Source organism: Dama dama, chromosome 10, assembly GCF_033118175.1.
Source record: "Dama dama isolate Ldn47 chromosome 10, ASM3311817v1, whole genome shotgun sequence".
Classification (NCBI taxonomy): Eukaryota; Metazoa; Chordata; class Mammalia; order Artiodactyla; family Cervidae; genus Dama; species Dama dama.
The window spans coordinates 1,105,336-1,177,424 of NC_083690.1; positions in this window are offsets into that span (position 1 = coordinate 1,105,336).

Sequence of the window (72,089 nt, forward strand, 5' to 3'; positions counted from 1 at the left end):
AAACATGAAGAGCATCAAAAGGTGTCAAAAATATGAAGAGCTTCGAATGGTGTCAAAAATATTATGAGCATGAAACGGTCTGAAAAATAGGAGGAGCATGAAGCGGTGTTGAAAAACATGAAGAGCTTGAAAAGGTGTCAAAAATATGAAAAGCTTCAAAAGGTGTCAAAATTATGAGGAGCATGAAATGGTCTGAAAAATAGGAGGAGCAGGAAGCCGTGTTGAAAAACATGAAGAGCCTGAAAAGGTGTGAAAAATATGAAGAGCTTCAAAATGTTCCAAAAATATGAGGAGCATGAAATCGTCTGAAAAATAGGAGGAGCATGAAGCGGTGTTGAAAACCATGAAGAGCCTGAAAAGGTGTGAAAAATATGAAGAGCTTCAAAAGGTGTCAAAAATATGAGGCGCATGAAATGGTCTGAAAAATAGGAGGAGCATGAAGCGCTGTTGAAAAACATGAAGAGCCTGAAAAGGTGGGCAAAATATGAAGAGCTTCAAAAGGTGTCAAAACTATGAGGAGCATGAAACGGTCTGAAAAATAGGAGGAGCATGAAATGCTGTTGAAAAACATGAAGAGCCTGAAAAGGTGTGAAAAATATGAAGAGCTTCAAAAGGTGTGAAATATATGAAGAGCATGAAACGGTCTGAAAAATAGGAGGAGCATGAAATGCTGTTGAAAAACATGAAGAGTCTGAAAAGGTGTGAAAAATATGAAGAGCTTCAAAAGGTGTCAAAACTATGAGGAGCATGAAACGGTCTGAAAAATAGGAGGAGCATGAAATGCTGTTGAAAAACATGAAGAGCCTGAAAAGGTGTGAAAAATATGAAGAGCTTCAAAAGGTGTGAAATATATGAAGAGCATGAAACGGTCTGAAAAATAGGAGGAGCATGAAGCTGTGTTCAAAAACATGAGAACCAGAAAAGGTGTGAAAAATATGAAGAGCTTCAAAAGGTGTGAAATATATGCGTAGCATGAAACGGTCGGAAAAATAGGAGGATCATGAAGCGGTGTTCAAAACATGAAGAGACTGAAAAGGTGTAAAAAATATGAAGAGCTTCAAAAGGTGTGAAAAATATGAGGAGCATGAAACGATCTGAAAAATAAGAGGAGCATGAAGCGGTGTTCAAAAACATGAAGAGCCTGAAAAGGTGTGAAAAATATGAAGAGCTTCAAAATGTGTCAAAAATATTAGGAGCAGGAAGCGGTCTGAAAAATAGGAGGTGCATGAAACGGTGTTCAAAAAGATGAAGAGCCTGGAAAGGTGTGAAAAATATGAAGAGCTTCAAAAGGTGTGTAACATTTGAGGAGCATGAAACGGTCTAAAAAATAGGAGGAGAATGAAGGGGTGTTGAAAACCATGAAGAGCCTGTAAAGAAGTGAAATAAATGAAGAGCTTCAAAAGGTGTCAAAAATATGAGGAGCAAGAAACGGTCTGAAATATAGGAGGAGCATGAAGCGGTGTTGAAAAATATGAAGAGCCTGAAAAGATGTGAAATATATGAAGAGCTTCAAAACGTGTCAAAAATACGAGGAGCATGAAACGGTCTGAAAAATAGGAGGAGCATGAAGCGGTGTTGAAAAACATGAAGAGCCTGAAAAGGTGTGAAAAAAATGAAGATATTCAAAAGGTGTCAAAAATATGAGGAGCATGAAACGGTCTGAAAAATAGCAGTAGCATTAAACGGTGTTCAAAAACATGAAGAGCCTGGAAAAGTGTGAAAAATATGAAGAGCTTGAAAAAGGTGTGTAATATATGAGGAGCATGAAACGCTCTAAAAAATAAGAGGAGCATGAAGCTGTGTTGAAAAACATGAAGAGCCTCTAAAGGAGTGAAATAAATGAAGAGCTTCAAAAGCTGTGAAAAATATGAGAATCAAGAAACTGTCTGAAAAAAATGAGGAGCATGAAGCAGTGTTGAAAAACATGAAGAGCATCAAAAGGTGTCAAAAATATGAAGAGCTTCGAATGGTGTCAAAAATATTATGAGCAGGAAATGGTCTGAAAAATAGGAGGAGCATGACGCGCTGTTGAAAAACATGAAGAGCCTGAAAAGGTGTGAAAAATATGAAGAGCTTCAAAAGGTGTCAAAACTATGTGGAGCATGAAACGGTCTGAAAAATAGGAGGAGCTTGAAGCGGTTTTGAAAAACATGAAGAGCATGAAAAGCTGTGAAAAATATGAAGAGCTTCAAAAGGTGTCAAAAATATGAGGAGCATGAAATGGTCTGAAAAATAGGAGGAGCATGAAGCGGTGTTGAAAAACATGAAGAGCCTGAAAACGTGTGAAAAATATGAAGAGCTTCAAAAGGTGTCAAAACTATGAGGAGCATGAAACGGTCTGAAAAATAGGAGGAGCTTGAAGCGGTTTTGAAAAACATGAAGAGCATGAAAAGTAGTGAAAAATATGAAGAGCTTCAAAAGGTGTCAAATATATGAGGAGCATGAAACGGTCTGAAAAATAGGAGGAGCATGAAGCGGTGTTGAAAAACAAGAAGAGCATGAAAATGTGTGAAAAATATGAAGAGCTTCAAAAGGTTTGAAAAACATGAGGAGGACGAAATGGTCTGAAAAATAGGAGGAGCATGAAATGCTGTTGAAAAACATGAAGAGCCAGAAAAGGTGTGAAAAAAATGAAGATATTCTAAAGGTGTCAAAAATATGAGGAGCATGAAATGGTCTGAAAAATAGGAGGAGCATGAAGTGCTGTTTAAAAACATGAAGAGCCTGAAAAGGTGTGAAAAATATGAAGAGCTTGAAAAGGTGTGAAATATATGAAGAGCATGAAACGGTCTGAAAAATAGGAGGAGCATGAAGCTGTGTTCAAAAACATGAGAACCAGAAAAGGTGTGAAATATATGAAGAGCTTCAAAAGGTGTGAAATATATGCGGAGCATGAAACGGTCGGAAAAGTATGAGGATCATGAAGCGGTGTTCAAAACATGAAGAGACTGAAAAGCTGTGAAAAATATGAAGAGCTTCAAAATGTGTCAAAAATATTAGGAGCAGGAAATGGTCTGAAAAATAGGAGGAGCATGAAACGGTGTTCAAAAACATGAAGAGCCTGGAAAGGTGTGAAAAATATGAAGAGCTTCAAAAGGTATGTAATATATGAGGAGCATGATACGGTCTAAAAAATAGGAGGACCATGAAGCGGTGTTGAAAAACATGAAGAGACTGTAAATGAGTGAAATAAATGAAGAGCTTCAAAATGTGTCAAAAATATGAGGAGCAAGAAATGGTCTGAAAAATATGAGGAGCATGAAGTGGTGTTGAAAAACATGAAGAGCATCAAAAGTGTCAAAAATATGAAGAGCTTCGAATGGTGTCAAAAATATTATGAGCATGAAACGGTCTGAAAAATAGAAGGAGCATGAAGCGGTCTGAAAAATAGGAGGAGCATGCATCAGTGTTGAAAACATGAAGAGCATGAATAGGTGTGAAATATATGAAGAGCTTCAAAAGTTGTCAAAAATATGAGGAGCATGAAACCGTCTGAAAAATAGGAGGAGCATGACACGGTGTTGAAAAACATGAAGAGCATGAAAAGGTGTGAAAAATATGAGGAGCAATAAATGGTCTGACAAAAGGAGGAGCAGGAAGCAGTGTTGAAAAACATGAAGTGCTTAAAATGGTGTCAAAAATATGAAGAGCTTCAAAAGGTGTCAAAATTATGAGAAGCATGAAATGGTCTGAAAAATAGGAGGAGCATGAAGCCGTGTTGAAAAACATGAAGAGCCTGAAAAGGTGTGAAAAATATGAAGAGCTTTAAAAAGTGTCAAAACTATGAGGAGCATGAAACGGTCTGAAAAATAGGAGGAGCATGAAGCGGTGTTGAAAAACATGAAGAGCATGAAAAGGTGTGAAAAATATGAAGAACTTCAAAAGGTGTGAAATATATGCCTAGCATGAAACGGTCGGAAAAATAGGAGGATCATGAAGCGGTGTTCAAAACATGAATAGACTGAAAAGGTGTAAAAAATATGAAGAGCTTCAAAAGGTGTGAAAAATATGAGGAGCATGAAACGGTCTGAAAAATAAGAGGAGCATGAAGCGGTGTTCAAATACATGAAGAGCCTGAAAAGGTGTGAAAAATATGAAGAGCTTCAAAATGTGTCAAAAATATTAGGAGCAGGAAACGGTCTGAAAAATAGGAGGAGCATGAAACGGTGTTCAAAAAGATGAAGAGCCTGGAAAGGTGTGAAAAATATGAAGAGCTTCAAAAGGTGTGTTACATTTGAGGAGCATAAAACGGTCTAAAAAATAGGAGGAGAATGAAGGGGTGTTGAAAAAGATGAAGAGCCTGTAAAGAAGTGAAATAAATGAAGAGCTTCAAAGGGTGTCAAAAATATGAGGAGCAAGAAACGGTCTGAAATATAGGAGGAGCATGAAGCGGTGTTGAAAAACATGAAGAGCCTGAAAAGGTGTGAAAAATATGAAGAGCTTCAAAAGGTGTCAAAAATACGAGGACCATGAAACGGTCTGAAAAATAGGAGGAGCATGAAGCTCTGTTGAAAAACATGAAGAGCATGAAAAGGTGTGAAAAATATGAAGAGCTTCAAAATGTTTCAAAAATATGAGGAGCATGAAATCGTCTGAAAAATAGGAGGAGCATGAGGCGGTGTTGAAAAACATGAAGAGCCTGAAAAGGTGTGAAAAATATGAAGAGCTTCAAAAGGTGTCAAAAATATGAGGCGCATGAAATGGTCTGAAAAATAGGAGGAGCAAGAAGCGCAGTTGAAAAACATGAAGAGCCTGAAAGGTGTAAAAAATATGAAGAGCTTCAAAAGGTGTCAAAACAATGAGGAGCATGAAACGGTCTGAAAAATAGGAGGAGCTTGAAGCGGTTTTGAAAAACGTGAAGAGCATATAAAGTAGTGAAAAATATGACGAGCTTCAAAAGGTGTCAAATATATGAGGAGCATGAAACGGTCTAAAAAATAGGAGGAGCATGAAGCGGTGTTGAAAAATATGAAGAGCCTGAAAAGATGTGAAATATATGAAGAGCTTCAAAACGTGTCAAAAATACGAGGAGCATGAAACGGTCTGAAAAATAGGAGGAGCATGAAGCGGTGTTGAAAAACATGAAGAGCCTGAAAAGGTGTGAAAAAAATGAAGATATTCAAAAGGTGTCAAAAATATGAGGAGCATGAAACGGTCTGAAAAATAGCAGTAGCATTAAACGGTGTTCAAAAACATGAAGAGCCTGGAAAAGTGTGAAAAATATGAAGAGCTTGAAAAAGGTGTGTAATATATGAGGAGCATGAAATGCTCTAAAAAATAAGAGGAGCATGAAGCTGTGTTGAAAAACATGAAGAGCCTGTAAAGGAGTGAAATAAATGAAGAGCTTCAAAAGCTGTCAAAAATATGAGAATCAAGAAACTGTCTGAAAAAAATGAGGAGCATGAAGCAGTGTTGAAAAACATGAAGAGCATCAAAAGGTGTCAAAAATATGAAGAGCTTCGAATGGTGTCAAAAATATTATGAGCAGGAAACGGTCTGAAAAATAGGAGGAGCATGACGCGCTGTTGAAAAACATGAAGAGCCTGAAAAGGTGTGAAAAATATGAAGAGCTTCAAAAGGTGTCAAAACTATGTGGAGCATGAAACGGTCTGAAAAATAGGAGGAGCTTGAAGCGGTTTTGAAAAACATGAAGAGCATGAAAAGCTGTGAAAAATATGAAGAGCTTCAAAAGGTGTCAAAAATATGAGGAGCATGAAATGGTCTGAAAAATAGGAGGAGCATGAAGCGGTGTTGAAAAACATGAAGAGCCTGAAAACGTGTGAAAAATATGAAGAGCTTCAAAAGGTGTCAAAACTATGAGGAGCATGAAACGGTCTGAAAAATAGGAGGAGCTTGAAGCGGTTTTGAAAAACATGAAGAGCATGAAAAGTAGTGAAAAATATGAAGAGCTTCAAAAGGTGTCAAATATATGAGAATCAAGAAACTGTCTGAAAAAAATGAGGAGCATGAAGCAGTGTTGAAAAACATGAAGAGCATCAAAAGGTGTCAAAAATATGAAGAGCTTCGAATGGTGTCAAAAATATTATGAGCAGGAAACGGTCTGAAAAATAGGAGGAGCATGACGCGCTGTTGAAAAACATGAAGAGCCTGAAAAGGTGTGAAAAATATGAAGAGCTTCAAAAGGTGTGAAATATATGAAGAGCATGAAACGGTCTGAAAAATAGGAGGAGCATGAAATGCTGTTGAAAAACATGAAGAGCCTGAAAAGGTGTGAAAAATATGAAGAGCTTCAAAAGGTGTGATATATATGAAGAGCATGAAACGGTCTGAAAAATAGGAGGAGCATGAAGCTGTGTTCAAAAACATGAGAACCAGAAAAGGTGTGAAAAATATGAAGAGCGTCAAAAGGTGTGAAATATATGTGGAGCATGAAACGGTCGGAAAAATAGGAGGATCATGAAGCGGTGTTCAAAACATGAAGAGACTGAAAAGGTGTGAAAAATATGAAGAGCTTCAAAATGTGTCAAAAATATTAGGAGCAGGAAACGGTCTGAAAAATAAGAGGAGCATGAAACTGTGTTCAAAAAGATGAAGAACCTGGAAAGTTGTGAAAAATATGAAGAGCTTCAAAAGGTGTGTAACATTTGAGGAGCATGAAACGGTCTAAAAAATAGGAGGAGAATGAAGGGGTGTTGAAAAACATGAAGAGCCTGTAAAGGAGTGAAATAAATGAAGAGCTTCAAAAGGTGTCAAAAATATGAGGAGCACGAAACGGTCTGAAATATAGGAGGAGCATGAAGTGCTGTTGAAAAACATGAAGAGCCTGAAAAGGTGTGAAAAATGTGAAGAGCTTCAAAAGGTGTCAAAAATACGAGGACCATGAAACGGTAAGAAAAAGAGGAGGAGAATGAAGCATTGTTCAAAAACATGACGAGCTTGAAAAGGTGTGAAATATAATAAGAGCTTCAAAAGGTGTGAAAAATGGAAGGATAATGAAACTTTCTGAAATAAAGGAGGAGCATGAAGCGGTGTTGAAAAACATGAAGAGCCTGAAATGGTGTGAAAAATATGAAGAGCTTCAAAATGTGTCAAAAATATGAGGAGCATGAAACGGTCTGAAAAATAGGAGGAGCATGAATCGGTGTTCAAAAACATGAAGAGCATTAAAAGGTGTGAAAAATGTGAAGAGCTTCAAAAGACGTCAAAAATATGAGGAGCATGAAACGGTCTGAAAATAGGAGGGGCATGACGCGGTGTTGAAAAACATGAAGAGCATGAAAAGGTGTCAAAAATATGAGGAGCATGAAATGGTCTGAAAAATAGGAGGAGCAGGAAGCGGTGTTGAAAAACATGAAGAGCTTGAAATGGTGTCAAAAATATGAAGAGCTTCAAAAGGTGTCAAAAATATGAGGAGTATGAAATGGTCTGAAAAATAGGAGGAGCATGAAGCGGTGTTGAAAAACATGAAGAGGCTGAAAACGTGTGAAAAATATGAAGAGCTTCAAAAGGTGTCAGAAATATGAGGCGCATGAAATGGTCTGAAATATAGGAGGAGCATGAAGCGCTGTTGGAAAACATGAAGAGCATGAAAAGGTGTGAAAAATATGAAGAGCTTCAAAAGGTGTCAAAACTATGAGGAGCATGAAACGGTCTGAAAAATAGGAGGAGCTTGAAGCGGTTTTGAAAAACATGAAGAGCATGAAAAGTAGTGAAAAATATGAAGAGCTTCAAAAGGTGTCAAATATATGAGGAGCATGAAACGGTCTGAAAAATAGGAGGAGCATGAAGCGGTGTTGAAAAACAAGAAGAGCATGAAAAGGTGTGAAAAATATGAAGAGCTTCAAAAGGTTTGAAAAACATGAGGAGGACGAAATGGTCTGAAAAATAGGAGGAGCATGAAATGCTGTTGAAAAACATGAAGAGCCAGAAAAGGTGTGAAAAAAATGAAGATATTCTAAAGGTGTCAAAAATATGAGGAGCATGAAATGGTCTGAAAAATAGGAGGAGCATGAAGTGCTGTTTAAAAACATGAAGAGCCTGAAAAGGTGTGAAAAATATGAAGAGCTTGAAAAGGTGTGAAATATATGAAGAGCATGAAACGGTCTGAAAAATAGGAGGAGCATGAAGCTGTGTTCAAAAACATGAGAACCAGAAAAGGTGTGAAATATATGAAGAGCTTCAAAAGGTGTGAAATATATGCGGAGCATGAAACGGTCGGAAAAGTATGAGGATCATGAAGCGGTGTTCAAAACATGAAGAGACTGAAAAGCTGTGAAAAATATGAAGAGCTTCAAAATGTGTCAAAAATATTAGGAGCAGGAAACGGTCTGAAAAATAGGAGGAGCATGAAACGGTGTTCAAAAACATGAAGAGCCTGGAAAGGTGTGAAAAATATGAAGAGCTTCAAAAGGTATGTAATATATGAGGAGCATGAAACGGTCTAAAAAATAGGAGGACCATGAAGCGGTGTTGAAAAACATGAAAAGACTGTAAAGGAGTGAAATAAATGAAGAGCTTCAAAATGTGTCAAAAATATGAGGAGCAAGAAATGGTCTGAAAAATATGAGGAGCATGAAGTGGTGTTGAAAAACATGAAGAGCATCAAAAGTGTCAAAAATATGAAGAGCTTCGAATGGTGTCAAAAATATTATGAGCATGAAACGGTCTGAAAAATAGAAGGTGCATGAAGCGGTCTGAAAAATAGGAGGAGCATGAATCAGTGTTGAAAACATGAAGAGCATGAATAGGTGTGAAAAATATGAAGAGCTTCAAAAGTTGTCAAAAATATGAGGAGCATGAAACCGTCTGAAAAATAGGAGGAGCATGACACGGTGTTGAAAAACATGAAGAGCATGAAAAGGTGTGAAAAATATGAGGAGCAATAAATGGTCTGACAAAAAGAAGGAGCAGGAAGCAGTGTTGAAAAACATGAAGTGCTTAAAATGGTGTCAAAAATATGAAGAGCTTCAAAAGGTGTCAAAATTATGAGGAGCATGAAATGGTCTGAAAAATAGGAGGAGCATGAAGCCGTGTTGAAAAACATGATGTGCCTGAAAAGCTGTGAAATTATGACAAGCTTCAAAAGATGTGAAAAATATGAGGAGCATGAAACGGTCTGAAAAATAGGAGGAGCATGAAGCGGTGTTAAAAACATGAAGAGCCTGAAAAGGTTGAAATATATGAAGATCTTCAAAAGGTGTCAAAAATATGAGGAGCATGAAACGGTCCGAAAAATAGAAGGAGCATGAAACGGTGTTAAACAACATGAAGAGCTTCAAAAGGTGTGAAACATATGAAGAGCTTCAAAAGGTGTCAAAGATATGAGGAGCATGAAACGGTCTGAAAAATAGGAGGAGCATGAAATTGTGTTGAAAAACATGAAGAGCCTGAAAAGGTGTGAAAAATATGAAGAGCTTCAAAAGGTGTCAAAAATATGAGTAGAATGAAACGGTCTGAAATATTGGAGGAGCAAGAAACGGAGTTCAAAACATGAAGAGCCAGAAAAGTTGTGAAAAATATGAAGAGCTTCAAAGGTTGTCAAAAATATGAGGAGCATGAATGGTCTGAAAAATAGGAGGAGCATGAAGCATTGTTCAAAAACATAAAGACCCTGAAAAGGTGTGAAAAATATGAAGAGCTTCAAAAGGTGTCATATATATGAGGAGCATGAAATGGTCTGAAAAATAGGAGGAGCATGAAGCGGTATTCAAAAACATGAAGAGCCAGAAAAGCTGTGAAATTATGTCAAGCTTCAAAAGGTGTGAAAAATATGAGGAGCAGGAAACGGTCTGAAAAATAGTAGGAGCATGAAGCGGTGTTAAAAAACATGAAGAGCCTGAAAAGGTGTGAAATATATGAAGAGCTTCAAAAGGTGTCAAAAATATAAGGAGCATGAAACGGTCTGAAAAATAGGAGGAGCATGAAGCGGTATTCAAAAACATGAAGAGCCTGAAAAGCTGTGAAATTATGTCAAGCTTCAAAAGGTGTGAAAAATATGAGGAGCAGGAAACGGTCTGAAAAATAGTAGGAGCATGAAGCGGTGTTAAAGAACATGAAGAGCCTGAAAAGGTGTGAAATATATGAAGGGCTTCAAAAGGTGTCAAAAATATGAGGGGCATGAAACGGTCGGAAAAATAGGAGGAGCATGAAACGTTGTTAAAAAACATGAAGAGCTTCAAAAGGTGAGAAACATATAAAGAGCTTCAAAAGGTGTGAAAAATATGAGGAGCAGGAAACGGTCTGAAAAATTGGAGGAGCATGAAGTGGTGTAGAAAAACATGAAGAACTAGAAAAGGTTTGAAAAATATGAAGAGCATCAAAAAGTGTCAAAAATATGAGGAACATGAAACGGTGTTCAAAAACATGAAGAGCCTGAAAAGGTGTGAAAAATATAAAGAGCTTCAAAAGGTGTCAAAAATATGAGGAGCATGAAACGATCTGAAAAATAGGAGGAGCATGAAGTGGTGTTGAAAAAATTGAAGAGCCTGAAAAGGTGTGAAAAATATGAAGAGCTTCAAAAGTTGTCAAAATATGAGCAGCATGAAACTGTCTGAAAAATAGGAGGAGCATGAAGCGGTGTTCAAAAACATGAAGAGTCTGGAAAATTGTGAATAATATGAAGAGTTTCAAAATGTGTCAAACATATGAGGACCATGAAACGGTCTGAAACATAGGAGGAGCATGAATGGTGTTCAAAAACATGAAGACATGGAAAGGTCTGAAAAATATGAAGAGCTTCAAAAGGTGTCAAAAATATGAGGAGAATGAAACGGCATGAAAAATAGGAGGAGAATTAAGCGGTGTTGAAAAACATGAAGAGCCTGAAAAGGTGTGAAATATATGAAGAGCTTCAAAAGGTGTCAAAAATATGAGGAGCATGAAAAGGTATGAAAAAAAGGAGGAGCATGAAGTGGTGTTGAAAAACATGAAGAGCCTGAAAAGGTGTCAAATATATGAAGAGCTACAAAAGGTGTCAAAAATATGAGTAGCATTAAACGGTCTGAAAAATAGGAGGAGCATGAAGTGGTGTTGAAAAACATGAAGAGCCTTAAAAGGTGTGAAAAATATGAAGAGCTTCAAAAGGTGTCAAATATATGAGCAGCATGAAACGGTCTGAAAAATAGGAGGAGCATGAAGTGTTGTTCAAAAACATGACGAGCCTGAAAAGCTGTGAAAAATATGAAGAGCTTCAAAATGTGTCACAAATATGGGGAGCATGAAACAGTCTGAAAAATAGGAGGAGCATGAAACGGTGTTCAAAAACATGAAGAGCCTGAAAAGGTTTGAAAAATATGAAGAGCTTCAAAAGGTGTCAAAAATATGAACAGCATGAAACTGTCTGAAAAATAGGAGGAGCATGAAGTTGTGTTGAAAAACATGACGAGCCTGAAAAGTTGTGAAAAATATGAAGAGCTTCAAAAGGTGTCAAAATATGATGAGCATGAAACGGTCTGAAAAATATGAGGAGCATGAAGCGTTGTTGAGAAACATGAAGAGCCTGAAAAGGTGTGAAAAATATGAAGAGATTCAAAAGGTGTCAAAAATATGAGGAACATGAAACGATGTTCAAAAACATGAAGAGCCTGAAAATGTGTGAAAAATATGAAGAGCTTCAAAAGGTGTCAAAAATATGAGGAGCATGAAACCGTCTGAAAAATAGGAGGAACATGAAATGGTGTTCAAAACCATGAAGAGCCTGAAAAGGTGTGAAAAATATGAAGAGATTCAAAAGTGTCAGAAATATGAGGAGCATGAAACGGTCTGAAAAATAGGAGGAGCAAGAGACCGTGTTCAAAAACATGAAGAGCCTGAAAGGTTTCAAAAATACGAAGAGCTTCAAAAGGTGTCCAAAATATGAGGAGCGTGAAACGGTCTCAAAAATAGAAGGAGCATGAAGCGGTGTAGAAAAACATGAAGAGCGTGAAAAGGTGTGAAAAATATGAAGAGCTTCAAAACGTATCAAAAATATGAGGAGCATGAAACGGTCTGAAAATTAGGAGGAGCATGAAGCGGTGTTGAAAAACAAGAAGAGCCTGAAGAGGTGTGAAAAATATGAAGAGCTTGAAAAGTTGGCAAAAATATGAGGAGCATGAAACGGTCTGAAAAATAGGAGGAGCATTTAGCTGTGTTGAACTTCAGGAAGAGCATGAAAAGGAGTGAAATATATGAAGAGCTTCAAAAGGTGTCAAAAATATGAGGAGCATGAAACGGTCTGAAATATAGGAGGAGCATGAAGTGGTGTTCAAAAACGTGAAGGGCCTGAAAATGTGTGAAAAATATGAAGAGCTTCAAAAGGTCTCAAAAATTAGAGGAGCATGAAACGGTCTGAAAAATAGGAAGAGCATGAAATGGTGTTCAAAAATATGAAGAGCCTGAAAAGGTGTGAAATATAAAAAGAGCTTCAAAAGGTGTCAAAAATATGAGGAGCATGAAACGGTCTGAAAAATAGGAGGACCATGAAGCGGTGTTGTAAAACATGAAGAGCCTGAAAAGCTGTGAAAAATATGAAAGCTTCAAAATGTGTGAAAAATATGAGGAGCATGAAACGGTATGAAAAATAGGAGCAGCATGATGCGATGTTGAAAAACATGTATAGCCTGAAAATGTGTGAAATATGTGAAGAGCTTCAAAGGTGTCAAAAATAAGAGGAGCATGAAACTGTCTGAAAAATAGGAGGAGCATGAAGCCGTGTTGAAAAATATGACGAGCCTGAAAAGGTGTGAAAAAATATGAAGGGCTTCAAATGGTGTCAAAAATTTGAGGAGCATGAAAAGGTCTGAAAAGAGGAGGAACATGAAGCGGTTTTGAAAAACATGAAGAGCGTGTAAAGGTGTGTAATATATGAAGGGCTTCAAAAGGTGTCAAAAATATGAGGAGAATGAAATGGTCTGAAAAATAGGAGGAGCATGAAACGGTGTTCAAAAACATGAAGGGCCGGAAAAGCTGTGAAAAATATGAAGAGATTCAAAAGGTGTCAGAAATATGAGGAGCATGAAACGGTCTGAAAAAGAGGAGGAGCATGAAGTTGTGTTGAAAAATATGAAGAGCCTGAAAAGGTGTGAAAAATATGAAGAGATTCAAAAGGTGTCAGAAATATGAGGAGCATGAAACGGTCTGAAAAATAGGAGGAGCAAGAGACCGTGTTCAAAAACATGAAGAGCCTGAAAGGTTTCAAAAATACGAAGAGCTTCAAAAGGTGTCCAAAATATGAGGAGCATGAAACGGTCTCAAAAATAGAAGGAGCTTGAAGCGGTGTAGAAAAACATGAAGAGCCTGAAAAGGTGTGAAAAATATGAAGAGCTTCAAAACGTATCAAAAATATGAGGAGCATGAAATGGTCTGAAAATTAGGAGGAGCATGAAGCGGTGTTGAAAAACAAGAAGATCCTGAAGAGGTGTGAAAACTATGAAGAGCTTGAAAAGTTGGCAAAAATATGAGGAGCATGAAACGGTCAGAAAAATAGGAGGAGCATTTAGCTGTGTTGAACTTCAGTAAGAGCATGAAAAGGAGTGAAATATATGAAGAGCTTCAAAAGGTGTCAAAAATATGAGGAGCATTAAACGCTCTGAAATATAGGAGGAGCATGAAGTGGTGTTCAAAAACGTGAAGGGCCTGAAAATGTGTGAAAAATATGAAGAGCTTCAAAAGGTCTCAAAAATTAGAGGAGCATGAAACGGTCTGAAAAATAGGACGAGCATGAAATGGTGTTCAAAAATATGAAGAGCCTGAAAAGGTGTGAAATATATGAAGAGCTTCAAAAGGTGTCAAAAATATGAGGAGCATGAAACGGTCTGAAAAATAGGAGGACCATGAAGCGGTGTTGAAAAACATGAAGAGCCTGAAAAGCTGTGAAAAATATGAAGAGCTTGAAAAGTTGGCAAAAATATGAGGAGCATGAAATGGTCTGAAAAATAGGAGGAGCATTTAGCTGTGTTGAACTTCAGGAAGAGCATGAAAAGTAGTGAAATATATGAAGAGCTTCAAAAGGTGTCAAAAACATGAGGAGCATGAAACAGTCTGAAAATTAGGAGGGGCATGAAACGGTGTTCAAAAACATGAAGAGCATGAAAAGGTGTGAAAAATATGAAGAGCTTCCAAAATTGTCAAAAATATGAGGAGCATGAAACGGTCTGAAAAATAGAAGGAGCATGAAGCGGTCGGAAAAATAGGAGGAGCATGAAGCGGTTGTCAAAAACATGAAGAGCCTGAAAAGTTGTGAAAAATGTGAAGAGTTTAAAAGGTGTCAAAATATGAGGAGCATGAAAAGTTCTGAAAAATAGGAGGAGCATGAAGCTGTGCTCAAAAACATGAATAGCCTGAAAGGTGTGAAAAGTATGAAGAGCTTCAAAAGGGGTGAAAAATGTGAGGAGCATGAAATGGTCTGAAAAATAGGAGGAGCATGAAGCTTTGCTCAAAAACATGAATAGCCTGAAAAGGTGTGAAAAATATGGAGAGCTTTAAAAATTGTCAAAAATATGAGGAGCATATTTACGGACTAAAAAATAGGAGGAGCTTGAAACGGTGTTCAAAAACATGAAGAGCCTGGAAAGGTGTGAAAAATATGAAGAGCCTCAAAACGTGTCAAATATATGAGGAGCATGAAACGGTCTGAAAAATAGGAGGAACATGAAGCGGTGTTGAAAACATGAAGAGCCTGAAAACGTGTGAAAAATATGAAGAGTTTCAAAAGGTGTGAAAAATATGAAGAGCCTCAAAAGGTGTAAAAAATGAGATGAGCATGAAACAGTCTGAAAAATAGGAGGAGCATGAAGCAGTGTTGATAAACATGAAGAGCCTGGAAAGGTGTGCAATATATGAAGAGCTTCAAAAGGTGTCAACAATATGAGGAGTATGAAATGGTCTGAAAAAGAAGAGGAGAATGAAGCGGTGGTCGAAAACATGAAGACGCTGAAAAGGTGTGAAAAATATGAAGAGCTTCAAAAGGTGTCAAAAATATGAGAACTATGAAACGTTCTGAAAAATAGGAGGAGCATGAAGCGGTTTTGAAAAACATGAAGAGACTGAAAACGTGTGAAAAATATGAAGAGCTGCAAAAGGTGTGAAAAATATGAGGAGCATGGAACGTTCTGAAAAATAGGAGGAGCATGAAATGATGTTCAAAAACCTGAAAAGCCTGAAAAGGTGTGAAATATATGAAGAGCTTCAAAAGCTTTCAAATATATGAGGAGCATGAAACGGTCTGAAAAAATCGAAGGAACATGAAACGGTGTTCCAAATCGTGAAGAGCCTGAAAAGGTGTGAAAAATATGAAGAGCTTCAAAAGATGTGAAATATATGAAGAGCTTCAAAAGCTGTCAAAAATGAAATGAGCATGAAACGGTCTGAAAAATATTAGGAGCATGAATAGGTGTTCTAAAACATGAAGAGAAGAACAGGTGTGAAATATATGAATAGCTTCCAAAGGTGAAAAAATGAAATGAGAATGAAACGGTCTGAAAAATAAGAGGAGCATGAAGCGGTGTTCAAAACATGAAGAGTCTGAAAAGGTGTGAAATATATGAAGAGCTTCAAAATGTGTCAAAAATGAGATGAGCATGAAACGGTCTGAAAAATAGGAGGGGCATGAAGTGGTGTTGAAAATATGAAGAGCCTAAAAAAGTGTGAAATATATGAAGAGCTTCAAAAGGTGTCAAAATATGAGGAGCATTAAACGGTCTGAAAAATAGGAGCATCATGAAGCGGTGTTGAAAAACATGAAGAGCTTGAAATGTGTGAAAAATATGAAGAGCTTCAAAAGGTGTCAAATATACGAGGAGCATGAAACGGTCTGAAAAATAGGAGGATCATGAAACGGTGTTCCATAACATGAAGAGCCTGAAAAGGTGTGAAAAATATGAAGAGCTTCAAAAGGTGTCAAAAATATGAGGAGCATGAAACGGTCTGAAAAATCGGAGGAGCATGAAACGGTGTTCAAAACATGAAGAGCCTGAAAAGGTGTGAATAATATGAAGAGTTTCAAAAGGTGTCAAAATATGAGGAGCATTAAACGGTGTGAAAAATAGGAGGAGCATCAAACGGTGTTCAAAAACAAGAAGAGCATGAAAAGGTGTGAAAAATATGAAGAGTTTCAAAAGGTGTCAAAATTATGAGGAGCATGAAACGGCCTGAAAAATAGAAGGAGCATGAAACGGTCTGAAAAATAGGAGGAGCATGAAGCGGTGTTCAAAAACATGAAGAGCATGAAAAGGTGTGAAAAATATGAAAAGTTTCAAAAGGTGTCAAAACTATGAAGAGCATGAAACGGCCTGAAAAATAGGAGGAGCATGAAACGGTCTGAAAAATAGGAGGAGCATGAAGCCATGTTGAAAAACCTTTAAAGCCTGAAAAGGCGTGAAATATATGAAGAGCTTCAAAAGGTGTCAAAAATAGGACGAGCAGGAAACGGTCTGAAAAATAGGAGGAGCATGAAGCGGTGTTGAAAAACATGAATAGCCTGAAAAGGCGTGAAATATATGAAGAGCTTCAAAAGGTGTCAAAACTATGAAGAGCATGAAACGGCCTGAAAAATAGGAGGAGCATGAAACGGTCTGAAAAATAGGAGGAGCATGAAGCGGTGTTGAAAAACCTGAAGAGCCTGAAAAGGCGTGAAATATATGAAGAGCTTCAAAAGGTGTCAACAATAGGAGGAGCATGAAAAGGTTTGAAAAATCGGAGGAGCATGAAGCGGTGTTGAAAACCTTAAGAGCATAAAAACGTGTGGAAAATACGAAGAGTTTCCAAACGTGTCAAAACTATGAAGAGCATGAAACGGCCTGAAAAATAGGAGGAGCATGAAACGGTCTGAAAAATAGGAGGAGCATGAAGCGGTGTTGAAAAACCTGAAGAGCAAAAAAGGTGTGAAAAATACGAAGAGTTTCCAAAGGTGTCAAAACAATGAAGAGCATGAAACGACCTGAAAAATAGGAGGAGCATGAAACGGTCTGAAAAATAGGAGGAGCATGAATAGGTGTTATAAAACATGAAGAGAAGAACAGGTGTGAAACATATGAATAGCTTCCAAAGGTGTCAAAAATGGGATGAGCATGAAACGGTCTGAAAAATAGGAGGAGCATGAAGTGGTGTTGAAAACATGAAGAGCCTAAAAAAGTGTGAAATATATGAAGAGCTTCAAAAGGTGTCAAAAATATGAGGAGCATGAAACGGTCAGAAAAATATGAGCATCATGAAGCGTTGTTGAAAAACATGAAGAGCTTGAAATGTGTGAAAAATATGAAGAGCTTCAAAAGCTGTCAAAAATGAGCTGAGCATGAAACGGACTGAAAAATAGAAGAAGCATGAAGTGGTGTTGAAAACATGAAGAGCCTGAATACGTGTGAAAAATATGAAGAGCTTCAAAAGGTGTCAAATATACGAGGAGCATGAAACGGTCTGAAAAATAGGAGGATCAAGAAGCGGTGTTGAAAAACATGAAGAGCCTGAAAGGTGTGATAAATATGAAGAGCTTCAAAAGGTGTCAAAAATATGAGGAGCATGAAACGGTCTGAAAAATAGGAGGAGCATGAAACGGTGTTCCATAACATGAAGAGCCTGAAAAGGTGTGAAAAATATGAAGAGCTTCAAAAGGTGTCAAAAATATGAGGAGCATGAAACGGTCTGAAAAATAGGAGGAGCATGAAGCGGTGTTGAAAAACCTATGGAGCCTGAAAAGGCGTGAAATATATGAAGAGCTTCAAAAGGTGTCAAAAACAGGAGGAGCATGAAACGGTCTGAAAAATAGGAGGAGCATGAAGCGGTGTTGAAAAACATGAATAGCCTGAAAAGGTGTGAAATGTATGAAGAGCTACAAAATGTGTCAAAAATATGATGAGCCTGAAACGGACTAAAAAATAGGAGGAGCATGAATGGGTGTTGAAAACATAAAGAGCATGAAAAGGTGTGAAAAATATGAAGAGCTTCAAATGGAGTCAAAAAAATGAGGAGCATGAAACGGTCTGAAAAATAGGAGGAGCATGAAGTGGTGTTCAGAAACATGAAGAGCCTGAAAAGGTGTGAAATATATGAAGAGCTTCAAAATGTGTCAAAAATAGGAGGAGCATGAAACGGTCTGAAAAATAGGAGGAACATGAAGCAGTGTTGAAAAACCTGAAGAGCCTAAAAAGGTGTGAAATATATGATGAGCTTCAAAAGGTGTCAAAAATAGGAGGAGCATGAGACGGTATGAAAAATAGGAGGAGCATGAAGCGGTGTTGAAAAACCTGAAGAGCCTGAAAATGTGTGAAAAATACGAAGAGATTCAAAAGGTGTCAAAAATATGAGGTGCATGAATCGGTCTGAAAAATAGGAGGAGCAAGAAGCGGTGTTGAAAACATGAAGAGCCTGAAAAGGTGTGAAAATATGAAGAGCTTCAAAAGGTGTCAAATTTATGAGGAGCACGAACCGGTCTGAAAAATAGGAGGAGCATGAAGCGGTGTTGAAAAACATGAAGAGCTTGAAAAGGTGTCAAAAATATGAAGAGCTTCAAAAGGTGTCAAAAATATGAGGAGCAAAAACGGTCTGAAAAATAGGAGGAGCATAAAGTGGTGTTCAAAAACATGAAGAGCATTAAAAGGTGTGAAAAATATGAAGAGCTTCAAAATGTGTCAAAAATATGAGGAGCATGAAACGGTCTGAAAAATAGGAGGATCATGAAGCGGTGTTGAAAAACACGAAGAGCCTGAAAATGTGTGAAAAATATGAAGAGCTTCAAAAGGTGTCAAAAATATGAGGCGCATGAACCGGTCTGAAAAACAGTAGGAGCATGAAGCAGTGTTGACAAACATGAAAAGCCTGAAAAGGTGTGAAAAATATGAAGAGCTTCAAAAGGTGTCAAAACTACGAAGAGCATGAAACGATCTGAAAAATAGGAGGAGCATGAAGCGGTGTTGAAAAGAATGCAGAGCATGAAAAGGTGTGAAAAATATGAAGAGCTTCAAAAGGTTTCAAATATATGAGGAGCATGAAACGGTCTAAAAAATAGAGGGGAATGAAGCGCTGTTGAAAAACATGAAGATCATTAAAAGGTGTGAAAAATATGAAGAGTTTCAAAAGGTGTCAAAATATGAGGAGCATTAAACGGTCTGAAAAATAGGAGGAGCATGAAACGGTCTGAAAAATAGGAGGAGCAAGAATCGGTGTTGAAATACATGAAGACCCTGAAAAGATGTGAAAAATATGAAGAGCTTCAAATGGTGTCAAATCTATGAGGAGCATGAAACGGTCTGAAAAATAGGAGAAGCATGAAGCCGTTTTCAAAAACATGAAGAGCGTGAAAAGGTGTGGAAAATATGAAGAGTTTCAAAAGGTGTCAAAACTATGAGGAGCATGAAATGCCTGAAAAATAGGAGGAGCATGAAGCGGTGATCAAAACATGAAGAGCCTGAAAAGGTGTGAAATATATGAAGAGCTTCAAATCGTGTCAAATATGAGGAGCATGAAACGTTCTGAAAAATAGGAGGAGCATGAAGCGGTGTTGAAAATCATGAAGTGCCTGAAAAGGTGTGAAATATATGAAGAGCTTCATATCTTGTCAAATATCAGGAGCATGAAACGGTCAGAAAAATAGGAGGAGCATGAAGCCGTGTTCAAAAACATGAAGAGCCTGAAAAGGTGTGAAAAATATGAAGAGTTTCAAAAGGTGTCAAAATATGACGAGCATGAAACGGTCTGAAAAATAGGAGAAGCATGAAGCCGTTTTCAAAAACATGAAGAGCGTGAAAAGGTGTGGAAAATATGAAGAGTTTCAAAAGGTGTCAAAACTATGAGGAGCATGAAACCGCCTGAAAAATAGGAGGAGCATGAAGTGGTGATCAAAACATGAAGAGCCTGAAAAGGTGTGAAATATATGAAGAGCTTCAAATCGTGTCAAATATGAGGAGCATGAAACGTTCTGAAAAATAGGAGGAGCATGAAGCGGTGTTGAAAATCATGAAGTGCCTGAAAAGGTGTGAAATATATGAAGAGCTTCATATCTTGTCAAATATCAGGAGCATGAAACGGTCAGAAAAATAGGAGGAGCATGAAGCGGTGTTCAAAAACATGAAGAGCCTGAAAAGGTGTGAAAAATATGTAGAGTTTCAAAATGTGTGAAAACTATGAGGAGCAAGAAACGGTCTGAAAAATAGGAGGAGCATGAAGCGGTGATCAAAACATGAAGAGCCTGAAAAGGTGTGAAATATATGAAGAGCTTCAAATCGTGTCAAATATGAGGAGCATGAAACGTTCTGAAAAATAGGAGGAGCATGAAGCGGTGTTGAAAATCATGAAGTGCCTGAAAAGGTGTGAAATATATGAAGAGCTTCATATCTTGTCAAATATCAGGAGCATGAAACGGTCAGAAAAATAGGAGGAGCATGAAGCCGTGTTCAAAAACATGAAGAGCCTGAAAAGGTGTGAAAAATATGAAGAGTTTCAAAAGGTGTCAAAATATGAGGAGCATTAAACGGTCTGAAAAATAGGAGAAGCATGAAACGGTCTGAAAAATAGGAGGAGCATGAATCGGTGTTGAAAAACATGAACATGCTGAAAAAGTGTGAAAATTATGAAGAGCTTCAAAAGGTGTCAAAACTATGAGGAGCATGAAACGGTCTGAAAAATAGGAGGAGCATGAAGCCGTGTTCAAAAACCTGAAGAGCATGAAAAGGTGTGAAAAATATGAAGAGTTTCAAAAGGTGTCAAAACTATGAGGAGCATGAAACGGCCAGAAAAATACGAGGAGCATGAAACGGTCTGAAAAATAGGAGGAGCATGAAGCGGTGTTGAAAAACCTGAAGAGCCTGAAAAGGCGTGAAATATATGAAGAGCTTCAAAAGGTGTCAACAATAGGAGGAGCATGAAACGGTCTGAAAAATAGGAGGATCATGAAGCGGTGTTGAAAAACACGAAGAGCCTGAAAATGTGTGAAAAATATGAAGAGCTTCAAAAGGTGTCAAAAATATGAGGCGCATGAAACGGTCTGAAAAATAGTAGGAGCATCAATCACTGTTGACAAACATGAAGAGCATTTAAAGGTGTGAAAAATATGAAGAGTTTCAAAAGGTGTCAAAATATGGGGAGCATTAAACGGTCTGAAAAATAGGAGGAGCATGAAACGGTCTGAAAAATAGGAGGAGCAAGAATCGGTGTTGAAATACATGAAGTTCCTGAAAAGATGTGAAATATATGAAGAGCTTCAAATGGTGTCAACACTATGAGGAGCATGAAACGGTCTGAAAAATAGGAGGAGCATGAAGCCGTTTTCAAAAACATGAAGAGCATGAAAAGGTGTAAAAATATGAAGAGTTTCAAAAGGTGTCAAAACTATGAGGAGCATGAAACCGCCTGAAAAATAGGGGGAGCATGAAACGCTTTCAAAAATAGGAGGAGCATGAAGCAGTGTTGAAAAACCTGAAGAGCCTGAAAAGGCTTGAAATATATGAAGAGCTTCAAAAGGTGTCAAAAACATGAGGAGCAAGAAACCGTCTGAAAAATAGGAGAAGCATGAACCGGTGTTGAAAAACATGAAGAGCATGAAAAGTTGTCAAAAATATGAAGAGATTCAAATGGTGTCAAAAATATGAGGAGGATGAAACGGCCTGAAAAATAGGAGGAGCATGAAGCGGTGTTCAAAAACATGAAGAGACTGAAAAGGTGTGAAAAATATGTAGAGTCTCAAAATGTGTGAAAAATATGAGGAGCAAGAAACGGTCTGAAAAATAGGAGGAGCATGGAGCGGTGATCAAAACATGAAGAGCCTGAAAAGGTGTGAAATATATGAAGAGCTTCAAATCGTGTCAAATATGAGGAGCATGAAACGTACTGAAAAAGAGGAGGAGCATGAAGCGGTGTTGAAAATCATGAAGTGCCTGAAAAGGTGTGAAATATATGAAGAGCTTCTAAAGGTGTCAAAAATATGAGGAGCATGAAACGGTCAGAAAAATAGGAGGAGCATGAAGCCGTGTTCAAAAACATGAAGAGCCTGAAAAGGTGTGAAAAATATGAAGAGTTTCAAAAGGTGTCAAAATATGAGGAGCATTAAACGGTCTGAAAAATAGTGGGAGCATGAAATGGTCTGAAAAATAGGAGGAGCATGAATCGGTGTTGAAAAACATGAAGATCCTGAAAAGGTGTGAAAAATATGAAGAGCTTCAAAAGGTGTCAAAACTATGAGGAGCATGAAACGGCCTGAAAAATAGGAGGAGCATGAAACGGTCTGAAAAATAGGAGGAGCATGAAGCGGTGTTGAAAAACCTGAAGAGCCTGAAAAGGCGTGAAATATATGAAGAGCTTCAAAAGGTGTCAACAATAGGTGGAGCATGAAACGGTCTGAAAAAGAGGAGGAATATGAACCGGTGTTGAAAAACCTGAAGAGCATAAAAAGGTGTGAAAAATATGAAGAGTTTCCAAAGGTGTCAAAACTATGAAGAGCATGAAACGGCCTGAAAAATAGGAGGAGCATCAAACGGTCTGAAAAATAGGAGGAGCATGAAGCGGTGTTAAAAAACCTGAAGAGCCAGAAAAGGCGTGAAATATATGAAGAGCTTCAAAAGGTGTCAAAAAGAGGAGGAACATGAAACGGTCTGAAAAATAGGAGGAATATGAAGCGGTGTTGAAAAACCTGAAGAGCATGAAAAGGTGTGAAAAATATGAAGAGTTTCAAAAGGTGTCAAAACTATGAAGAGCATGAAACGGCCTGAAAAATAGGAGGAGCATGAAACGGCCTGAAAAATAGGAGGAGCATGAAACGGCCTGAAAAATAGGAGGAGCATGAAACGGTCTGAAAAATAGGAGGAACATGAAGCGGTGTTGAAAAACCTGAAGAGCCTGAAAAAGTGTGAAATATATGAACAGCTTCAAAAAGTGTCAAAAATAGGAGGAGCATGAAACGGTCTGAAAAATAGGAGGAGCATGAAGTGGTGTTGAAAAACATGAAGAGCCTGAAAAGATGTGAAATATATGAAGAGTTACAAAAGATGTCAAAAATATGAGGATCCTGAAACGGTCTGAAATATAGGAGAAGCATGAAGCCGTGTTCAAAAACATGAAAATCCTGAAAAGGTGTGAAAAATATGAAGAGCTTCAAAACGTCTCAAAAACATGAGGAGCATGAAACAGTCTGAAAATAGCAGGAGCATGAAGCAGTGTTCAAAAACGTGAAGAGCTAGAAAAGGTTTGAAAAATATGAAGAGCTTCAAAAGGTGTCAAAAATATGAGGAACATGAAACGGTGTTCAAAAACATGAAGAGCCTGAAAAGGTGTGAAAAATATGAAGAGCTTCAAAAGGTGTCAAAAATATGAGGAGCATGAAACGGTCTGAAAGAGAGGAGGAGAATGAAACGGTGTTGAGAAACATGAGGAGCATGGAAAGGTGTGAAAAATATGAAGAGCTTCAAAAGGTGTCAAAAATATGAGGAGCATGAAACGGTCTGAAAAATAGGAGGACCATGAAGCGGTGTTGAAAAACATGAAGAGCCTGAAAAGCTGTGAAAAATATGAAGAGCTTGAAAAGTTGGCAAAAATATGAGGAGCATGAAATGGTCTGAAAAATAGGAGGAGCATTTAGCTGTGTTGAACTTCAGGAAGAGCATGAAAAGTAGTGAAATATATGAAGAGCTTCAAAAGGTGTCAAAAACATGAGGAGCATGAAACAGTCTGAAAATTAGGAGGGGCATGAAACGGTGTTCAAAAACATGAAGAGCATGAAAAGGTGTGAAAAATATGAAGAGCTTCCAAAATTGTCAAAAATATGAGGAGCATGAAACGGTCTGAAAAATAGAAGGAGCATGAAGCGGTCGGAAAAATAGGAGGAGCATGAAGCGGTTGTCAAAAACATGAAGAGCCTGAAAAGTTGTGAAAAATGTGAAGAGTTTAAAAGGTGTCAAAATATGAGGAGCATGAAAAGTTCTGAAAAATAGGAGGAGCATGAAGCTGTGCTCAAAAACATGAATAGCCTGAAAGGTGTGAAAAGTATGAAGAGCTTCAAAAGGGGTGAAAAATGTGAGGAGCATGAAATGGTCTGAAAAATAGGAGGAGCATGAAGCTTTGCTCAAAAACATGAATAGCCTGAAAAGGTGTGAAAAATATGGAGAGCTTTAAAAATTGTCAAAAATATGAGGAGCATATTTACGGACTAAAAAATAGGAGGAGCTTGAAACGGTGTTCAAAAACATGAAGAGCCTGGAAAGGTGTGAAAAATATGAAGAGCCTCAAAACGTGTCAAATATATGAGGAGCATGAAACGGTCTGAAAAATAGGAGGAACATGAAGCGGTGTTGAAAACATGAAGAGCCTGAAAACGTGTGAAAAATATGAAGAGTTTCAAAAGGTGTGAAAAATATGAAGAGCCTCAAAAGGTGTAAAAAATGAGATGAGCATGAAACAGTCTGAAAAATAGGAGGAGCATGAAGCAGTGTTGATAAACATGAAGAGCCTGGAAAGGTTTGCAATATGTGAAGAGCTTCAAAAGGTGTCAACAATATGAGGAGTATGAAATGGTCTGAAAAAGAAGAGGAGAATGAAGCGGTGGTCGAAAACATGAAGACGCTGAAAAGGTGTGAAAAATATGAAGAGCTTCAAAAGGTGTCAAAAATATGAGAACTATGAAACGTTCTGAAAAATAGGAGGAGCATGAAGCGGTTTTGAAAAACATGAAGAGACTGAAAACGTGTGAAAAATATGAAGAGCTGCAAAAGGTGTGAAAAATATGAGGAGCATGGAACGTTCTGAAAAATAGGAGGAGCATGAAATGATGTTCAAAAACCTGAAAAGCCTGAAAAGGTGTGAAATATATGAAGAGCTTCAAAAGCTTTCAAAAATATGAGGAGCATGAAACGGTCTGAAAAAATCGGAGGAACATGAAACGGTGTTCCAAATCGTGAAGAGCCTGAAATGGTGTGAAAAATATGAAGAGCTTCAAAAGATGTGAAATATATGAAGAGCTTCAAAAGCTGTCAAAAATGAAATGAGCATGAAACGGTCTGAAAAATATTAGGAGCATGAATAGGTGTTCTAAAACATGAAGAGAAGAACAGGTGTGAAATATATGAATAGCTTCCAAAGGTGAAAAAATGAAATGAGAATGAAACGGTCTGAAAAATAAGAGGAGCATGAAGCGGTGTTCAAAAACATGAAGAGTCTGAAAAGGTGTGAAATATATGAAGAGCTTCAAAATGTGTCAAAAATGAGATGAGCATGAAACGGTCTGAAAAATAGGAGGAGCATGAAGTGGTGTTGAAAACATGAAGAGCCTAAAAAAGTGTGAAATATATGAAGAGCTTCAAAAGGTGTCAAAATATGAGGAGCATTAAACGGTCTGAAAAATAGGAGCATCATGAAGCGGTGTTGAAAAACATGAAGAGCTTGAAATGTGTGAAAAATATGAAGAGCTTCAAAAGGTGTCAAATATACGAGGAGCATGAAACGGTCTGAAAAATAGGAGGATCATGAAACGGTGTTCCATAACATGAAGAGCCTGAAAAGGTGTGAAAAATATGAAGAGCTTCAAAAGGTGTCAAAAATATGAGGAGCATGAAACGGTCTGAAAAATCGGAGGAGCATGAAACGGTGTTCAAAACATGAAGAGCCTGAAAAGGTGTGAATAATATGAAGAGTTTCAAAAGGTGTCAAAATATGAGGAGCATTAAACGGTGTGAAAAATAGGAGGAGCATCAAACGGTGTTCAAAAACAAGAAGAGCATGAAAAGGTGTGAAAAATATGAAGAGTTTCAAAAGGTGTCAAAATTATGAGGAGCATGAAACGGCCTGAAAAATAGAAGGAGCATGAAACGGTCTGAAAAATAGGAGGAGCATGAAGCGGTGTTCAAAAACATGAAGAGCATGAAAAGGTGTGAAAAATATGAAGAGTTTCAAAAGGTGTCAAAACTATGAAGAGCATGAAACGGCCTGAAAAATAGGAGGAGCATGAAACGGTCTGAAAATAGGAGGAGCATGAAGCGGTGTTGAAAAACCTTTAAAGCCTGAAAAGGCGTGAAATATATGAAGAGCTTCAAAAGGTGTCAAAAATAGGAGGAGCAGGAAACGGTCTGAAAAATAGGAGGAGCATGAAGCGGTGTTGAAAAACATGAATAGCCTGAAAAGGTGTGAAATGTATGAAGAGCTACAAAAGGTGTCAAAAACATGAGGAGCAAAAACGGTCTGAAAAATAGGAGGAGCATAAAGTGGTGTTCAAAAACATGAAGAGCATTAAAATGTGTGAAAAATATGAAGAGCTTCAAAATGTGTCAAAAATATGAGGAGCATGAAACGGTCTGAAAAATAGGAGGATCATGAAGCGGTGTTGAAAAACACAAGGGCCTGAAAATGTGTGAAAAATATGAAGAGCTTCAAAAGGTGTCAAAAATATTAGGCGCATGAACCGGTCTGAAAAACAGTAGGAGCATGAAGCAGTGTTGACAAACATGAAGAGCCTGAAAAGGTGTGAAAAATATGAAGAGCTTCAAAAGATGTCAAATCTACGAAGAGCATGAAACGATCTGAAAAATAGGAGGAGCATGAAGCGGTGTTGAAAAAAATGCAGAGCATGAAAAGGTGTGAAAAATATGAAGAGCTTCAAAAGGTTTCAAATATATGAGGAGCATGAAACGGTCTAAAAAATAGAGGGGAATGAAGCGCTGTTGAAAAACATGAAGAGCATTAAAAGGTGTGAAAAATATGAAGAGTTTCAAACGGTGTCAAAATATGAGGAGCATTAAACGGTCTGAAAAATAGGAGGAGCATGAAACGGTCTGAAAAATAGGAGGAGCAAGAATCGGTGTTGAAATACATGAAGACCCTGAAAAGATGTGAAAAATATGAAGAGCTTCAAATGGTGTCAAATCTATGAGGAGCATGAAACTGTCTGAAAAATAGGAGAAGCATGAAGCCGTTTTCAAAAACATGAAGAACGTGAAAAGGTGTGAAAAATATGAAGAGTTTCAGAAGGTGTCAAAACTATGAGGAGCATGAAACCTCCTGAAAAATAGGAGGAGCATGAAACGGCCTGAAAAATAGGAGGAGCATGAAGCGGTGTTCAAAAACATGAAGAGACTGAAAAGGTGTGAAAAATATGTAGAGTGTCAAAATGTGTGAAAAATATGAGGAGCAACAAACGGTCTGAAAAATAGGAGAAGCATGAAGCGGTGATCAAAACATGAAGAGCCTGAAAAGGTGTGAAATATATGAAGAGCTTCAAATCGTGTCAAATATGAGGAGCATGAAACGTTCTGAAAAATAGGAGGAGCATGAAGCGGTGTTGAAAATCATGAAGTGCCTGAAAAGGTGTGAAATATATGAAGAGCTTCATATCTTGTCAAATATCAGGAGCATGAAACGGTCAGAAAAATAGGAGGAGCATGAAGCCGTGTTCAAAAACATGAAGAGCCTGAAAAGGTGTGAAAAATATGAAGAGTTTCAAAAGGTGTCAAAACTATGAGGAGCATGAAACGGCCTGAAAAATAGGAGGAGCATGAAACGGTCTGAAAAATAGGAGGAGCATGAAGCGGTGTTGAAAAACCTGAAGAGCCTGAAAAGGCGTGAAATATATGAAGAGCTTCAAAAGGTGTCAACAATAGGAGGAGCATGAAAAGGTTTGAAAAATCGGAGAGGCATGAAGCGGTGTTGAAAACCTTAAGAGCATAAAAATGTGTGAAAAATACGAAGAGTTTCCAAACGTGTCAAAACTATGAAGAGCATGAAACGGCCTGAAAAATAGGAGGAGCATGAAACGGTCTGAAAAATAGGAGGAGCATGAAGCGGTGTTGAAAAACCTGAAGAGCAAAAAAGGTGTGAAAAATACGAAGAGTTTCCAAAGGTGTCAAAACTATGAAGAGCATGAAACGGCCTGAAAAATAGGAGGAGTATGAAACGGTCTGAAAAATAGGAGGAGCATAAATAGGTGTTCTAAAACATGAAGAGAAGAACAGGTGTGAAACATATGAATAGCTTCCAAAGGTGTCAAAAATGGGATGAGCATGAAACGGTCTGAAAAATAGGAGGAGCATGAAGTGGTGTTGAAAACATGAAGAGCCTAAAAAAGTGTGAAATATATGAAGAGCTTCAAAAGGTGTCAAAAATATGAGGAGCATGAAACGGTCAGAAAAATATGAGAATCATGAAGCGGTGTTGAAAAACATGAAGAGCTTGAAATGTGTGAAAAATATGAAGAGCTTCAAAAGGTGTGAAAAATATGAAGAGCTTCAAAAGCTGTCAAAAATGAGCTGAGCATGAAACGGACTGAAAAATAGAAGAAGCATGAAGTGGTGTTGAAAACATGAAGAGCCTGAATACGTGTGAAAAATATGAAGAGCTTCAAAAGGTGTCAAATATACGAGGAGCATGAAACGGTCTGAAAAATAGGAGGATCAAGAAGCGGTGTTGAAAAACATGAAGAGCCTGAAAGGTGTGAAAAATATGAAGAGCTTCAAAAGGTGTCAAAAATATGAGGAGCATGAAACGGTCTGAAAAATAGGAGGAGCATGAAACGGTGTTCCATAACATGAAGAGCCTGAAAAGGTGTGAAAAATATGAAGAGCTTCAAAAGGTGTCAAAAATATGAGGAGCATGAAACGGTCTGAAAAATAGGAGGAGCATGAAACGGTGTTCCATAACATGAAGTGCCTGAAAAGGTGTGAAAAATATGAAGAGCTTCAAAAGGTGTCAAAAATATGAGGAGCATGAAACGGTCTGAAAAATCGGAGGAGCATGAAACGGTGTTCAAAACATGAAGAGCCTGAAAAGGTGTGAAAAATATGAAGAGTTTCAAAAGATGTCAAAATATGAGGAGCATTAAACGGTCTGAAAAATAGGAGGAGCTTCAAACGGTGTTCAAAAACAAGAAGAGCATGAAAAGGTGTGAAAAATATGAAGAGTTTCAAAAGGTGTCAAAATTATGAGGAGCATGAAACGGCCTGAAAAATAGGAGGAGCATGAAACGGTCTGAAAAATAGGAGGAGCATGAAGCGGTGTTCAAAAACATGAAGAGCATGAAAAGGTGTGAAAAATATGAAGAGTTTCAAAAGGTGTCAAAACTATGAGGAGCATGAAACGGCCTGAAAAATAGGAGGAGCATGAAACGGTCTGAAAAATAGGAGGAGCATGAAGCGGTGTTGAAAAACCTGTGGAGCCTGAAAAGGCGTGAAATATATGAAGAGTTTCAAAAGGTGTCAAAAATAGGAGGAGCATGAAACGGTCTGAAAAATAGGAGGAGCATGAAGCGGTGTTGAAAAACATGAATAGCCTGAAAAGGTGTGAAATGTATGAGGAGCTACTAAATGTGTCAAAAATATGATAAGCCTGAAACGGTCTAAAAAATAGGAGGAGCATGAATGGTTGTTGAAAATATAAAGAGCATGAAAAGGTGTGAAAAATATGAAGAGCTTCAAAAGGTGTCAAAAATATGAGGAGCATGAAACGGTCTGAAAAATAGGAGGAGCATGAAACGGTGTTCCATAACATGAAGAGCCTGAAAAGGTGTGAAAAATATGAAGAGCTTCAAATGTGTCAAAAATATGAGGAGCCTGAAACGGTCTGAAAAATCGGAGGAGCATGAAACGGTGTTCAAAACATGAAGAGCCTGAAAAGGTGTGAAAAATATGAAGAGTTTCAAAAGGTGTCAAAATATGAGGAGCATTAAACGGTCTGAAAAATATGAGGAGCATCAAACGGTGTTCAAAAACAAGAAGAGCATGAAAAGGTGTGAAAAATATGAAGAGTTTCAAAAGGTGTCAAAATTATGAGGAGCATGAAACGGCCTGAAAAATAGGAGGAGCATGAAACGGTCTGAAAAATAGGAGGAGCATGAAGCGGTGTTCAAAAACATGAAGAGCATGAAAAGGTGTGAAAAATATGAAGAGTTTCAAAAGGTGTCAAAACTATGAGGAGCATGAAACGGCCTGAAAAATAGGAGGAGCATGAAATGGTCTGAAAAATAGGAGGAGCATGAAGCGGTGTTGAAAAACCTGAAGAGCCTGAAAAGGCGTGAAATATATGAAGAGCTTCAAAAGGTGTCAACAATAGGAGGAGCATGAAACGGTCTGAAAAATAGGAGGAATATGAAGCGGTGTTGAAAAACCTGAAGAGCATGAAATGGTGTGAAAAATATGAAGAGTTTCAAAAGGTGTCAAAACTATGAAGAGCATGAAACGGCCTGAAAAATAGGAGGAGCATGAAACCGTCTGAAAAATAGGAGGAGCATGAAGCGGTGTTGAAAAACCTGTGGAGCCTGAAAAGGCGTGAAATATATGAAGAGTTTCAAAAGGTGTCAAAAATAGGAGGAGCATGAAACGGTCTGAAAAATAGGAGGAGCATGAAGCGGTGTTGAAAAACATGAATAGCCTGAAAAGGTGTGAAATGTATGAAGAGCTACAAAATGTGTCAAAAATATGATGAGCCTGAAACGGTCTAAAAATTAGGAGGAGCATGAATGGGTGTTGAAAACATAAAGAGCAAGAAAAGGTGTGACAAATATGAAGAGCTTCAAATGGAGTCAAAAAATGAGGAGCATGAAACGGTCTGAAAAATAGGAGGAGCATGAAGTGGTGTTCAGAGACATGAAGAGCCTGAAAAGGTGTGAAATATATGAAGAGCTTCAAAATGTGTCAAAAATAGGAGGAGCATGAAACGTTCTGAAAAATAGGAGGAGCATGAAGCAGGGTTGAAAAACCTGAAGAGCCTGAAAAGGTGTGAAATATATGATGAGCTTCAAAAGGTGTCAAAAATAGGAGGAGCATGAGACGGTATGAAAAATAGGAGGAGCATGAAGCGGTGTTGAAAAACCTGAAGAGCCTGAAAATGTGTGAAAAATACGAAGAGATTCAAAAGGTTTCAAAAATATGAGGCGCATGAATCGGTCTGAAAAATAGGAGGAGCAAGAAGCGGTGTTGAAAAACATGAAGAGCCTGAAAAGGTGTGAAAATATGAAGAGCTTCAAAACGTGTCAAATTTATGAGGAGCACGAAACGGTCTGAAAAATAGGAGGAGCATGAAGCGGTGTTGAAAAACATGAAGAGCTTGAAAAGGTGTCAAAAATATGAAGAGCTTCAAAAGGTGTCAAAAATATGAGGAGCAAAAACGGTCGGAAAAATAGGAGGAGCATAAAGTGGTGTTCAAAAACATGAAGAGCATTAAAAGGTGTGAAAAATATGAAGAGCTTCAAAATGTGTCAAAAATATGAGGAGCATGAAACGGTCTGAAAAATAGGAGGATCATGAAGCGGTGTTGAAAAACACGAAGAGCCTGAAAATGTGTGAAAAATATGAAGAGCTTCAAAAGGTGTCAAAAATATTAGGCGCATGAAACGGTCTGAAAAACAGTAGGAGCATGAAGCAGTGTTGAAAAACATGAAGAGCCTGAAAAGATGTGAAAAATATGAAGAGTTTCAAAAGGTGTCAAAATATGAGGAGCATTAAACGGTCTGAAAAATAGGAAGAGCATGAAACGGTCTGAAAAATAGGAGGAGCAAGAATCGGTGTTGAAATACATGAAGATCCTGAAAAGATGTGAAAAATATGAAGAGCTTCAAATGGTGTCAAATCTATGAGGAGCATGAAACGGTCTGAAAAATAGGAGAAGCATGAAGCCGTTTTCAAAAACATGAGGAGCGTGAAAAGGTGTGAAAAATATGAAGAGTTTCAAAAGGTGTCAAAACTATGAGGAGTATGAAACCGCCTGAAAAATAGGAGGAGCATGAAACGGCCTGAAAAATAGGAGGAGCATGAAGCGGTGTTCAAAAACATGAAGAGACTGAAAAGGTGTGAAAAATATGTAGAGTTTCAAAATGTGTGAAAACTATGAGGAGCAAGAAACGGTCTGAAAAATAGGAGGAGCATGAAGCGGTGATCAAAACATGAAGAGCCTGAAAAGGTGTGAAATATATGAAGAGCTTCAAATCGTGTCAAATATGAGGAGCATGAAACGTTCTGAAAAATAGGAGGAGCATGAAGCGGTGTTGAAAATCATGAAGTGCCTGAAAAGGTGTGAAATATATGAAGAGCTTCATATCTTGTCAAATATCAGGAGCATGAAACGGTCAGAAAAATAGGAGGAGCATGAAGCCGTGTTCAAAAACATGAAGAGCCTGAAAAGGTGTGAAAAATATGAAGAGTTTCAAAAGGTGTCAAAATATGAGGAGCATTAAACGGTCTGAAAAATAGGAGAAGCATGAAACGGTCTGAAAAATAGGAGGAGCATGAACCGGTGTTGAAAAACATGAACATGCTGAAAAAGTGTGAAAATTATGAAGAGCTTCAAAAGGTGTCAAAACTATGAGGAGCATGAAACGGCCTGAAAAATACGAGGAGCATGAAACGGTCTGAAAAATAGGAGGAGCATGAAGCGGTGTTGAAAAACCTGAAGAGCATGAAAAGGTGTGAAAAATATGAAGAGTTTCAAAAGGTGTCAAAACTATGAGGAGCATGAAACGGCCTGAAAAATACGAGGAGCATGAAACGGTCTGAAAAATAGGAGGAGCATGAAGCGGTGTTGAAAAACCTGAAGAGCCTGAAAAGGCGTGAAATATATGAAGAGCTTCAAAAGGTGTCAACAATAGGAGGAGCATGAAACGATCTGAAAAATAGGAGGATCATGAAGCGGTGTTGAAAAACACGAAGAGCCTGAAAATGTGTGAAAAATATGAAGAGCTTCAAAAGGTGTCAAAAATATGAGGCGCATGAAACGGTCTGAAAAATAGTAGGAGCATCAATCACTGTTGACAAACATGAAGAGCATTTAAAGGTGTGAAAAATATGAAGAGTTTCAAAAGGTGTCAAAATATGGGGAGCATTAAACGGTCTGAAAAATAGGAGGAGCATGAAACGGTCTGAAAAATAGGAGGAGCAAGAATCGGTGTTGAAATACATGAAGTTCCTGAAAAGATGTGAAATATATGAAGAGCTTCAAATGGTGTCAAAACTATGAGGAGCATGAAACGGTCTGAAAAATAGGAGGAGCATGAAGCCGTTTTCAAAAACATGAAGAGCATGAAAAGGTGTAAAAATATGAAGAGTTTCAAAAGGTGTCAAAACTATGAGGAGCATGAAACCGCCTGAAAAATAGGGGGAGCATGAAACGCTTTCAAAAATAGGAGGAGCATGAAGCAGTGTTGAAAAACCTGAAGAGCCTGAAAAGGCTTGAAATATATGAAGAGCTTCAAAAGGTGTCAAAAATATGAGGAGCAAGAAACCGTCTGAAAAATAGGAGAAGCATGAAGCGGTGTTGAAAAACATGAAGAGCATGAAAAGTTGTCAAAAATATGAAGAGATTCAAATGGTGTCAAAAATATGAGGAGGATGAAACGGCCTGAAAAATAGGAGGAGCATGAAGCGGTGTTCAAAAACATGAAGAGACTGAAAAGGTGTGAAAAATATGTAGAGTTTCAAAATGTGTGAAAAATATGAGGAGCAAGAAACGGTCTGAAAAATTGGAGGAGCATGGAGCGGTGATCAAAACATGAAGAGCCTGAAAAGGTGTGAAATATATGAAGAGCTTCAAATCGTGTCAAATATGAGGAGCATGAAACGTACTGAAAAAGAGGAGGAGCATGAAGCGGTGTTGAAAATCATGAAGTGCCTGAAAAGGTGTGAAATATATGAAGAGCTTCTAAAGGTGTCAAAAATATGAGGAGCATGAAAAGGTCAGAAAAATAGGAGGAGCATGAAGCCGTGTTCAAAAACATGAAGAGCCTGAAAAGGTGTGAAAAATATGAAGAGTTTCAAAAGGTGTCAAAAATATGAGGAGCATTAAACGGTCTGAAAAATAGGAAGAGCATGAAACGGTCTGAAAAATAGGAGGAGCAAGAATCGGTGTTGAAATACATGAAGATCCTGAAAAGATGTGAAAAATATGAAGAGCTTCAAATGGTGTCAAATCTATGAGGAGCATGAAACTGTCTGAAAAATAGGAGAAGCATGAAGCCGTTTTCAAAAACATGAAGAACGTGAAAAGGTGTGAAAAATATGAAGAGTTTCAGAAGGTGTCAAAACTATGAGGAGCATGAAACCTCCTGAAAAATAGGAGGAGCATGAAACGGCCTGAAAAATAGGAGGAGCATGAAGCGGTGTTCAAAAACATGAAGAGACTGAAAAGGTGTGAAAAATATGTAGAGTGTCAAAATGTGTGAAAAATATGAGGAGCAACAAACGGTCTGAAAAATAGGAGAAGCATGAAGCGGTGATCAAAACATGAAGAGCCTGAAAAGGTGTGAAATATATGAAGAGCTTCAAATCGTGTCAAATATGAGGAGCATGAAACGTTCTGAAAAATAGGAGGAGCATGAAGCGGTGTTGAAAATCATGAAGTGCCTGAAAAGGTGTGAAATATATGAAGAGCTTCATATCTTGTCAAATATCAGGAGCATGAAACGGTCAGAAAAATAGGAGGAGCATGAAGCCGTGTTCAAAAACATGAAGAGCCTGAAAAGGTGTGAAAAATATGAAGAGTTTCAAAAGGTGTCAAAACTATGAGGAGCATGAAACGGCCTGAAAAATAGGAGGAGCATGAAACGGTCTGAAAAATAGGAGGAGCATGAAGCGGTGTTGAAAAACCTGAAGAGCCTGAAAAGGCGTGAAATATATGAAGAGCTTCAAAAGGTGTCAACAATAGGAGGAGCATGAAAAGGTTTGAAAAATCGGAGAGGCATGAAGCGGTGTTGAAAACCTTAAGAGCATAAAAATGTGTGAAAAATACGAAGAGTTTCCAAACGTGTCAAAACTATGAAGAGCATGAAACGGCCTGAAAAATAGGAGGAGCATGAAACGGTCTGAAAAATAGGAGGAGCATGAAGCGGTGTTGAAAAACCTGAAGAGCAAAAAAGGTGTGAAAAATACGAAGAGTTTCCAAAGGTGTCAAAACTATGAAGAGCATGAAACGGCCTGAAAAATAGGAGGAGTATGAAACGGTCTGAAAAATAGGAGGAGCATAAATAGGTGTTCTAAAACATGAAGAGAAGAACAGGTGTGAAACATATGAATAGCTTCCAAAGGTGTCAAAAATGGGATGAGCATGAAACGGTCTGAAAAATAGGAGGAGCATGAAGTGGTGTTGAAAACATGAAGAGCCTAAAAAAGTGTGAAATATATGAAGAGCTTCAAAAGGTGTCAAAAATATGAGGAGCATGAAACGGTCAGAAAAATATGAGAATCATGAAGCGGTGTTGAAAAACATGAAGAGCTTGAAATGTGTGAAAAATATGAAGAGCTTCAAAAGGTGTGAAAAATATGAAGAGCTTCAAAAGCTGTCAAAAATGAGCTGAGCATGAAACGGACTGAAAAATAGAAGAAGCATGAAGTGGTGTTGAAAACATGAAGAGCCTGAATACGTGTGAAAAATATGAAGAGCTTCAAAAGGTGTCAAATATACGAGGAGCATGAAACGGTCTGAAAAATAGGAGGATCAAGAAGCGGTGTTGAAAAACATGAAGAGCCTGAAAGGTGTGAAAAATATGAAGAGCTTCAAAAGGTGTCAAAAATATGAGGAGCATGAAACGGTCTGAAAAATAGGAGGAGCATGAAACGGTGTTCCATAACATGAAGAGCCTGAAAAGGTGTGAAAAATATGAAGAGCTTCAAAAGGTGTCAAAAATATGAGGAGCATGAAACGGTCTGAAAAATAGGAGGAGCATGAAACGGTGTTCCATAACATGAAGTGCCTGAAAAGGTGTGAAAAATATGAAGAGCTTCAAAAGGTGTCAAAAATATGAGGAGCATGAAACGGTCTGAAAAATCGGAGGAGCATGAAACGGTGTTCAAAACATGAAGAGCCTGAAAAGGTGTGAAAAATATGAAGAGTTTCAAAAGATGTCAAAATATGAGGAGCATTAAACGGTCTGAAAAATAGGAGGAGCTTCAAACGGTGTTCAAAAACAAGAAGAGCATGAAAAGGTGTGAAAAATATGAAGAGTTTCAAAAGGTGTCAAAATTATGAGGAGCATGAAACGGCCTGAAAAATAGGAGGAGCATGAAACGGTCTGAAAAATAGGAGGAGCATGAAGCGGTGTTCAAAAACATGAAGAGCATGAAAAGGTGTGAAAAATATGAAGAGTTTCAAAGGTGTCAAAACTATGAGGAGCATGAAACGGCCTGAAAAATAGGAGGAGCATGAAACGGTCTGAAAAATAGGAGGAGCATGAAGCGGTGTTGAAAAACCTGTGGAGCCTGAAAAGGCGTGAAATATATGAAGAGTTTCAAAAGGTGTCAAAAATAGGAGGAGCATGAAACGGTCTGAAAAATAGGAGGAGCATGAAGCGGTGTTGAAAAACATGAATAGCCTGAAAAGGTGTGAAATGTATGAGGAGCTACTAAATGTGTCAAAAATATGATAAGCCTGAAACGGTCTAAAAAATAGGAGGAGCATGAATGGTTGTTGAAAATATAAAGAGCATGAAAAGGTGTGAAAAATATGAAGAGCTTCAAAAGGTGTCAAAAATATGAGGAGCATGAAACGGTCTGAAAAATAGGAGGAGCATGAAACGGTGTTCCATAACATGAAGAGCCTGAAAAGGTGTGAAAAATATGAAGAGCTTCAAATGTGTCAAAAATATGAGGAGCCTGAAACGGTCTGAAAAATCGGAGGAGCATGAAACGGTGTTCAAAACATGAAGAGCCTGAAAAGGTGTGAAAAATATGAAGAGTTTCAAAAGGTGTCAAAATATGAGGAGCATTAAACGGTCTGAAAAATATGAGGAGCATCAAACGGTGTTCAAAAACAAGAAGAGCATGAAAAGGTGTGAAAAATATGAAGAGTTTCAAAAGGTGTCAAAATTATGAGGAGCATGAAACGGCCTGAAAAATAGGAGGAGCATGAAACGGTCTGAAAAATAGGAGGAGCATGAAGCGGTGTTCAAAAACATGAAGAGCATGAAAAGGTGTGAAAAATATGAAGAGTTTCAAAAGGTGTCAAAACTATGAGGAGCATGAAACGGCCTGAAAAATAGGAGGAGCATGAAATGGTCTGAAAAATAGGAGGAGCATGAAGCGGTGTTGAAAAACCTGAAGAGCCTGAAAAGGCGTGAAATATATGAAGAGCTTCAAAAGGTGTCAACAATAGGAGGAGCATGAAACGGTCTGAAAAATAGGAGGAATATGAAGCGGTGTTGAAAAACCTGAAGAGCATGAAATGGTGTGAAAAATATGAAGAGTTTCAAAAGGTGTCAAAACTATGAAGAGCATGAAACGGCCTGAAAAATAGGAGGAGCATGAAACCGTCTGAAAAATAGGAGGAGCATGAAGCGGTGTTGAAAAACCTGTGGAGCCTGAAAAGGCGTGAAATATATGAAGAGTTTCAAAAGGTGTCAAAAATAGGAGGAGCATGAAACGGTCTGAAAAATAGGAGGAGCATGAAGCGGTGTTGAAAAACATGAATAGCCTGAAAAGGTGTGAAATGTATGAAGAGCTACAAAATGTGTCAAAAATATGATGAGCCTGAAACGGTCTAAAAATTAGGAGGAGCATGAATGGGTGTTGAAAACATAAAGAGCAAGAAAAGGTGTGACAAATATGAAGAGCTTCAAATGGAGTCAAAAAATGAGGAGCATGAAACGGTCTGAAAAATAGGAGGAGCATGAAGTGGTGTTCAGAGACATGAAGAGCCTGAAAAGGTGTGAAATATATGAAGAGCTTCAAAATGTGTCAAAAATAGGAGGAGCATGAAACGTTCTGAAAAATAGGAGGAGCATGAAGCAGGGTTGAAAAACCTGAAGAGCCTGAAAAGGTGTGAAATATATGATGAGCTTCAAAAGGTGTCAAAAATAGGAGGAGCATGAGACGGTATGAAAAATAGGAGGAGCATGAAGCGGTGTTGAAAAACCTGAAGAGCCTGAAAATGTGTGAAAAATACGAAGAGATTCAAAAGGTTTCAAAAATATGAGGCGCATGAATCGGTCTGAAAAATAGGAGGAGCAAGAAGCGGTGTTGAAAAACATGAAGAGCCTGAAAAGGTGTGAAAATATGAAGAGCTTCAAAACGTGTCAAATTTATGAGGAGCACGAAACGGTCTGAAAAATAGGAGGAGCATGAAGCGGTGTTGAAAAACATGAAGAGCTTGAAAAGGTGTCAAAAATATGAAGAGCTTCAAAAGGTGTCAAAATATGAGGAGCAAAAACGGTCGGAAAAATAGGAGGAGCATAAAGTGGTGTTCAAAAACATGAAGAGCATTAAAAGGTGTGAAAAATATGAAGAGCTTCAAAATGTGTCAAAAATATGAGGAGCATGAAACGGTCTGAAAAATAGGAGGATCATGAAGCGGTGTTGAAAAACACGAAGAGCCTGAAAATGTGTGAAAAATATGAAGAGCTTCAAAAGGTGTCAAAAATATTAGGCGCATGAAACGGTCTGAAAAACAGTAGGAGCATGAAGCAGTGTTGAAAAACATGAAGAGCCTGAAAAGATGTGAAAAATATGAAGAGTTTCAAAGGTGTCAAAATATGAGGAGCATTAAACGGTCTGAAAAATAGGAAGAGCATGAAACGGTCTGAAAAATAGGAGGAGCAAGAATCGGTGTTGAAATACATGAAGATCCTGAAAAGATGTGAAAAATATGAAGAGCTTCAAATGGTGTCAAATCTATGAGGAGCATGAAACGGTCTGAAAAATAGGAGAAGCATGAAGCCGTTTTCAAAAACATGAGGAGCGTGAAAAGGTGTGAAAAATATGAAGAGTTTCAAAAGGTGTCAAAACTATGAGGAGTATGAAACCGCCTGAAAAATAGGAGGAGCATGAAACGGCCTGAAAAATAGGAGGAGCATGAAGCGGTGTTCAAAAACATGAAGAGACTGAAAAGGTGTGAAAAATATGTAGAGTTTCAAAATGTGTGAAAACTATGAGGAGCAAGAAACGGTCTGAAAAATAGGAGGAGCATGAAGCGGTGATCAAAACATGAAGAGCCTGAAAAGGTGTGAAATATATGAAGAGCTTCAAATCGTGTCAAATATGAGGAGCATGAAACGTTCTGAAAAATAGGAGGAGCATGAAGCGGTGTTGAAAATCATGAAGTGCCTGAAAAGGTGTGAAATATATGAAGAGCTTCATATCTTGTCAAATATCAGGAGCATGAAACGGTCAGAAAAATAGGAGGAGCATGAAGCCGTGTTCAAAAACATGAAGAGCCTGAAAAGGTGTGAAAAATATGAAGAGTTTCAAAAGGTGTCAAAATATGAGGAGCATTAAACGGTCTGAAAAATAGGAGAAGCATGAAACGGTCTGAAAAATAGGAGGAGCATGAACCGGTGTTGAAAAACATGAACATGCTGAAAAAGTGTGAAAATTATGAAGAGCTTCAAAAGGTGTCAAAACTATGAGGAGCATGAAACGGCCTGAAAAATACGAGGAGCATGAAACGGTCTGAAAAATAGGAGGAGCATGAAGCGGTGTTGAAAAACCTGAAGAGCATGAAAAGGTGTGAAAAATATGAAGAGTTTCAAAAGGTGTCAAAACTATGAGGAGCATGAAACGGCCTGAAAAATACGAGGAGCATGAAACGGTCTGAAAAATAGGAGGAGCATGAAGCGGTGTTGAAAAACCTGAAGAGCCTGAAAAGGCGTGAAATATATGAAGAGCTTCAAAAGGTGTCAACAATAGGAGGAGCATGAAACGATCTGAAAAATAGGAGGATCATGAAGCGGTGTTGAAAAACACGAAGAGCCTGAAAATGTGTGAAAAATATGAAGAGCTTCAAAAGGTGTCAAAAATATGAGGCGCATGAAACGGTCTGAAAAATAGTAGGAGCATCAATCACTGTTGACAAACATGAAGAGCATTTAAAGGTGTGAAAAATATGAAGAGTTTCAAAAGGTGTCAAAATATGGGGAGCATTAAACGGTCTGAAAAATAGGAGGAGCATGAAACGGTCTGAAAAATAGGAGGAGCAAGAATCGGTGTTGAAATACATGAAGTTCCTGAAAAGATGTGAAATATATGAAGAGCTTCAAATGGTGTCAAAACTATGAGGAGCATGAAACGGTCTGAAAAATAGGAGGAGCATGAAGCCGTTTTCAAAAACATGAAGAGCATGAAAAGGTGTAAAAATATGAAGAGTTTCAAAAGGTGTCAAAACTATGAGGAGCATGAAACCGCCTGAAAAATAGGGGGAGCATGAAACGCTTTCAAAAATAGGAGGAGCATGAAGCAGTGTTGAAAAACCTGAAGAGCCTGAAAAGGCTTGAAATATATGAAGAGCTTCAAAAGGTGTCAAAAATATGAGGAGCAAGAAACCGTCTGAAAAATAGGAGAAGCATGAAGCGGTGTTGAAAAACATGAAGAGCATGAAAAGTTGTCAAAAATATGAAGAGATTCAAATGGTGTCAAAAATATGAGGAGGATGAAACGGCCTGAAAAATAGGAGGAGCATGAAGCGGTGTTCAAAAACATGAAGAGACTGAAAAGGTGTGAAAAATATGTAGAGTTTCAAAATGTGTGAAAAATATGAGGAGCAAGAAACGGTCTGAAAAATTGGAGGAGCATGGAGCGGTGATCAAAACATGAAGAGCCTGAAAAGGTGTGAAATATATGAAGAGCTTCAAATCGTGTCAAATATGAGGAGCATGAAACGTACTGAAAAAGAGGAGGAGCATGAAGCGGTGTTGAAAATCATGAAGTGCCTGAAAAGGTGTGAAATATATGAAGAGCTTCTAAAGGTGTCAAAAATATGAGGAGCATGAAAAGGTCAGAAAAATAGGAGGAGCATGAAGCCGTGTTCAAAAACATGAAGAGCCTGAAAAGGTGTGAAAAATATGAAGAGTTTCAAAAGGTGTCAAAATATGAGGAGCATTAAACGGTCTGAAAAATAGTGGGAGCATGAAATGGTCTGAAAAATAGGAGGAGCATGAATCGGTGTTGAAAAACATGAAGATCCTGAAAAGGTGTGAAAAATATGAAGAGCTTCAAAAGGTGTCAAAACTATGAGGAGCATGAAACGGTCTGAAAAATAGGAGGAGCATGAAGCCGTGTTCAAAAACATGAAGAGCATGAAAAGGTGTGAAAAATATGAAGAGTTTCAAAAGGTGTCAAAACTATGAGGAGCATGAAACAGCCTGAAAAATAGGAGGAGCATGAAGCGGTGTTGAAAAACCTGAAGAGCCTGAAAAGGCGTGAAATATATAAAGAGCTTCAAAAGGTGTCAACAATAGGTGGAGCATGAAACGGTCTGAAAAAGAGGAGGAATATGAAGCGGTGTTGAAAAACCTGAAGAGCATAAAAAGGTGTGAAAAATATGAAGAGTTTCCAAAGGTGTCAAAACTATGAAGAGCATGAAACGGCATGAAAAATAGGAGGAGCATCAAACGGTCTGAAAAATAGGAGGAGCATGAAGCGGTGTTAAAAAACCTGAAGAGCCAGAAAAGGCGTGAAATATATGAAGAGCTTCAAAAGGTGTCAAAAAGAGGAGGAACATGAAACGGTCTGAAAAATAGGAGGAATACGAAGCGGTGTTGAAAAACCTGAAGAGCATGAAAAGGTGTGAAAAATATGAAGAGTTTCAAAAGGTGTCAAAACTATGAAGAGCATGAAACGGCCTGAAAAATAGGAGGAGCATGAAACGGCCTGAAAAATAGGAGGAGCATGAAACGGCCTGAAAAATAGGAGGAGCATGAAACGGTCTGAAAAATAGGAGGAACATGAAGCGGTGTTGAAAAACCTGAAGAGCCTGAAAAAGTGTGAAATATATGAACAGCTTCAAAAAGTGTCAAAAATAGGAGGAGCATGAAACGGTCTGAAAAATAGGAGGAGCATGAAGTGGTGTTGAAAAACATGAATAGCCTGAAAAGATGTGAAATATATGAAGAGTTACAAAAGATGTCAAAAATATGAGGATCCTGAAACGGTCTGAAATATAGGAGAAGCATGAAGCCGTGTTCAAAAACATGAAAAGCCTGAAAAGGTGTGAAAAATATGAACAGCTTCAAAAGGTGTCAAAATATGAGGAGCATGAAATTCTGAAAATTAGGAGGAGCATGAAACGGTGTTGAAAACATGAAGAGCATGAAAAGGTGTGAAAAAACTGAAGATTTTCAAAAGGTGTCAAAAATATGAGGAGCATGAAATTGTCTGAAAAATAGGAAGAGCATGAAGCAGTGTTGATAAACATGAAGAGCCTGGAAAGGTGTGCAATATATGAAGAGCTTCAAAAGGTGTCAACAATATGAGGAGTATGAAATGGTCTGAAAAAGAAGAGGAGCATGAAGGGTTGGTCGAAAACATGAAGACGCTGAAAAGGTGTGAAAAATATGAAGAGCTTCAAAAGGTGTCAAAAATATGAGAACTATGAAACGTTCTGAAAAATAGGAGGAGCATGAAGCGGTTTTGAAAATCATGAAGAGCCTTAAAACGTGTGAAAAATATGAAGAGCTGCAAAAGGTGTGAAAAATATGAGGAGCATGGAACGTTCTGAAAAATAGGAGGAGCATGAAATGATGTTCAAAAACCTGAAAAGCCTGAAAAGGTGTGAAATATATGAAGAGCTTCAAAAGGTTTCAAAAATATGAGGAGCATGTAACGGTCTGAAAAAATTGGAGGAACATGAAACGGTGTTCCAAATCGTAAAGAGCCTGAAAAGGTGTGAAAAATATGAAGAGGTTCGAAAGATGTGAAAAAGATGAAGAGCTTCAAAAGATGTCAAAAATGAAATGAGCATGAAACAGTCTGAAAAATAGGAGGAGCATGAATATGTGTTCTAAAACATGAAGAGCCTGAACAGGTGTGAAACATATGAATAGCTTCCAAAGGTGTCAAAAATGAAATGAGAATGAAACGGTCTGAAAAATAGGAGGAGCATGAAGCAGTGTTCAAAAATATGAATACTCTGAAAAGGTGTGAAATACATGAAGAGCTTCAAAATGTGTCAAAAATGAGATGAGCATGAAACGGTCTGAAAAATAGGAGGAGCATGAAGTGGTGTTGAAAAACATGAAGAGCCTAAAAAAGTGTGAAAAATATCAGGAGCATGAAATTGTGTGAAAAATAGGAGGAGCATGAAGTGGTGTTCAAAAACATGAAGAGCCTGAAAAGTAGTGAAAAATATGAAGAGCTTCAAAGGTGTCAATAATATGAGGAGCATGAAACGGTCTGAAAAATGGGAGGGGCATGAAGCTGTGTTCAAAAACATGAAGAGCCTGAAAAAGTGTGAAAAATATCAGGAGCATGAAATTGTGTGAAAAATAGGAGGAGCATGAAGTGGTGTTCAAAAACATGAAGAGCCTGAAAAGTAGTGAAAAATATGAAGAGCTTCAAAGGTGTCAAAAATGAGATGAGCATGAACCGGTCTGAAAAATACGAGGAGAATGAAGGTGTGTTGAAAATCATGAAAAGCCTGAAAAGGTGTGAAAAATATGAAGAGCTTCAAAAGATGTGAAAAATATGAAGAGCATCAAAAGATGTCAAAAATATGAGGAGCATGTAACGGTCTGAAAAATAGGAGGAGCATGAAGCTGTGTTCAAAAATATGAAGAGACTGAAAAGGTATGAAAAATATGAAGAGCCTCAAAAGGTGTGAAAAATATGAGGAGCATGAAACGGTCTGAAAAATAGAAGCAGCATGAAACGGTGTTGAAAAACATGAAGAGCCTGAAAAGGTGTGAAAAATATGAAGAGCTTCAAAAGGTGTGAAAAATATGAGGAGCATGAAACGGCCTGAAAAATAGAAGCAGCATGAAACGGTGTTGAAAAATATGAAGAGCCTGAAAAGGTGTGAAAAATATGAAGAGCTTCAAAACGGGTCAAAAATATAAAGAGCATGAAACGGTCTGTAAAATAGGAGGTTCATGAAGCGGTGTTCAAAATCCTGAAGAGCCTGAAAACGTGTGAAAAATATGAAGAGCTTCAAAAGGTGTCAAAAATATGAGGAGCATGAAACGTTCTGAAAAATACGAGGAGCATGAAACGGTGATCAAAAACATGAGGAGCCTGAAAAGGTGTGAGAAATATGAAGAGCTTCAAAAGGTGTGAAATTCAGGAGGAGCATGAAACGATCTGAAAAATATGAGAAGCATGAAGTGGTGTGGAAAAACATGAAGAGCCTGAAAAGGTGTGAAAAATATGAATAGCTTCAAAAGGTTTCAAAAATATGAAGAGCATGAACCGGTCTGAAATTTTGGAGGATCATGATCAGTGTTCAAAAACATGAAGAGCCTGAAAAGGTGTGAAAAATATGAAGAGCTTCAAATGGTGTCAAAAATATGAGAAGCATGAAACGGTGTGAAAGATAGGAGGAGCATGAAAAGGTGATCAGAAACATGAAGAGCCTGAAAAGTTGTGAAAAATATGAAGAGCTTCAAAAGGTGTGAAATTCATGAGAAGCATGAAAAGGTTTGAAAAATACGAGAAGCATGAAGTGGTGTGGAAAAACATGAAGAGCCTGAAAAGGTGTGAAAAATATGAAGAGCTTCAAATGGTGTCAAAATATGAGAAGAATGAAACGGTCTGAAAGATAGATGTGGCATGAAATGGTGTTGAAAAACATGAAGAGCCTGAAAAGGTGTGAAAAATATGAAGAGCTTCAAAAGGTGTGAAATAAATGAGGACCATGAAACGGGCTGAAAAATAGAAGCATGAAGTGGTGTGGAAAAACATGAAGAGCCTGAAAATGTGTGAAAAATATGAAGAGCTTCAAAAGGAGTGAAATATATTAGGAGCATGAAACTCTCTGAAAAATAGGAGGAGCATGAAGCGGTGTTCAAAAACATGAAGAGCCTAAAAAGTTGTGAAAAATATGAAAAGCTTCAAAGGTGTCAAAAATGAGATGAGCATGAAACGGTCTGAAATATAGGAGGAGCATGAAGCGGTGTTCAAAAACATGAAGAGCCTGAAAAGGTGTGAAAAATATGAAGAGCTTCAAAAGATGTGAAAAATATGAAGAGCATCAAAAGATGTGAAAAATATGAAGAGCATCAAAAGATGTCAAAATTAGATGAGCATGAAATGGTCTGAAAAACAGGAGTAGCATGAAGTGGTGTTGAATAACATCAAGAGCCTGAAAAGGTGTGAAAAATATGAAGAGCTTCAAAAGGTGTGAAAAACATGAGGAGCATGAAACAGTCTGAAAATTAGGAGGGGCATGAAACGGTGTTCAAAAACATGAAGAGCATGAAAAGGTGTGAAAAATATGAAGAGCTTCCAAAATTGTCAAAAATATGAGGAGCATGAAACGGTCTGAAAAATAGAAGGAGCATGAAGCGGTCGGAAAAATAGGAGGAGCATGAAGCGGTTGTCAAAAACATGAAGAGCCTGAAAAGTTGTGAAAAATGTGAAGAGTTTAAAAGGTGTCAAAATATGAGGAGCATGAAAAGTTCTGAAAAATAGGAGGAGCATGAAGCTGTGCTCAAAAACATGAATAGCCTGAAAGGTGTGAAAAGTATGAAGAGCTTCAAAAGGGGTGAAAAATGTGAGGAGCATGAAATGGTCTGAAAAATAGGAGGAGCATGAAGCTTTGCTCAAAAACATGAATAGCCTGAAAAGGTGTGAAAAATATGGAGAGCTTTAAAAATTGTCAAAAATATGAGGAGCATATTTACGGACTAAAAAATAGGAGGAGCTTGAAACGGTGTTCAAAAACATGAAGAGCCTGGAAAGGTGTGAAAAATATGAAGAGCCTCAAAACGTGTCAAATATATGAGGAGCATGAAACGGTCTGAAAAATAGGAGGAACATGAAGCGGTGTTGAAAACATGAAGAGCCTGAAAACGTGTGAAAAATATGAAGAGTTTCAAAAGGTGTGAAAAATATGAAGAGCCTCAAAAGGTGTAAAAAATGAGATGAGCATGAAACAGTCTGAAAAATAGGAGGAGCATGAAGCAGTGTTGATAAACATGAAGAGCCTGGAAAGGTGTGCAATATGTGAAGAGCTTCAAAAGGTGTCAACAATATGAGGAGTATGAAATGGTCTGAAAAAGAAGAGGAGAATGAAGCGGTGGTCGAAAACATGAAGACGCTGAAAAGGTGTGAAAAATATGAAGAGCTTCAAAAGGTGTCAAAAATATGAGAACTATGAAACGTTCTGAAAAATAGGAGGAGCATGAAGCGGTTTTGAAAAACATGAAGAGACTGAAAACGTGTGAAAAATATGAAGAGCTGCAAAAGGTGTGAAAAATATGAGGAGCATGGAACGTTCTGAAAAATAGGAGGAGCATGAAATGATGTTCAAAAACCTGAAAAGCCTGAAAAGGTGTGAAATATATGAAGAGCTTCAAAAGCTTTCAAAAATATGAGGAGCATGAAACGGTCTGAAAAAATCGGAGGAACATGAAACGGTGTTCCAAATCGTGAAGAGCCTGAAAAGGTGTGAAAAATATGAAGAGCTTCAAAAGATGTGAAATATATGAAGAGCTTCAAAAGCTGTCAAAAATGAAATGAGCATGAAACGGTCTGAAAAATATTAGGAGCATGAATAGGTGTTCTAAAACATGAAGAGAAGAACAGGTGTGAAATATATGAATAGCTTCCAAAGGTGAAAAAATGAAATGAGAATGAAACGGTCTGAAAAATAAGAGGAGCATGAAGCGGTGTTCAAAAACATGAAGAGTCTGAAAAGGTGTGAAATATATGAAGAGCTTCAAAATGTGTCAAAAATGAGATGAGCATGAAACGGTCTGAAAAATAGGAGGAGCATGAAGTGGTGTTGAAAATATGAAGAGCCTAAAAAAGTGTGAAATATATGAAGAGCTTCAAAAGGTGTCAAAATATGAGGAGCATTAAACGGTCTGAAAAATAGGAGCATCATGAAGCGGTGTTGAAAAACATGAAGAGCTTGAAATGTGTGAAAAATATGAAGAGCTTCAAAAGGTGTCAAATATACGAGGAGCATGAAACGGTCTGAAAAATAGGAGGATCATGAAACGGTGTTCCATAACATGAAGAGCCTGAAAAGGTGTGAAAAATATGAAGAGCTTCAAAAGGTGTCAAAAATATGAGGAGCATGAAACGGTCTGAAAAATCGGAGGAGCATGAAACGGTGTTCAAAACATGAAGAGCCTGAAAAGGTGTGAATAATATGAAGAGTTTCAAAAGGTGTCAAAATATGAGGAGCATTAAACGGTCTGAAAAATAGGAGGAGCATCAAACGGTGTTCAAAAACAAGAAGAGCATGAAAAGGTGTGAAAAATATGAAGAGTTTCAAAAGGTGTCAAAATTATGAGGAGCATGAAACGGCCTGAAAAATAGAAGGAGCATGAAACGGTCTGAAAAATAGGAGGAGCATGAAGCGGTGTTCAAAAACATGAAGAGCATGAAAAGGTGTGAAAAATATGAAGAGTTTCAAAAGGTGTCAAAACTATGAAGAGCATGAAACGGCCTGAAAAATAGGAGGAGCATGAAACGGTCTGAAAAATAGGAGGAGCATGAAGCGGTGTTGAAAAACCTTTAAAGCCTGAAAAGGCGTGAAATATATGAAGAGCTTCAAAAGGTGTCAAAAATAGGAGGAGCAGGAAACGGTCTGAAAAATAGGAGGAGCATGAAGCGGTGTTGAAAAACATGAATAGCCTGAAAAGGTGTGAAATGTATGAAGAGCTACAAAAGGTGTCAAAAACATGATGAGCCTGAAACGGTCTAAAAAATAGGAGGAGCATGAATGGGTGTTGAAAACATGAAGAGCATGAAAAGGTGTGAAAAATATGAAGAGCTTCAAATGGAGTCAAAAATATGAGGAGCATGAAACGGTCTGAAAAATAGGAGGAGCATGAAGTGGTGTTCAGAAACATGAAGAGCCTGAAAAGGTGTGAAATATATGAAGAGCTTCAAAATGTGTCAAAAGTAGGAGGAGCATGAAACGGTCTGAAAAATAGGAGGAGCAGGAAGCAGTGTTGAAAATCATGAAGTGCCTGAAAAGGTATGAAATATATGAAGAGCTTCAAAATGTGTCAAAAGTAGGAGGAGCATGAAACGTTCTGAAAAATAGGAGGAGCATGAAGCGGTGTTGAAAATCATGAAGTGCCTGAAAAGGTGTGAAATATATGAAGATCTTCATATCTTGTCAAATATCAGGAGCATGAAACGGTCAGAAAAATAGGAGGAGCATGAAGCCGTGTTCAAAAACATGAAGAGCCTGAAAAGGTGTGAAAAATAAGAAGAGTTTCAAAAGGTGTCAAAATATGAGGAGCATTAAACGGTCTGAAAAATAGGAGGAGCATGAAACGGTCTGAAAAATAGGAGGAGCATGAATCAGTGTTGAAAAACATGAAGATGCTGGAAAAGTGTGAAAAATATGAAGAGCTTCAAAAGTTGTCAAAACTATGAGGAGCATGAAACGGTCTGAAAAATAGGAGGAGCATGAAGCCGTGTTCAAAAACATGAAGAGCATGAAAAGGTGTGAAAAATAGGAAGAGTTTCAAAAGGTGTCAAAACTATGAGGAGCATGAAACGGCCTGAAAAATAGGAGGAGCATGAAACGGTCTGAAAAATAGGAGGAGCATGAAGCGGTGTTGAAAAACCTGAAGAGCCTGAAAAGGCGTGAAATATATGAAGAGCTTCAAAAGGTGTCAACAATAGGAGGAGCATGAAAAGGTTTGAAAAATCGGAGGAGCATGAAGCGGTGTTGAAAAACCTGAAGAGCAAAAAAGGTGTGAAAAATACGAAGAGTTTCCAAAGGTGTCAAAACTATGAAGAGCATGAAACGGCCTGAAAAATAGGAGGAGCATGAAACGGTCTGAAAAATAGGAGGAGCATGAATATGTGTTCTAAAACATGAAGAGAAGAACAGGTGTGAAACATATGAATAGCTTCCAAAGGTGTCAAAAATGGGATGAGCATGAAACGGTCTGAAAAATAGGAGGAGCATGAAGTGGTGTTGAAAACATGAAGAGCCTAAAAAAGTGTGAAATATATGAAGAGCTTCAAAAGGTGTCAAAAATATGAGGAGCATGAAACGGTCAGAAAAATATGAGCATCATGAAGCGGTGTTGAAAAACATGAAGAGCTTGAAATGTGTGAAAAATATGAAGAGCTTCAAAAGCTGTCAAAAATGAGCTGAGCATGAAACGGACTGAAAAATAGAAGAAGCATGAAGTGGTGTTGAAAACATGAAGAGCCTGAATACGTGTGAAAAATATCAAGAGCTTCAAAAGGTGTCAAATATACGAGGAGCATGAAACGGTCTGAAAAATAGGAGGATCAAGAAGCGGTGTTGAAAAACATGAAGAGCCTGAAAGGTGTGATAAATATGAAGAGCTTCAAAAGGTGTCAAAAATATGAGGAGCATGAAACGGTCTGAAAAATAGGAGGAGCATGAAACGGTGTTCCATAACATGAAGAGCCTGAAAAGGTGTGAAAAATATGAAGAGCTTCAAAAGGTGTCAAAAATATGAGGAGCATGAAACGGTCTGAAAAATAGGAGGAGCATGAAACGGTGTTCCATAATATGAAGAGCCTGAAAAGGTGTGAAAAATATGAAGAGCTTCAAAGGTGTCAAAAATATGAGGAGCATGAAACGGTCTGAAAAATCGGAGGAGCATGAAACGGTGTTCAAAACATGAAGAGCCTGAAAAGGTGTGAAAAATATCAAGAGTTTCAAAAGATGTCAAAATATGAGGAGCATTAAACGGTCTGAAAAATAGGAGGAGCATCAAACGGTGTTCAAAAACAAGAAGAGCATGAAAAGGTGTGAAAAATATGAAGAGTTTCAAAAGGTGTCAAAATTATGAGGAGCATGAAACGGCCTGAAAAATAGGAGGAGCATGAAACGGTCTGAAAAATAGGAGGAGCATGAAGCGGTGTTGAAAAACCTGAAGAGCCTGAAAAGGCGTGAAATATATGAAGAGCTTCAAAAGGTGTCAACAATAGGAGGAGCATGAAACGGTCTGAAAAAGAGGAGGAATATGAAGCGGTGTTGAAAAACCTGAAGAGCATGAAAAGGTGTGAAAAATATGAAGAGTTTCAAAGGTGTCAAAACTATGAAGAGCATGAAACGGCCTGAAAAATAGGAGGAGCATGAAACGGTCTGAAAAATAGGAGGAGCATGAAGCGGTGTTGAAAAACCTGTGGAGCCTGAAAAGGCGTGAAATATATGAAGAGCTTCAAAAGTTGTCAAAAACAGGAGGAGCATGAAACGGTCTGAAAAATAGGAGGAGCATGAAGCGGTGTTGAAAAAAATGAATAGCCTGAAAAGGTGTGAAATGTATGAAGAGCTACAAAATGTGTCAAAAATATGATGAGCCTGAAACGGTCTAAAAAATAGGAGGAGCATGAATGGGTGTTGAAAACATAAAGAGCATGAAAAGGTGTGAAAAGTATGAAGAGCTTCAAATGGAGTCAAAAAAATGAGGAGCATGAAACGGTCTGAAAAATAGGAGGAGCATGAAGTGGTGTTCAGAAACATGAAGAGCCTGAAAAGGTGTGAAATATATGAAGAGCTTCAAAATGTGTCAAAAATAGGAGGAGCATGAAACGCTCTGAAAAATAGGAGGAGCATGAAGCAGTGTTGAAAAACCTGAAGAGCCTAAAAAGGTGTGAAATATATGATGAGCTTCAAAAGGTGTCAAAAATAGGAGGAGCATGAGACGGTATGAAAAATAGGAGGAGCATGAAGCAGTGTTGAAAAACCTGAAGAGCCTGAAAATGTGTGAAAAATACGAAGAGATTCAAAAGGTGTCAAAAATATGAGGCGCATGAATCGGTCTGAAAAATAGGAGGAGCAAGAAGCGGTGTTGAAAAACATGAAGAGCCTGAAAAGGTGTGAAAATATGAAGAGCTTCAAAAGGTGTCAAATTTATGAGGAGCACGAAACGGTCTGAAAAATAGGAGGAGCATGAAGCGGTGTTGAAAAACATGAAGAGCTTGAAAAGGTGTCAAAAATATGAAGAGCTTCAAAAGGTGTCAAAAATATGAGGAGCATGAAACGGCCTGAAAAATAGGAGGAGCATGAAACGGTCTGAAAAATAGGAGGAGCATGAAGCGGTGTTGAAAAACATGAATAGCCTGAAAAGGTGTGAAATGTATGAAGAGCTACTAAATGTGTCAAAAATATGATAAGCCTGAAACGGTCTAAAAAATAGGAGGAGCATGAATGGTTGTTGAAAATATAAAGAGCATGAAAAGGTGTGAAAAATATGAAGAGCTTCAAAAGGTGTCAAAAATATGAGGAGCATGAAACGGTCTGAAAAATAGGAGGAGCATGAAACGGTGTTCCATAACATGAAGAGCCTGAAAAGGTGTGAAAAATATGAAGAGCTTCAAAAGGTGTCAAAAATATGAGGAGCATGAAACGGTCTGAAAAATCGGAGGAGCATGAAACGGTGTTCAAAACATGAAGAGCCTGAAAAGGTGTGAAAAATATGAAGAGTTTCCAAAGATGTCAAAATATGAGGAGCATTAAACGGTCTGAAAAATAGGAGGAGCATCAAACGGTGTTCAAAAACAAGAAGAGCATGAAAAGGTGTGAAAAATATGAAGAGTTTCAAAAGGTGTCAAAATTATGAGGAGCATGAAACGGCCTGAAAAATAGGAGGAGCATGAAACGGTCTGAAAAATAGGAGGAGCATGAAGCGGTGTTCAAAAACATGAAGAGCATGAAAAGGTGTGAAAAATATGAAGAGTTTCAAAAGGTGTCAAAACTATGAGGAGCATGAAACGGCCTGAAAAATAGGAGGAGCATGAAATGGTCTGAAAAATAGGAGGAGCATGAAGCGGTGTTGAAAAACCTGAAGAGCCTGAAAAGGCGTGAAATATATGAAGAGCTTCAAAAGGTGTCAAAACTATGAAGAGCATGAAACGGCCTGAAAAATAGGAGGAGCATGAAACCGTCTGAAAAATAGGAGGAGCATGAAGCGGTGTTGAAAACCCTGTGGAGCCTGAAAAGGCGTGAAATATATGAAGAGTTTCAAAAGGTGTCAAAAATAGGAGGAGCATGAAACGGTCTGAAAAATAGGAGGAGCATGAAGCGGTGTTGAAAAACATGAAGAGCCTGAAAAGGTGTGAAAATATGAAGAGCTTCAAAACGTGTCAAATTTATGAGGAGCCTGAAACGGTCTAAAAAATAGGAGGAGCATGAATGGGTGTTGAAAACATAAAGAGCATGAAAAGGTGTGAAAAATATGAAGAGCTTCAAATGGAGTCAAAAAATGAGGAGCATGAAACGGTCTGAAAAATAGGAGGAGCATGAAGTGGTGTTCAGAAACATGAAGAGCCTGAAAAGGTGTGAAATATATGAAGAGCTTCAAAATGTGTCAAAAATAGGAGGAGCATGAAACGGTCTGAAAAATAGGAGGAGCATGAAGCAGTGTTGAAAAACCTGAAGAGCCTGAAAAGGTGTGAAATATATGATGAGCTTCAAAAGGTGTCAAAAATAGGAGGAGCATGAGACGGTATGAAAAATAGGAGGAGCAAGAAGCGGTGTTGAAAAACCTGAAGAGCCTGAAAATGTGTGAAAAATACGAAGAGATTCAAAAGGTTTCAAAAATATGAGGCGCATGAATCGGTCTGAAAAATAGGAGGCGCAAGAAGCGGTGTTGAAAAACATGAAGAGCCTGAAAAGGTGTGAAAATATGAAGAGCTTCAAAAGGTGTCAAATTTATGAGGAGCACGAAACGGTCTGAAAAATAGGAGGAGCATGAAGCGGTGTTGAAAAACATGAAGAGCTTGAAAAGGTGTCAAAAATATGAAGAGCTTCAAAAGGTGTCAAAAATATGAGGAGCAAAAACGGTCTGAAAAATAGGAGGAGCATAAAGTGGTGTTCAAAAACATGAAGAGCATTAAAAGGTGTGAAAAATATGAAGAGCTTCAAAATGTGTCAAAAATATGAGGAGCATGAAACGGTCTGAAAAATAGGAGGATCATGAAGCGGTGTTGAAAAACACGAAGAGCCTGAAAATGTGTGAAAAATATGAAGAGCTTCAAAAGGTGTAAAAAATATTAGGCGCATGAAACGGTCTGAAAAACAGTAGGAGCATGAAGCAGTGTTGACAAACATGAAGAGCCTGAAAAGGTGTGAAAAATATGAAGAGCTTCAAAAGGTGTCAAAACTACGAAGAGCATGAAACGGTCTGAAAAATAGGAGGAGCATGAAGCGGTGTTGAAAAAAATGCAGAGCATGAAAAGGTGTGAAAAATATGAAGAGCTTCAAAAGGTGTCAAATATATGAGGAGCATGAAACGGTCTAAAAAATAGAGGGGAATGAAGCGCTGTTGAAAAACATGAAGATCATTAAAAGGTGTGAAAAATATGAAGAGTTTCAAAAGGTGTCAAAATATGAGGAGCATTAAACGGTCTGAAAAATAGGAGGAGCATGAAACGGTCTGAAAAATAGGAGGAGCAAGAATCGGTGTTGAAATACATGAAGATCCTGAAAAGATGTGAAAAATATGAAAAGCTTCAAATGGTGTCAAATCTATGAGGAGCATGAAACGGTCTGAAAAATAGGAGAAGCATGAAGCCGTTTTCAAAAACATGAGGAGCGTGAAAAGGTGTGAAAAATATGAAGAGTTTCAAAAGGTGTCAAAACTATGAGGAGCATGAAACCGCCTGAAAAATAGGAGGAGCATGAAACGGCCTGAAAAATAGGAGGAGCATGAAGCGGTGTTCAAAAACATGAAGAGACTGAAAAGGTGTGAAAAATATGTAGAGTTTCAAAATGTGTGAAAACTATGAGGAGCAAGAAACGGTCTGAAAAATAGGAGGAGCATGAAGCGGTGTTGAAAAACATGAACATGCTGAAAAAGTGTGAAAATTATGAAGAGCTTCAAAAGGTGTCAAAACTATGAGGAGCATGAAACGGTCTGAAAAATAGGAGGAGCATGAAGCCGTGTTCAAAAACCTGAAGAGCATGAAAAGGTGTGAAAAATATGAAGAGTTTCAAAAGGTGTCAAAACTATGAGGAGCATGAAACGGCCTGAAAAATACGAGGAGCATGAAACGGTCTGAAAAATAGGAGGAGCATGAAGCGGTGTTGAAAAACCTGAAGAGCCTGAAAAGGCGTGAAATATATGAAGAGCTTCAAAAGGTGTCAACAATAGGAGGAGCATGAAACGGTCTGAAAAATAGGAGGATCATGAAGCGGTGTTGAGAAACACGAAGAGCCTGAAAATGTGTGAAAAATATGAAGAGCTTCAAAAGGTGTCAAAAATATGAGGCGCATGAAACGGTCTGAAAAATAGTAGGAGCATCAATCACTGTTGACAAACATGAAGAGCATTTAAAGGTGTGAAAAATATGAAGAGTTTCAAAAGGTGTCAAAATATGGGGAGCATTAAACGGTCTGAAAAATAGGAGGAGCATGAAACGGTCTGAAAAATAGGAGGAGCAAGAATCGGTGTTGAAATACATGAAGTTCCTGAAAAGATGTGAAATATATGAAGAGCTTCAAATGGTGTCAAAACTATGAGGAGCATGAAACGGTCTGAAAAATAGGAGGAGCATGAAGCCGTTTTCAAAAACATGAAGAGCATGAAAAGGTGTAAAAATATGAAGAGTTTCAAAAGGTGTCAAAACTATGAGGAGCATGAAACCGCCTGAAAAATAGGGGGAGCATGAAACGCTTTCAAAAATAGGAGGAGCATGAAGCAGTGTTGAAAAACCTGAAGAGCCTGAAAAGGCTTGAAATATATGAAGAGCTTCAAAAGGTGTCAAAAATATGAGGAGCAAGAAACCGTCTGAAAAATAGGAGAAGCATGAAGCGGTGTTGAAAAACATGAAGAGCATGAAAAGTTGTCAAAAATATGAAGAGATTCAAATGGTGTCAAAAATATGAGGAGGATGAAACGGCCTGAAAAATAGGAGGAGCATGAAGCGGTGTTCAAAAACATGAAGAGACTGAAAAGGTGTGAAAAATATGTAGAGTTTCAAAATGTGTGAAAAATATGAGGAGCAAGAAACGGTCTGAAAAATAGGAGGAGCATGGAGCGGTGATCAAAACATGAAGAGCCTGAAAAGGTGTGAAATATATGAAGAGCTTCAAATAGTGTCAAATATGAGGAGCATGAAACGTACTGAAAAAGAGGAGGAGCATGAAGCGGTGTTGAAAATCATGAAGTGCCTGAAAAGGTGTGAAATATATGAAGAGCTTCTAAAGGTGTCAAAAATATGAGGAGCATGAAACGGTCAGAAAAATAGGAGGAGCATGAAGCCGTGTTCAAAAACATGAAGAGCCTGAAAAGGTCTGAAAAATATGAAGAGTTTCAAAAGGTGTCAAAATATGAGGAGCATTAAACGGTCTGAAAAATAGTGGGAGCTTGAAATGGTCTGAAAAATAGGAGGAGCATGAATCGGTGTTGAAAAACATGAAGATCCTGAAAAGGTGTGAAAAATATGAAGAGCTTCAAAAGGTGTCAAAACTATGAGGAGCATGAAAAGGCCTGAAAAATAGGAGGAGCATGAAACGGTCTGAAAAATAGGAAGAGCATGAAGCGGTGTTGAAAAACCTGAAGAGCCTGAAAAGGCGTGAAATATATAAAGAGCTTCAAAAGGTGTCAACAATAGGTGGAGCATGAAACGGTCTGAAAAAGAGGAGGAATATGAAGCGGTGTTGAAAAACCTGAAGAGCATAAAAAGGTGTGAAAAATATGAAGAGTTTCCAAAGGTGTCAAAACTATGAAGAGCATGAAACGGCCTGAAAAATAGGAGGAGCATCAAACGGTCTGAAAAATAGGAGGAGCATGAAGCGGTGTTAAAAAACCTGAAGAGCCAGAAAAGGCGTGAAATATATGAAGAGCTTCAAAAGGTGTCAAAAAGAGGAGGAACATGAAACGGTCTGAAAAATAGGAGGAATATGAAGCGGTGTTGAAAAACCTGAAGAGCATGAAAAGGTGTGAAATATATGAACAGCTTCAAAAAGTGTCAAAAATAGGAGGAGCATGAAACGGCCTGAAAAATAGGAGGAGCATGAAACGGCCTGAAAAATAGGAGGAGCATGAAACGGTCTGAAAAATAGGAGGAACATGAAGCGGTGTTGAAAAACCTGAAGAGCCTGAAAAAGTGTGAAATATATGAACAGCTTCAAAAAGTGTCAAAAATAGGAGGAGCATGAAACGGTCTGAAATATAGGAGGAGCATGAAGTGGTGTTGAAAAACATGAATAGCCTGAAAAGATGTGAAATATATGAAGAGTTACAAAAGATGTCAAAAATATGAGGATCCTGAAACGGTCTGAAATATAGGAGAAGCATGAAGCCGTGTTCAAAAACATGAAAAGCCTGAAAAGGTGTGAAAAATATGAAGAGCTTCAAAAGGTGTCAAAATATGAGGAGCATGAAATTCTGAAAATTAGGAGGAGCATGAAACGGTGTTGAAAACATGAAGAGCATGAAAAGGTGTGAAAAAACTGAAGATTTTCAAAAGGTGTCAAAAATATGAGGAGCATGAAATTGTCTGAAAAATAGGAAGAGCATGAAGCAGTGTTGATAAACATGAAGAGCCTGGAAAGGTGTGCAATATATGAAGAGCTTCAAAAGGTGTCAACAATATGAGGAGTATGAAATGGTCTGAAAAAGAAGAGGAGCATGAAGGGTTGGTCGAAAACATGAAGACACTGAAAAGGTGTGAAAAATATGAAGAGCTTCAAAAGGTGTCAAAAATATGAGAACTATGAAACGTTCTGAAAAATAGGAGGAGCATGAAGCGGTTTTGAAAATCATGAAGAGCCTTAAAACGTGTGAAAAATATGAAGAGCTGCAAAAGGTGTGAAAAATATGAGGAGCATGGAACGTTCTGAAAAATAGGAGGAGCATGAAATGATGTTCAAAAACCTGAAAAGCCTGAAAAGGTGTGAAATATATGAAGAGCTTCAAAAGGTTTCAAAAATATGAGGAGCATGTAACGGTCTGAAAAAATTGGAGGAACATGAAACGGTGTTCCAAATCGTAAAGAGCCTGAAAAGGTGTGAAAAATATGAAGAGGTTCAAAAGATGTGAAAAAGATGATGAGCTTCAAAAGATGTCAAAAATGAAATGAGCATGAAACAGTCTGAAAAATAGGAGGAGCATGAATATGTGTTCTAAAACATGAAGAGCCTGAACAGGTGTGAAACATATGAATAGCTTCCAAAGGTGTCAAAAATGAAATGAGAATGAAACGGTCTGAAAAATAGGAGGAGCATGAAGCAGTGTTCAAAAATATGAATACTCTGAAAAGGTGTGAAATACATGAAGAGCTTCAAAATGTGTCAAAAATGAGATGAGCATGAAACGGTCTGAAAAATAGGAGGAGCATGAAGTGGTGTTGAAAACATGAAGAGCCTAAAAAAGTGTGAAATATATGAAGAGCTTCAAAAGGTGTCAAAATATGAGGAGCATGAAACGGTCAGAAAAATATGAGCATCATGAAGCGGTGTTGAAAAACATGAAGAGCTTGAAATGTGTGAAAAATATGAAAAGCTTCAAAAGGTGTGAAAAATATGAAGAGCTTCAAAAGGTGTCAAAATTATGAGGAGCATGAAACGGTGTTCAAAACATGAAAAGCCTGAAAAGGTGTGAAAAAAATGATTAGCTTCAAAAGGTGTGAAAAATATGTGGAGCATGAAATGATCTGAAAAATAGGAGGAGAATGAATTGGTGTTGAAAAACATGAAGAGCCTGAAAAGATGTGAAAAATATGAAGAGCTTCAAAATGTCTCAAAAATATGAGGAGCATGAAACGGTCTGAAATAGGAGGAGAATCAAACGTTGTTGAAAAACATGAAGAGCCTGAAAAGCTGTGAAAAATATGAAGAGCTACAAAAGGTGTCAAAAATATGAGGACCATGAAACGGTCTGAAAAATAGGAGGAGCATGAAGCGGTGTTGAAAAACATGAAGAGCCTGAAAAGGTGTGAAATATATGAAGAGCATCAAAAGGTGTAAAAAATATGAGGAGTTTGAAACGGTCTGAAAAATAAGAGGATCTGGTTTCCTCAGTGTGTATGCCCAGAAGTGGGATTGCTGGGTCATATGGCAGTTCTATTTCCAGTTTTTTAAGAAATCTCTACACCGTTTTCCATAGCGGCTGTACTAGTGTGCATTCCCACCAACAGTATAAGAGGCTTCCCTTTTCTCCACTCCCTTTCCAGCATTTATTGCTTGTAGACTTTTGGATAGCAGCCATCCTGACTGGCATGTAATGGTACCTCATTGTGGTTTTGATTTGCATTTCTCTAATAATGAGTGATGTTGAGCATCTTTTCATGTGTTTGTTATCCATCTGTATGTCTTCTTTGGAGAAATGTCTGTTTAGCTCTTTGGCTCATTTTTTATTGGATCATTTATTTTTCTGGAATTGAGCTGCAGGACTTGCTTGTATATTTTTGAGATTAATCCTTTGTCTGTTTCTTCATTTGCTATTATTTTCTCCCAATCTGAGGGCTGTCTTTTCACCTTACTTATAGTTTCCTTTGTAGTGCAAAAGCTTTTAAGTTTCATTAGGTCCCATTTGTTTAGTTTTGCTTTTATTTCCAATATTCTGGGAGGTGGGTCATAGAGGATCTTGCTTTGATTTATGTCGGAGAGTGTTTTGCCTATGTTCTCCTCTAGGAGTTTTATAGTTTCTGGTGTTAAATTTAGATCTTTAATCCATTTTGAGTTTATTTTTGTGTATGGTGTTAGAAAGTGTTCTATTTTCATTCTTTTACAAGTGGTTGACCAGTTTTCCCAGCACCACTTGTTAAAGAGGTTGTCTTTTTTCCATTGTATATCCTTGCCTCCTTTGTCAAAGATAAGGTGTCCATAGGTTCGTCTGAAAGAGACACGTGCACCCCAATGTTCATCGCAGCACTGTTTATAATAGCCAGGACATGGAAGCAACCTAGATGCCCGTCAGCAGATGAATGGATAAGAAAGCTGTGGTACATATACACCATGGAATATTACTCAGCCATTAAAAAGAATTCATTTGAATCAGTCCTAATGAGATGGATGAAGCTGGAGCCCATTTTACAGAGTGAAGTAAGCCAGAAAGATAAAGAACATTAGAGCATCCTGACACATGTATATGGAATTTAGAAAGGTGATAACGATAACCCTATATGCAGAACAGAAAAAGAGACACAGAAATACAGAACAGACTTTTAAACTTTGTGGGAGAATGTGAGGGTGGGATATTTCAAAAGAACAGCATGTATGCTATCTATGGTGAAACAGATCACCAGCCCAGGTAGGAGGCATGAGACAAGTGCTCCGGCTTGGTGCACTGGGAAGACCCAGAGGAATCGGGTGGAGAGGGAGGTGGGAGGGGGAATCGGGGCTGGGAATACATGTAAATCCATGGCTGATTCATATCAAAGTATGACAAAACCCACTGGAAAAAAAAATAAAAATAATAAAAAAAAATTAAAAAAAAAAACAATAAAAAAAACATAAGAGGAGCATGAAACGGTGTTCAAAAACATGAAGAGCCTGAAAAGGTGTGGAAATTATGAAGAGCTTCAAAAGGTGTCAAATATATGAGGAGCATAAAACGGTTTGAAAAAAAGGAGGAGCATGAAATGGTGTTGAAAAACATGAAGAGCCTGAAAAGGTGTGAAAAATATGAAGAGCTTCAAAAGGTTTCAAAAATATGAGAGGCATGAACGGTCTGAAATATAGGGGGAGCATGAAGCGGTGTAGAAAAACATGAAGAGCCTGAAAAGGTGTGGAAATTATGAAGAGCTTCAAAAGGTGTCAAATATATGAGGAGCATAAAACGGTCTGAAAAAAAGGAGGAGCATGAAATGGTGTTGAAAACATGAAGAGCCTGACAAGGTGTGATAAATATGAAGAGTTTCAAAACGTGTCAAAAAGATGAGGAGCATGAAACGGTCTGAAAAATAGGAGGAGCATGAAGCGGTGTTGAAAAATATGAAGAGCCTGTAAAGGGGTGAAAAATCTGAAGAGCTTCAAAAGGTGTCAAATATATGAGGAGCATGAAAAGGTCTGAAAAATAGGAGGAGCATGAAGTGGTGTTGAAAACCATGAAGAGCCTGTAAGGTGTGAAAAATATGAAGAACTTCAAAAGGTGTCAAAAATATAAGGAGCATGAAACGGCCTGAAAAATAGGAGGAGCATGAAGTGGTGTTGAAAAACGTGAAGAGCCTGAAAAGGTGTGAAAAATATGAAGAACTTCAAAAGGTGTCAAAAATATGAGCAGCATGAAACGGTCTGAAAAACAGGAGGAGCATGAAACGGTGTTCAAAAACATGAAGAGCCTGGAGAAGTGTGAAAAATATGAAGTGCTTCAAAAGCTGTCAAAAATATGAGGAGCATGAAACGGTCTGAAAAATAGGAAGAGAATGAAGCTGTGTAGAAAAACATGAAAAGCCTGAAAAGGTGTGAAAAATATGAAGAGCTTCAAAAGGTGTCAAAAAGATGAGGAGCATCAAACAGTCTGAAATAAAGGAGGAGAATGAAGCAGTGTTGAAAAACATGAAAAGCCTGAAAAGGTGTGAAATATATGAAGAACTTCAAAAGGTGTCAAAATATGAGGAGCATAAAACGGTCTGAAAAATAGGAGGAGCATGAAGTGGTGTTGAGAAACATGAAGAGCCTGAAAAAGTTGTGAAACATATGAGGAGAATGAAACGGTCTGAAAAATAGGAGGAGCATGAAGTGGTGTAGAAAAACATGAAGACCCTGAAAAAATGTGAAAAATATGAAGAGCTTCAAAAGGTGTCAAAAATATGAGGAGCTTGAAACGGTCTGAAATATAGGAGGAGCGAGAAAAGGCGTTCAAACATGAAGAGCTTAAAAAGGTGTGAAACATAGGAGGAGCATGAAAAGGTCTGAAAAATAGTAGGAGCATGAAGCGGTGTAGAAACACATGAAGAGCCTGAAAAGGTGTGAAATCTATGGAGAGCTTCAAAAGGTGTCAAAAATATGAGGAGCATGAAACGGTCTCAAATAAAGGAGGAGCATGAAGTGGTGTAGAAAAATATGAAGAGCCTGAAAAGGTGTGAAAAATATGAAGAGCTTCAAAAGGTGTCAAAAATATGAGGAGCATGAAAATCTCTGAAAAATAGGAGGAGCATGAAGCCGTGTAGAAACACATGAAGAGCCTGAAAAGGTGTGAAATCTATGGAGAGCTTCAAAAGGTGTCAAAAATATGAGGAGCATGAAACGGTCTCAAATAAAGGAGGAGCATGAAGTGGTGTAGAAAAATATGAAGAGCCTGAAAAGGTGTGAAAAATATGAAGTGCTTTAAAAGGTGTCAAAAATATGAGGAGCATGAAACGATCTGAAAAATAGGAGGAGCATGACGTGGTGTTGAAATACATGAAGAGCCTGAAAAAGGTGTGAAACATGAGGAGCCTGAAACGGTCTGAAAGAGAGGAGGAGCATGAAACGGTGTTGAAAAACATGAGGAGCATGGAAAGGTGTTAAAAATATGAAGAGCTTCAAAAGGTGTCAAAAATATGAGGAGCATGAAACTGTCTGAAAAATACGAGGAGCATGAATCGGTGTTGAAAATCATGAAGAGCCTGAAAAAGTGTGAAGAATAAGAAGAGCTTCAAAAGGTGTCAAAAATATGAGGAGCATGAAACGATCTGAAAATTAGGAGGAGCATGAAAACGTGTTGAAAAATATGAAGACCATGAAAGGGTATGAAAAACATGAAGAGCTTCAAAAGGTGTCAAAAATATGAGGAGCATGAAACGGTCTGAAAAATAGGAGGAACATGAAACGGTTTGACAAATAGGAGGAGCATGAAACGGTGTTGAAAATCATGAAGAACCTGAAAGGTGTCGAAAATATGAAGACCTTCAAAATGTGTCAAAAATATGAGGAGCATGAAACGGTTTGAAAAATAGGAGGAGCATGAAACGGTGTTGAAAAACATGAAGAACCTGAAAGCTGTCGAAAATATGAAGAGCTTCAAAATTTGTCAAAAATATGAGGAGCATGAAACGATCTGAATAATCGGAGGAGTATGAAAGCGTGTTGAAAAACATGAAGAGCACGGAAAGGTGTGAAAAATATGAAGAGCTTCAAAAGGTGTCAAAATTATGGGGAGCATTAAACGGTCTGAAAAATAGAAGGATCATGAAACTTTGTTGAAAAATATGAAGAGCCTGAAAAGGTGTGAAAAATATGAAGAGCTTCAAAAGGTGTGAAAAATATGAGGAGCATGAAACGGTTTAAAAATAGGAGGAGCATGAAATGGTGTTCAAAAACATGAAGAGCATGAAAAGGTGTGAAAAATATGAAGAGCTTCAAAAGGTGTCAAAATCATGAGGACCATGAAACGGTCTGAAAAATAGGAGGAGCATGAAGCGGTGTTGAAAAACATGAAGAGCCTGAAAAGGTGTGAAATATATGAAGAGCTTCAAAAGGTGTAAAAAATATGATGAGCTTGAAACGGTCTGAAAAATAAGAGGATCTGGTTTCCTCAGTGTGTATGCCCAGAAGTGGGATTGCTGGGTCATACGGCAGTTCTATTTCCAGTTTTTTAAGAAATCTCCACACTGTTTTCCATAGGGGCTGTACTAGTGTGCATTCCCACCAACAGTGTAAGAGGGTTCCCTTTTCTCCACACCATCTCCAGCATTTATTGCTTGTAGACTTTTGGATAGCAGCCATCCTGACTGGCATGTAATGGTACCTCATTGTGGTTTTGATTTGCATTTCTCTAATAATGAGTGATGTTGAGCATCTTTTCATGTGTTTGTTATCCATCTGTATGTCTTCTTTGGAGAAATGTCTGTTTAGCTCTTTGGCTCATTTTTTATTGGGTCATTTATTATTCTGGAATTGAGCTGCAGGATTTGCTTGTATATTTTTGAGATTAATCCTTTGTCTGTTTCTTCATTTGCTATTATTTTCTCCCAATCTGAGGGCTGTCTTTTCACCTTACTTATAGTTTCCTTTGTAGTGCAAAAGCTTTTAAGTTTCATTAGGTCCCATTTGTTTAGTTTTGCTTTTATTTCCAATATTCTGGGAGGTGGGTCATAGAGGATCTTGCTTTGATTTATGTCGGAGAGTGTTTTGCCTATGTTCTCCTCTAGGAGTTTTATAGTTTCTGGTCTTACATTTAGATCTTTAATCCATTTTGAGTTTATTTTTGTGTATGGTGTTAGAAAGTGTTCTATTTTCATTCTTTTACAAGTGGTTGACCAGTTTTCCCAGCACCACTTGTTAAAGAGGTTGTCTTTTTTCCATTGTATATCCTTGCCTCCTTTGTCAAAGATAAGGTGTCCATAGGTTCGTCTGAAAGAGACACGTGCACCCCAATGTTCATCGCAGCACTGTTTATAATAGCCAGGACATGGAAGCAACCTAGATGCCCGTCAGCAGATGAATGGATAAGAAAGCTGTGGTACATATACACCATGGAATATTACTCAGCCATTAAAAAGAATTCATTTGAATCACTCCTAATGAGATGGATGAAGCTGGAGCCCATTATACAGAGTGAAGTAAGCCAGAAAGATAAAGAACATTACAGCATACTGACACATGTATATGGAATTTAGAAAGGTGACAACGATAACCCTATATGCAGAACAGAAAAAGAGACACAGAAATACAGAACAGACTTTTAAACTTTGTGGGAGAATGTGAGGGTGGGATATTTCAAAAGAACAGCATGTATGCTATCTATGGTGAAACAGATCACCAGCCCAGGTAGGATGCACGAGACAAGTGCTCTGGCTTGGTACACTGGGAAGACCCAGAGGAATCGGGTGGAGAGGGAGGTGGGAGGGGGAATCGGGACTGGGAATACATGTAAATCCATGGCTGATTCATATCAATGTATGACAAAACCCACTGGGAAAAAAAATAAAAATAATAAAAAAAAATTAAAAAAAAAAACAATAAAAAAAAAAATAAGAGGAGCATGAAACGGTGTTCAAAAACATGAGAGCCTGAAAAGGTGTGGGAATTATGAAGAGCTTCATAAGGTGTCAAATATATGAGGAGCATAAAACGGTTTGAAAAAAAGGAGGAGCATGAAATGGTGTTGAAAAACATGAAGAGCCTGAAAAGGTGTGAAAAATATGAAGAGCTTCAAAAGGTTTCAAAAATATGAGAGGCATGAACAGTCTGAAATATAGGGGGAGCATGAAGCGGTGTAGAAAAACATGAAGAGCCTGAAAAGGTGTGGAAATTATGAAGAGCTTCAAAAGGTGTCAAATATATGAGGAGCATAAAACGGTCTGAAAAAAAGGAGGAGCATGAAATGGTGTTGAAAACATGAAGAGCCTGAAAAGGTGTGATAAATATGAAGAGTTTCAAAACGTGTCAAAAAGATGAGGAGCATGAAACGGTCTGAAAAATAGGAGGAGCATGAAGCGGTGTTGAAAAATATGAAGAGCCTGAAAAGGTGTGAAAAATCTGAAGAGCTTCAAAAGGTGTCAAAAATATGAGGTGCATGAAACGGTCTGAAAAATAGGAGGAGCATGAAGTGGTGTTGAAAACCATGAAGAGCCTGTAAGGTGTGAAATATATGAAGAACTTCAAAAGGTGTCAAAAATATAAGGAGCATGAAACGGCCTGAAAAATAGGAGGAGCATGAAGTGGTGTTGCAAAACGTGAAGAGCCTGAAAAGGTGTGAAAAATATGAAGAACTTCAAAAGGTGTCAAAAATATGAGCAGCATGAAACGATCTGAAAAACAGGAGGAGCATGAAACGGTGTTCAAAAACATGAAGAGCCTGGAGAAGTGTGAAAAATATGAAGTGCTTCAAAAGCTGTCAAAAATATGAGGAGCATGAAACGGTCTGAAAAATAGGAGAAGCATGAAACGGTGTTGAGAAACATGAAGAGCCTGAAAAGGTGTGAAAAATATGAAGAGCACGAAAAGGTGTGAAAAATATGCGGAGCATGAAACTGTGTTCAAAAACATGAAGAGCCTGAAAAGCTGTGAAAAATATGAAGAGCTTCAAAATGTGTCAAAAATATGAGGAGCAAGAAACGGTCTGAAAATTAGGAGGAGCATGAAGCCGTTTTCAAAAACTTGAAGAGCCTGAAATGGTGTGAAAAATATGAAGAGCTTCAAAAGGTGTCAAAGATATGAGGAGCATGAAACGATCTGAAAAATAGGAGGAGCATGATACGGCGTTGAAAAACATAAAGAGCCTGAAAAGGTGTGAAAATTATGAAGAGCTTCAAAATGTGTCAAAAAAATGACGAGCATGATATGGTATGAAAAATATGAGGAGCATGTAACGGTGTTAAAAAACATGAAGAGCCTGAAAGTTATGAAAAATATGCAGAGCTTCAAAACGTCTCAAAAACATGAGGAGCATGAAATGGTCTGAAAAATAGGAGGAGCATGAAACGGTGTTGAAAACATGAAGAGCCTGACAAGGTGTGATAAATATGAAGAGTTTCAAAACGTGTCAAAAAGATGAGGAGCATGAAACGGTCTGAAAAATAGGAGGAGCATGAAGCGGTGTTGAAAAATATGAAGAGCCTGTAAAGGGGTGAAAAATCTGAAGAGCTTCAAAAGGTGTCAAATATATGAGGAGCATGAAACGGTCTGAAAAATAGGAGGAGCATGAAGTGGTGTTGAAAACCATGAAGAGCCTGTAAGGTGTGAAAAATATGAAGAACTTCAAAAGGTGTCAAAAATATAAGGAGCATGAAACGGCCTGAAAAATAGGAGGAGCATGAAGTGGTGTTGAAAAACGTGAAGAGCCTGAAAAGGTGTGAAAAATATGAAGAACTTCAAAAGGTGTCAAAAATATGAGCAGCATGAAACGGTCTGAAAAACAGGAGGAGCATGAAACGGTGTTCAAAAACATGAAGAGCCTGGAGAAGTGTGAAAAATATGAAGTGCTTCAAAAGCTGTCAAAAATATGAGGAGCATGAAACGGTCTGAAAAATAGGAAGAGAATGAAGCTGTGTAGAAAAACATGAAAAGCCTGAAAAGGTGTGAAAAATATGAAGAGCTTCAAAAGGTGTCAAAAAGATGAGGAGCATCAAACAGTCTGAAATAAAGGAGGAGAATGAAGCAGTGTTGAAAAACATGAAAAGCCTGAAAAGGTGTGAAATATATGAAGAACTTCAAAAGGTGTCAAAATATGAGGAGCATAAAACGGTCTGAAAAATAGGAGGAGCATGAAGTGGTGTTGAGAAACATGAAGAGCCTGAAAAAGTTGTGAAACATATGAGGAGAATGAAACGGTCTGAAAAATAGGAGGAGCATGAAGTGGTGTAGAAAAACATGAAGACCCTGAAAAAATGTGAAAAATATGAAGAGCTTCAAAAGGTGTCAAAAATATGAGGAGCTTGAAACGGTCTGAAATATAGGAGGAGCGAGAAAAGGCGTTCAAACATGAAGAGCTTAAAAAGGTGTGAAACATAGGAGGAGCATGAAAAGGTCTGAAAAATAGTAGGAGCATGAAGCGGTGTAGAAACACATGAAGAGCCTGAAAAGGTGTGAAATCTATGGAGAGCTTCAAAAGGTGTCAAAAATATGAGGAGCATGAAACGGTCTCAAATAAAGGAGGAGCATGAAGTGGTGTAGAAAAATATGAAGAGCCTGAAAAGGTGTGAAAAATATGAAGAGCTTCAAAAGGTGTCAAAAATATGAGGAGCATGAAAATCTCTGAAAAATAGGAGGAGCATGAAGCCGTGTAGAAACACATGAAGAGCCTGAAAAGGTGTGAAATCTATGGAGAGCTTCAAAAGGTGTCAAAAATATGAGGAGCATGAAACGGTCTCAAATAAAGGAGGAGCATGAAGTGGTGTAGAAAAATATGAAGAGCCTGAAAAGGTGTGAAAAATATGAAGTGCTTTAAAAGGTGTCAAAAATATGAGGAGCATGAAACGATCTGAAAAATAGGAGGAGCATGACGTGGTGTTGAAATACATGAAGAGCCTGAAAAAGGTGTGAAACATGAGGAGCCTGAAACGGTCTGAAAGAGAGGAGGAGCATGAAACGGTGTTGAAAAACATGAGGAGCATGGAAAGGTGTTAAAAATATGAAGAGCTTCAAAAGGTGTCAAAAATATGAGGAGCATGAAACTGTCTGAAAAATACGAGGAGCATGAATCGGTGTTGAAAATCATGAAGAGCCTGAAAAAGTGTGAAGAATAAGAAGAGCTTCAAAAGGTGTCAAAAATATGAGGAGCATGAAACGATCTGAAAATTAGGAGGAGCATGAAAACGTGTTGAAAAATATGAAGACCATGAAAGGGTATGAAAAACATGAAGAGCTTCAAAAGGTGTCAAAAATATGAGGAGCATGAAACGGTCTGAAAAATAGGAGGAACATGAAACGGTTTGACAAATAGGAGGAGCATGAAACGGTGTTGAAAATCATGAAGAACCTGAAAGGTGTCGAAAATATGAAGACCTTCAAAATGTGTCAAAAATATGAGGAGCATGAAACGGTTTGAAAAATAGGAGGAGCATGAAACGGTGTTGAAAAACATGAAGAACCTGAAAGCTGTCGAAAATATGAAGAGCTTCAAAATTTGTCAAAAATATGAGGAGCATGAAACGATCTGAATAATCGGAGGAGTATGAAAGTGTGTTGAAAAACATGAAGAGCACGGAAAGGTGTGAAAAATATGAAGAGCTTCAAAAGGTGTCAAAATTATGGGGAGCATTAAACGGTCTGAAAAATAGAAGGATCATGAAACCTTGTTGAAAAATATGAAGAGCCTGAAAAGGTGTGAAAAATATGAAGAGCTTCAAAAGGTGTGAAAAATATGAGGAGCATGAAACGGTTTAAAAATAGGAGGAGCATGAAATGGTGTTCAAAAACATGAAGAGCATGAAAAGGTGTGAAAAATATGAAGAGCTTCAAAAGGTGTCAAAATCATGAGGACCATGAAACGGTCTGAAAAATAGGAGGAGCATGAAGCGGTGTTGAAAAACATGAAGAGCCTGAAAAGGTGTGAAATATATGAAGAGCTTCAAAAGGTGTAAAAAATATGATGAGCTTGAAACGGTCTGAAAAATAAGAGGATCTGGTTTCCTCAGTGTGTATGCCCAGAAGTGGGATTGCTGGGTCATACGGCAGTTCTATTTCCAGTTTTTTAAGAAATCTCCACACTGTTTTCCATAGGGGCTGTACTAGTGTGCATTCCCACCAACAGTGTAAGAGGGTTCCCTTTTCTCCACACCATCTCCAGCATTTATTGCTTGTAGACTTTTGGATAGCAGCCATCCTGACTGGCATGTAATGGTACCTCATTGTGGTTTTGATTTGCATTTCTCTAATAATGAGTGATGTTGAGCATCTTTTCATGTGTTTGTTATCCATCTGTATGTCTTCTTTGGAGAAATGTCTGTTTAGCTCTTTGGCTCATTTTTTATTGGGTCATTTATTATTCTGGAATTGAGCTGCAGGATTTGCTTGTATATTTTTGAGATTAATCCTTTGTCTGTTTCTTCATTTGCTATTATTTTCTCCCAATCTGAGGGCTGTCTTTTCACCTTACTTATAGTTTCCTTTGTAGTGCAAAAGCTTTTAAGTTTCATTAGGTCCCATTTGTTTAGTTTTGCTTTTATTTCCAATATTCTGGGAGGTGGGTCATAGAGGATCTTGCTTTGATTTATGTCGGAGAGTGTTTTGCCTATGTTCTCCTCTAGGAGTTTTATAGTTTCTGGTCTTACATTTAGATCTTTAATCCATTTTGAGTTTATTTTTGTGTATGGTGTTAGAAAGTGTTCTATTTTCATTCTTTTACAAGTGGTTGACCAGTTTTCCCAGCACCACTTGTTAAAGAGGTTGTCTTTTTTCCATTGTATATCCTTGCCTCCTTTGTCAAAGATAAGGTGTCCATAGGTTCGTCTGAAAGAGACACGTGCACCCCAATGTTCATCGCAGCACTGTTTATAATAGCCAGGACATGGAAGCAACCTAGATGCCCGTCAGCAGATGAATGGATAAGAAAGCTGTGGTACATATACACCATGGAATATTACTCAGCCATTAAAAAGAATTCATTTGAATCACTCCTAATGAGATGGATGAAGCTGGAGCCCATTATACAGAGTGAAGTAAGCCAGAAAGATAAAGAACATTACAGCATACTGACACATGTATATGGAATTTAGAAAGGTGACAACGATAACCCTATATGCAGAACAGAAAAAGAGACACAGAAATACAGAACAGACTTTTAAACTTTGTGGGAGAATGTGAGGGTGGGATATTTCAAAAGAACAGCATGTATGCTATCTATGGTGAAACAGATCACCAGCCCAGGTAGGATGCACGAGACAAGTGCTCTGGCTTGGTACACTGGGAAGACCCAGAGGAATCGGGTGGAGAGGGAGGTGGGAGGGGGAATCGGGACTGGGAATACATGTAAATCCATGGCTGATTCATATCAATGTATGACAAAACCCACTGGGAAAAAAAATAAAAATAATAAAAAAAAAAATTAAAAAAAAAAACAATAAAAAAAAAAATAAGAGGAGCATGAAACGGTGTTCAAAAACATGAGAGCCTGAAAAGGTGTGGGAATTATGAAGAGCTTCATAAGGTGTCAAATATATGAGGAGCATAAAACGGTTTGAAAAAAAGGAGGAGCATGAAATGGTGTTGAAAAACATGAAGAGCCTGAAAAGGTGTGAAAAATATGAAGAGCTTCAAAAGGTTTCAAAAATATGAGAGGCATGAACAGTCTGAAATATAGGGGGAGCATGAAGCGGTGTAGAAAAACATGAAGAGCCTGAAAAGGTGTGGAAATTATGAAGAGCTTCAAAAGGTGTCAAATATATGAGGAGCATAAAACGGTCTGAAAAAAAGGAGGAGCATGAAATGGTGTTGAAAACATGAAGAGCCTGAAAAGGTGTGATAAATATGAAGAGTTTCAAAACGTGTCAAAAAGATGAGGAGCATGAAACGGTCTGAAAAATAGGAGGAGCATGAAGCGGTGTTGAAAAATATGAAGAGCCTGAAAAGGTGTGAAAAATCTGAAGAGCTTCAAAAGGTGTCAAAAATATGAGGTGCATGAAACGGTCTGAAAAATAGGAGGAGCATGAAGTGGTGTTGAAAACCATGAAGAGCCTGTAAGGTGTGAAATATATGAAGAACTTCAAAAGGTGTCAAAAATATAAGGAGCATGAAACGGCCTGAAAAATAGGAGGAGCATGAAGTGGTGTTGCAAAACGTGAAGAGCCTGAAAAGGTGTGAAAAATATGAAGAACTTCAAAAGGTGTCAAAAATATGAGCAGCATGAAACGATCTGAAAAACAGGAGGAGCATGAAACGGTGTTCAAAAACATGAAGAGCCTGGAGAAGTGTGAAAAATATGAAGTGCTTCAAAAGCTGTCAAAAATATGAGGAGCATGAAACGGTCTGAAAAATAGGAGAAGCATGAAACGGTGTTGAGAAACATGAAGAGCCTGAAAAGGTGTGAAAAATATGAAGAGCACGAAAAGGTGTGAAAAATATGCGGAGCATGAAACTGTGTTCAAAAACATGAAGAGCCTGAAAAGCTGTGAAAAATATGAAGAGCTTCAAAATGTGTCAAAAATATGAGGAGCAAGAAACGGTCTGAAAATTAGGAGGAGCATGAAGCCGTTTTCAAAAACTTGAAGAGCCTGAAATGGTGTGAAAAATATGAAGAGCTTCAAAAGGTGTCAAAGATATGAGGAGCATGAAACGATCTGAAAAATAGGAGGAGAATGATACGGCGTTGAAAAACATAAAGAGCCTGAAAAGGTGTGAAAATTATGAAGAGCTTCAAAATGTGTCAAAAAAATGACGAGCATGATATGGTATGAAAAATATGAGGAGCATGTAACGGTGTTAAAAAACATGAAGAGCCTGAAAGTTATGAAAAATATGCAGAGCTTCAAAACGTCTCAAAAACATGAGGAGCATGAAATGGTCTGAAAAATAGGAGGAGCATGAAACGGTGTTCAAAAACATGAAGAGCCTGAAAAGGTGTGAAAAATATGAAGAGCTTGAAAAGGTGTCAAAAATATGAGGACCATGAAACGGTCTGAAAAATAGGAGGAGCATGAAGCGGTGTTGAAAAACATGAAGAGCCTGAAAAGGTGTGAAATATATGAAGAGCTTCAAAAGGTGTAAAAAATATGAGGAGTTTGAAGCGGTCTGAAAAATAAGAGGATCTGGTTTCCTCAGTGTGTATGCCCAGAAGTGGAATTGCTGGGTCATATGGCAGTTCTATTTCCAGTTTTTTAAGAAATCTCTACACCGTTTTCCATAGCGGCTGTACTAGTGTGCATTCCCACCAACAGTGTAAGAGGGTTCCCTTTTCTCCACTCCCTCTCCAGCATTTATTGCTTGTAGACTTTTGGATAGCAGCCATCCTGACTGGCATGTAATGGTACCTCATTGTGGTTTTGATTTGCATTTCTCTAATAATGAGTGATGTTGAACATCTTTTCATGTGTTTGTTATCCATCTGTATGTCTTCTTTGGAGAAATGTCTGTTTAGCTCTTTGGCTCATTTTTTATTGGGTCATTTATTATTCTGGAATTGAGCTGCAGGATTTGCTTGTATATTTTTGAGATTAATCCTTTGTCTGTTTCTTCATTTGCTATTATTTTCTCCCAATCTGAGGGCTGTCTTTTCACCTTACTTATAGTTTCCTTTGTAGTGCAAAAGCTTTTAAGTTTCATTAGGTCCCATTTGTTTAGTTTTGCTTTTATTTCCAATATTCTGGGAGGTGGGTCATAGAGGATCTTGCTTTGATTTATGTCGGAGAGTGTTTTGCCTATGTTCTCCTCTAGGAGTTTTATAGTTTCTGGTCTTACATTTAGATCTTTAATCCATTTTGAGTTTATTTTTGTGTATGGTGTTAGAAAGTGTTCTATTTTCATTCTTTTACAAGTGGTTGACCAGTTTTCCCAGCACCACTTGTTAAAGAGGTTGTCTTTTTTCCATTGTATATCCTTGCCTCCTTTGTCAAAGATAAGGTGTCCATAGGTTCGTCTGAAAGAGACACATGCACCCCAATGTTCATCGCAGCACTGTTTATAATAGCCAGGACATGGAAGCAACCTAGATGCCCGTCAGCAGATGAATGGATAAGAAAGCTGTGGTACATATACACCATGGAATATTACTCAGCCATTAAAAAGAATTCATTTGAATCACTCCTAATGAGATGGATGAAGCTGGAGCCCATTATACAGAGTGAAGTAAGCCAGAAAGATAAAGAACATTACAGCATACTGACACATGTATATGGAATTTAGAAAGGTGACAACGATAACCCTATATGCAGAACAGAAAAAGAGACACAGAAATACAGAACAGACTTTTAAACTTTGTGGGAGAATGTGAGGGTGGGATATTTCAAAAGAACAGCATGTATGCTATCTATGGTGAAACAGATCACCAGCCCAGGTAGGATGCACGAGACAAGTGCTCCGGCTTGGTCCAC